The sequence below is a fragment of the Mustela nivalis genome, assembly GCF_964662115.1.
Source record: "Mustela nivalis genome assembly, chromosome: 8".
NCBI lineage: Eukaryota > Metazoa > Chordata > Mammalia > Carnivora > Mustelidae > Mustela > Mustela nivalis.
In genome coordinates, this window is record NC_139027.1 from 62,199,746 (window position 1) to 62,271,834 (window position 72,089).

Here is a 72,089-nt window from a genome sequence, read left to right on the forward strand (position 1 = left end):
AGTGTAAGCAGGCTGATTGGTAGTGAGGAAGTGGGGACAGGAAATGAAAGGTGAGAAAAGAAGATAAAATACCCTCCAGGTACCCTCAAGGCTCCCCATGTACTTTGGGTAATGGTCAATGTAAAAAGTCAAGTGATAACATAAAAATTTAAATAATTACCAAAATAACAAGAGATGCAGCATCCAGAAGAAAGAGTTGCTGCCTACTAAGTAACTCAGAAAGTATTGTCAGAAGACAGAAGACCCCCAGAATCCCTTGCACGGGAGTGGTCTGGGCAGGTTTTAGCATGTGGCAAGGTTACTGGTATGCCTGAGTCCATGAGCAGGTTTGATAGGTGGTAGGAGGAGGAGGCAGCCATTCATGTTGGGATGATTTATGTTGGGCTTTGCACAGAATCTGGAAATATTCCACAATAACTAGAAGCAAATGGAAGTTGAAGCAAGAGCCCATGTGGTTTCAGGAACCGGTTCTGATGTTTGTTTGGGACTATGTCATACTTTCTCTTTAATCATTGCTTTTAAAATTCTCAGATCATGTACTCCAGCCTTTCTTTCCTTCACCTGTCACCAGATTCAAAGTGGTGGCCTCACACAGAGAACTTTCAGTCCACAGTAGCCAGTAAGTCCTGATCCTGCATTTGTCTGAATAACCAAATCAGATCAACTCTGCGGCAATCCCGTGGATTGTTGGCAGTTGATGGGACTGAATTAAAAACTGTCAGTTATTTCTTATATATGAATAGTCTTACAAAAATGCATGTGGTGCTTCACAAATATGTAGTTTCAGGCCTCAAATTCAGGAGTTACAAACAAAGGAGCCCATCACATTGTGGACTCTTCTTGCCAGTTCTTTGATCAAGGGTGAGTTTTTGATTCTAGCAGCCGTGCAAACTGCTTTGTAGCTATCTTTTTTTTTGAAGACATGCAGTCAGGGACTGGTGCGTTGGCTAGTTGGGATAATAAATAAAATACACTGATAGATATGTTTATTTGGACATGTAATTTTGTTTCTCTATAACTGTATTTTTCTCTTAATGACACACACGCTGATTCCTAGTCATCAGCCCCAGGCACCAGTAAAATCAGATTAAAAGCATTAGTAATGTAGTTAATTCCATTTATAATATGCCTACACCAGAGATGAGAACATTAAAAGAAGGAAAATCTATAAACTGGAATTAAAGAATTTTTTTTGGAACTCCTTGCAAGGAACCTTTGAAAGAAAGGCATAAGGTTTTACACAAACACTCTCAAGGAGACTTTTGAGTCATGTTTTGCAAGGTAATATTTGCAATCCCAATTAAAGTTTGCCTTGGTCACTTGAGTCTTCATATTTTACACTTCAGGTTGATTCAGATGGCTTCGTATTAAGGGATGAGTGTCCTTTAGCGACGCTCCACCAGTTGTAATATTGCCTTCTGTAACCTTGCCTAATAATCGCTATCAGCTAATCAATTTTTCCTTTTTATTCAAATTCTATTATCCACTCCCTTTTGACCTCTAGTTCTTGGGACAGCCCATGCATTATTATTTTTTTTCTGAAATCCTCAGCATATTACATGCAGCATAACAGGATAAAAGCCCTAGCATTAAACCCAATCAATAGCTCCCACAGGTAGACATCTATTTCATCCGCTTCTTTAATGTGCTGTCCATTGTACATGAAGATGTCACTATCGACCCACAGTCCATTTGGTATTTGGTGTGGGTTCTGGACTCTGTGCAGTATCAGTGTATTTGGGTCAAGTCATTCTTATCCCTTCCCACGGTCCTTCTTCAGATCCGCTACCCCATTTGACAGACAGGTAAGCTGTGGCCATAGAATGACATAAAACGACCCTGCTTGGAGTCAAAACTAATTGCCATTTCACTTTCCTTTTCATAGCCACAAAGCTATTAAGGCAAATTGTACATTTTGACTTTAACTTATTTTCTTGTCTTGTACTTCGAGGTAATTAGCTAATATCAACAATAAAAGCTCTTAAAAGAAGAAAATACTACTTCATTTATTTTTCATTAGTTTAATTTTTAAAATAAAATTAGAAAAGCAAACATGGATGCATAAAACATGTTTGTTATTAAAAAATTCCAAGTATATAGAAGTGTATAAAGTGAAATCTCCTGGCTGCTCCCTTCAGGCCAATTCTCTATGCCAGAGGTTTCCAAAAGCTTATACAGATACAGACAAATGTATGTAGGTGTATATATAAATTACATATTTCCAAATATGCTTTGTTATAAAAATTAATACAATGCATAATGTTTGATGATTTTATTATTTAATACTTCCTAAAGATTTTTTTTACTTAACAGTACATAGAGCTACCTTGTTAATTTAATAGTTGCATAATGTTTCATAAATGGATTAATTACAGTTTATTCAACCATACCCTTATTGAAGGAAATTTAAATTGTTTCTGATTTTTTTACTATTACACACAAAGCTACCATAAAATAGTGTGTAATAGTTATCTACTTCTGCAGAACAAATTACACTTAAACATAGAGACCTCAATCAATGACAAACCCTTATTACCTCATAGTTTCTTTTGGTCAGAAATCTAGGAGATTCTTCGCTGGTTGGTTCTGACTTGGGGTCCCTCACTCAAATGAAGTCAAGATATTGGCAGTCACCCGACGTCTGGGTGGGGCCTGGATGATTTAAGGTGGCTTAGTTACATGGTGGGCAGGTTGGTGCTGGTTGTTATTAGGAGACCACGGTTCTTTCCAACACGGGCTACTTGAGTGTCCTCTTGGCATGACAGCCAGTTGCCCCAAAATGAGCAATTCAGTAGAGCAAAAGGTAACAGAAGTTACCCCTTCTGTCACCTAATCTGGGTAGCTACCTGTCATCACCACTTCCATATTGCTTATGGCTTTATACATGCTTTAATATATATAATTTGATACTTTGGACATATGTTACTATCACCACAATCAAGTGTTCACTTTAGCACCACTTATCCCAACACCATAGTAAAGGTAATAAAAATATCCATCACCTCTATATGTTTCCTTGTGTCCCCTCCCCTTTTGTATGGTAAGAACATGAAACCTCCCCTCTTAACAAAAATGTAAGTTCATGGTACTGTGTTATTTGCTATGGGCACTATGTTGTGCAGGCAATCTTGAGAACTTACTTATCCTGCATAATTGAAACTTTACTTTTTATTTTTTCACTTAAATTCAATAGCCAATATATAGTACATATTACTTTTTGATGTAGTATTCAGTGGTTCATTCGTATGTATAACTCCCAGTGCTCATCACATCATGTGTCCTCCTTAGTGCCCATCACCCAGTTACCCCATCCCTCCACCCACCTCCTTTTCCCCAATCCTCAGTTTGGTTCCCAGAGTCCAGAGTCTCTCATGGTTTGTCTCCATCTCTGATTTCTTCCCATTAAGGTTTCCCTCCTTTCCTCTATGATCCTCTGTGCTATTTCTTATATTCTGCATATGAGGGAAACTGTATGATAATTGTCTCTTGCTGAATGACTTATTTCACTTAGCCTAATACTCTCCAGTTCCATCCATGTTGATGTAAATGGTGGGTATTCATTCTTTCTGATGGCTGAGTAATATTCCATTGTCTTCTTTTTTCTTAAACAAAATTCTCTTGAAAATTTTATTAACATTTAATAACAATAAATCAGTCAGCATTTTCCAGTCTTCATGAAGTTTTTGTCTTAAAAATAAAATTTACTTCAAATGTCTTCATGTAAACCAATCTGACATGAATGAACTTTTTTAATGAACTTCTCAAACACATCTTTTTTATATATTCATCTTTTTTCTCGGGATAACAATGGCAATACTATGATAGTATTAATATTTCTTTTTAATTCAAATGAACTGTTCTCAAGGTTACTAGCAAATCTTCATTTTTGTTACTCTGCTAAGACAAGATAGAAACATGATACTTTAAAATTATTTTCAATTTCCTGAGAACCTACTTTATAGTAAAAACTTATTTGGTACTAAGTGTTTTTTATGCTCAAATTCTAAAAGTAATCTTTAATTTCAACTGAACATGGTACCCCAAGATTTAAAAAAATTTAATGATATTTACATGATAAATACAATTTTAATCACCCAGTTCTTCCTCATCACTGAAATACATGCTTTTCTTTATCTTTGGGCATCTTGAATCATCTGATGTTGAGGGACCCCCGAACTGGGTTTCCATTTTTTTTGTTCTTCTTTAGTTTCGGCTTGCTGGAAAGGTATGGCCTGCCTAAGACTCTCAAGAGCAGGATCTTCCCCTTCATCTTTACTTTCTTCTACTTCTTCAATTTCTTCTTCTGGTGCAGGAATTTTCTTTCTTTCTTTCTTTCTTTCTTTCTTTCTTTCTTTCTTTCTTTCTTTCTTTCTTCCTTTCTTTCTTTCTTTTTTTTTTTTTCTTCTTCTTCTCTTTCTTCTTTGGAGGTTCCCGTTTTCCAATATTTTTAGGGCAGGCAGAACTTAAGTGTCCACTTGCCCCACATTCATAACACTTAGATTTCTCAAAGTAGTTTTGTCTTCGAATGAACTCAGCTGTTCTTCCATTGTTGATAGCAATGCCTGCTTTTATCACTCTACCAAATAACTGTTTTTTATTGCTCTGGTACAGTTTTGTGCAGAGTATCCAAAAATAAAATCAATGCAACCCCTTTACTCTTCCTGGTATCTTTATCTTTCATTATAGTACCCTTTACAATTTGCCATACTTGGAAAATATCCGGTATGAGTCATTGTTGGTCAGGGAAGAGGGCAAGTTGGATACATACACTGTGCTTTTACTTGGGGCCAATACACCACTCAATTTCTTTAGGTAGGGTGGACCTGGGAGACTAGAGTGTGAGCTCACAACTCAGCTGGGGCTCAACCTGGACTCTTCATCATCCCCCACTTGGGCCTTGGGTCCTGGGAGGGATCAGGCACCTGAGACTAGAAGGCAGTGACAGTCCAAACTTCTTTATCCATTCATCTGTTGAAGGACTATTTGGCTCCTTCTACAGTTTGGCTATTGTGGACATTGCTGCTGTGAACATTGGGGTATAGGTGCCCCTTCTCTTCACTACATATGTATCTTTGAGGTAAATGCTAGGAGTGCAATTGCTGGATTGTGGGGTAGCTCTATTTTTAATTTGTTGAGGAAACTTCTTACTGTTTTTCAGAGTGGCTGTACCAGCTTGCATTCCCACCAATAGTGTAAGAAGTTCCCCTTTCTATACATCCTTGCAAACATTTGTTGTTTCCTGTCTTGTTAATTTTAGCCATTCTAACTGGAGTAAGGTGGTATCTCATTGTGGTTTATACCCATTGAATACCTCCCCATTTTCTGTCCCTGGACCATGACAGCCATCATTCTGTTCTCTGCTTCCATGAATCTGAGTATTTTGGCTACATCATATAAGTGGAATCTTACAATATTTGTAAGTGTTTTTTTTTCCACTTAGCATAATGTCTTCCAGGTTCATCCATTTGTTGGAAAGAGTAGGATTTTCTTCTTTTTAAAAGCTGAATAATATTCTATTGTAGGTTTATTCCAAGGTACCTTATAGTTTTGGTGCAATTATAAATGGGATCGATTCCTTGATTTCTCTGTCTGCTGCTTCATTATTGGAAGTATAGAAATGTGACAGACTTGTTCATTGATTTTGTATCCTGCAAGCTTACTGAATTCATGTATCAGTTCTAGCAATTTTTTTAAAGGTATTATTTATTTATTTCAGAGAGAGAGATGACAAGTAGGCAGAGAGGCAGGAAGAGAGAGAGGGGGAAGCAGGCTCCCTGCTGAGCAGAGAGCCCAATGCGGGGCTCTATCCCAGGACCCTGAGACCATGGCCTGAGCCGAAGGCAGAGGCTTAACCCACTGAGCCATCCAGGTGCCCCAGTTCTAGCAGTTTTTTTTCTGGAGTCTTTCAGGTATTTTATATAGAATATCATCCCCCTGCACATAGTGGAAATTTGACTTCTTCCTCACCAATTTCATGCCTTTTATTTATTTTTTGTTTTGTTTTCTGATTGCTGAGCCTAGGACTTCCAGTATTACATTAAATAACAGTGGTGAGAGTAGACATCCCCATCTTGTTCCTGAACATAGAGGAAGAACTCAGTTTTTCCCCATTGAGGAGGATGTTAGCTGTGGGTTTTAGTGATGGCCTTTATGATGAGGTATGTTCCCTCTATCTTTACTTTGTTAATGGTTTTAATCAAGAATGGATGCCATGCTTTGTCAAATGCTTTTTCTGCATCTACTGAGAAGATCATATAGTTCCTACCCTTTCTTTTATTAATGTAGTATATCATGTTGATTGATTTGCATCTATTGAACCATCTTTGCAACCCAGGAATAAATCCCACTTGATCATGGTGAATGATTCTTTTAATGTGCTATTGGATTCAATTTGCTAATATTATTGAGAATTTTTACATCCATATTCATCAGGAATATTGTCTTATAGTTCCCTTTTTTAGTGGGATCTTTGTCTGATTTTGGGGTCAGGATAATGCTGACCTCATAGAATGAGAATGAGTTGTCTTTCCATTCCTATTTCTCAGAATAGTTTGAGAAAAATAGATACTAATTCTTCTTTAAATGTTTTATAGAATTCCCCTGTGAAGCCATTTTTGTTTATTGGGAGGTTTTTGATTATTGATTAAATTTCTTTTCTGTTTATCAGTCTGTTCTAGTTTTCTATTTCTTCCTGTTTCAGTTTTGGTAGTTTGTATGTTTCTAGGAATTTATCCATTTCTTCCAGAATGCCCTATTTGTTGGCATATAATTTTTTGTAGTAATCTGTTATAGTTGTTTGTATATCTGTGGTGTTACTTGTGACTTCTCCTCTTCTCATTAGTGATTATATTTGGGTCCTTTCTTTTTTTGATAAGTCTAGCTAGGGGGTTATCAATTTTATTATTTTTTTTTGAAGAAGCAGCTCCTGGTTTCATTAATACGTTGTTTCTCTTTTTTTTTTTTTTTAAAGGATTTTGTATATTTGAGAGAGAGAATACAAGGGGAGGGAGGAGAGGCAGAGGGAGCAGGATGCAGGACTTGATCCCAGGCCCTTGAGATCATGACCGGAGCCAAAGGCAGATTCTTAACCAACTGAGCCACCCAGGCACAACCTCATTGATCCTGTTCTACTGGGGTTTTGTTTGTTTGTTTCTGTATCATTTATTTTTCCTCCAAGCTTTACTATTTCCCTTCTGCTGGATTTAGGCTTCATCTGTTCTTTTTCTAGCTCCTTTGGGTATAAGATTATGTTGTGTGTCTGAGATTTTTCTTGCTTCTTGAGGTAGGGCTATATTGCTATGTACTTCTCTCTTAACTGCTTTTCTGCATCCCAAAGGTTTTGGGCCATCTTGTTTTTTATTTGTTTCTGTGTATTTTTAAATTTCTTCTTTAGTTTTCTAGTTGATCCAATCATTCTATAGTAGGGTGTTCTTTAGCCTCCATGTATTTGTGGTCTTTCCAAATTTTTTCTTGTGATTGACTTTAGGTTTCATAGTGCTATGATTGGAAAATATGCATGACATGATCTCAATCCTTTTGTACCTGTTGAGATCTGATTTGTGATATGATAAATGATCTATTCTAGAAAATGTCCCATGTGCACTTGAATAAAATGTGTATTCTGCTACTTTAGAATGCAATGTTCTGCATATATCTGTTAAGTTCATCTTGTCCAGTGTGTCATTACAAAGAAGTAAAAATTCTATACTCAAAAAACTATAAAACTCTTGTGAAAGAATTGAAGATGACACAAAGAAATGGAAAAACATTCCTTGTTTGTAGATTGAAAGAACAAATATTAAAATGTCTGTACTACTGAAAGCAATCTACTCATCTAAAGCAAGCCCTATCAAAATACAGTACTAAAACAAACAATCCTAAAATTTGTATGGAACCACAGAACATCCCAAACAGCCAAAGCAATCTTGAAAAAGAAAACCAAAGCTGGAGGCATCACAAATCCAGACTTCAAGTTATATTGCAAAGCTGTAGAGATCAAGACAGTATGGTACTGGCACAAAAACAAACGCATAGATCAATGGAATAGAATAGAAAACCCAGAAATGGACCCATAACTACATGGTCAACTAATCTCCAACAAAGCAAGAAAGAATATTCAGTGGGATAAAAATAGTCTCTCCAACAAATAATGTTGAGAAAACTGGACAACTACATACAAAAGAATGAAACTGGTCCACTTTCTTACACCATAAACAAAACCAAATTCCAAATGGATGAAAGGCCTAAGTGTGAGACAGGAAACTATCAAATTCCTAGAGGAAAGCACAGGCAGTAACCTCTTTGACATTGGCCATGGCAACTTCTTACTAGATACATCTTCAGGGTGAGGGAAACAAAAACAAAATGAACTACTGGGACTTCATCAGGATAAAAATCTTCTGCACAGAGAAAGAAACAATCAGCAAAACTAAAAGGCAACCTTCAGAATGGGAGAAGGTATTGGAAAGTGACATATCTGATAAAGGGTTGGTATCTAAAATATGTAAATAACTTATCAAATTCAACACCCAAAAGCCAAATTACCCAGTTAAAGAATGGGTAGAAGACATGAAAAGAAATTTTTCCAAAGAAGACATACAGATGGCTAACAGACCTGAAAAGATGCTCAACGTCATTCATCATCAGGAAAATACAAATCGAAACTATAATGAGGTATCACCTCTCTCACCTGTCAGAATGGCTAATATTAACAATAAAGGAAATAGCAGTATTGTCAAGGATATGGAGAAAAGGGAACACTCTCACACTTACATTTATCACAGAATTATCAAGAATAGTCAAATTATGGAAAAAGCCCAAATGTCCATATACTGATAAATGGATAAAGAAAAGGAAGTATATATACATATACCTGTATATATAGGTATATGTATAGGTATTATATATATATATATGTATATACCATATGTGTGTATATTATATGGGATATTATTATATGAGATATACATATATATGTAAATATTTATTATGGGATATTACTCAGGTATACAAAAGAATTAAATCTTGCCATTTGCAACTATGTGGATGGAGTTAGGGAGTATTCTGCTAAGCAAAATAAGTCAGAGAAAGAAAAATACCATACAATTTTTCTCATATGTGGAATTTAAGAAGCAAAACAGATGAACATAGAGGGAAAAAAAGAGAGGTAAACCATAAAACAGACTCTTAACTATTGGAAACAAGCTGAGGGTTGCTGGAATGGATGGGGGCGTGTTAAATGGGTGATGGATATTAAGGAGAATACTGGTTATGATGAGCACTGGGTGTTGTATGTAAAGTGATGAATCACTAAATTCTACTCCTGAAACTAATATTACACTGTACATTAGCTAACTGGAATTTAAATAAAAACTTTAAGCTAAAAAAGACTCTATTGTATGTATAGTCCACATTTTTTAAGTTCATTCACCTGTTGATAGCACTTGAGCAATTTTCATTCTTGGCTATTGGGAATAATGCTGCAACGAATGCAAATGAGAATGCAGATATCTCCGCAAGATCCCAATTTATATTCTTTTGAATATATACACAAAGGTAGAATTGCTGGATCATATGGTAGTTCTATCTGTAATTTTTTAAAGAACCTCCATACTGTTTTTCATGCCAGTTTCACCATTTTATATTTCCACCAAAAGTGTACAAGGGTTCCCTTTCCTTTGCATCCTTATGAACACTTAACTAACTTTTGGTTTTTTGATAATAGCCATCCTAGCAGGTGTGAGGTGATTATCTCATGTGGTTTTGATTTGCATTTCTCTGATGATTAGTGACGTTGAGCACCTTTTCATATATCTGCTGGCCATTTGTGTGTCTTCTATGGAAAAATTTTTATTCTAGTTCTTCATTCATTTTTAATTGGGTTATTTGTTTTTGTTTTTTTCTTTTTGCTATTGAGGTGTAGGACTTTCTTATATATTTTAGACATTAATTCCTTTTGAGGTATGTGGTTTGTAAATAAATACTGTTTCCCATTCTGTGGGTTGTCTTTTCATTCGTTTGATTGTTTGCTCTGCAGAAGCTTTTTAGTTTGATATAGTTCCACCTGTCTGTTTTAGCTTTTATTGCCTGTGCTTGGTTGTCATATCCAAGAAATCATTGCCAAGACCAACATCAGGGAACTTTTCTTTTGTGTTTACTTCTAGGAGTTTTATAAATTCAGATCTTATGTTTAAGTCTTTAATCTATTATGAATTGAGTTTTTTTTTTTTTTTTGGTTTGGTGTAAAATAGAGGTACAGTGTCAATTTTTTTGTATATGGATATCAAGTTTTCCCAACACCATTTGTTGAAAAGACTGTTCTTCCCCATTGTGTGTGTGGTTTTTTTGTTTTTTTTTTTTTTGTCCTATTGTGTATTTTTGGCATCCCTCGCATATAACTGTTGACCATATACTCATGGGTTTATTTCTGGCCTCTTTATTCCATTCCACTGGTCTTTATGCCAATGCCATATATACTTTTCTCAGTTATTGCAGATTTGTAGTATATTTTGAAATCAGAAAGTATGATGCCTCCAGCTTTGTTCTTACTCAAGGTCAGTTTGGCTACTCTGGACCTTGTGCTTCTATACGAACTATAGGATTGGTTGTTGTTTTTTTTTTTTTTTTTTCTATGTTTATAAAAATATGGTTGGGATTTTGATGGGGATTGAATTGAATCTGTAGATTGCTTTGGGTTTTTTGAAAAATTTAACAATATTAAGTCTTCCAGTTTATGAATAGGAAATGTCTTTCCAGTGATTTGTGTCTTCTTTAATTTCTTTCATCGGTGTTTTTGTAGTTTTCAGTGTACAAGTTTTTCACCTCCTTGGTTAAGTTTATTTCTAAGCATTTTGCTTTTTGATGCTACTGAAAAAGAGATTGCTTTCTTACTTTCCTTTCTAGATAGTTTGTTGTCACGGTATAGAAATGCAATTGATTGTTTTAAGTTAACTTTATATCCTGCGACTTTACTGAATTCATGTACTGGATCTGTTTTTTAGTGGAGTCTCTATTTTTTTCTCTAATAAGATCATGTCATCTGCAAACAGAAATAATTTTACTTCTTCCTCTTTATTTTCTATTTATTTTTCTTGCCTAATCACCCTAGCTGACACTTTAGTACTATGTTGAATAAAAGTGGTGAGACTGGGCATCCTTGTCCCATTCTTGATCTTAGAGGAAAAGCTTTCAGCTTTCCACCATTGAGTATGAAGTTAACTGTGGGCTTATCATGGCTTAACGAAAGGGATGATGCTGGTAAAGAAAAAATGCTCCTGTTAACTATCTTAATGCAGCTGTTCTCAGTTTTGTGCTTTTCTGGGCTATTTCAACTTTCTAACTAGATCTAGAAATCTCATGAAGGTATTGTGTCCATATATGGTTGGGGACAAGGGCTGAAAATCACTATTCTGCAATACTCCTGACATCACTCCTCCTACTACCACATATTTTTGGTTAGAAGCAAGTTACAAAGTCTGGCCAACATTCAAGGGAAGGGGAATTAGAGTTCACTTTTTAAAGGAAGAACTGTCAAAGAACTTGCAGATATGTTTTAAAACCACCACAAAAATAATGAACAAGTAAGGAAACAAATAAATAAATGAATGACACAGAGATGTATTTCAAGGATATATAACTAGAAGTGAATTGATGCATAAATGCATGTGCATATTTCAAAAGTAAAAAAGATATTGCTCTTTTGTCCTCCAAAAGCACTGTTAGTACTCATGTAACCTCAAAGTCCTTAAATATTGGTTATTTTCCCCAAAGCTTAAGAACACTTGACACTAGAAAATCTGTTATATATATATATATTCTATCCGATAGAGTAGAAACAATATATATTTTAAAAATTTTTATTTTACCTAGTTATTAGTGAGTTTAGTGTTTTGTGTTTATTGACCATATACATTCTGTGGTGAATTTCTTTTTAACATCTTTTGTTGTTTTAAATCTATTTACTTGCACTTGAATACATGTTTAAGAGGTCTTTATTTATGATGGATAGTAATCTGTTATTTATCACGAATGTTAAAATATTTCTTCTGGGTGAGTGTTTTTCCTTTAACTTCCCATTAAATTGTTATTTTGGAGTGCTTGGGTGTTGGTTAGATGTCCAACTCTTGACCTCACCTCAGGTCTTCATCTCAGGGTCATGAGTTCAAGGCCCATGCTGGGTTCCATGCTGGGCATGGAGCCTGCTTTTAAAAAAAGAAAAAAGTGTTGTTCTGTGCTATGTAGAAGTTTATTATATTTTAAATATGCCAATGTTTTTCTTATATCGGCTTTATTTTAATAAGAAAAATATTTTTTAAATTGTCCAAAGATTTGGGATGCCTGGGTGGCTCAGTTGGTTAAGCAGTGGCCTTCGGCTCGGGTCATGATCCCAACGTCCTGGGATCAAGTCCCACATCGGGCTCCTTGCTCAGCAGGGAGCCTGCTTCTCCCTCTGCCTCTGCCTGCCATTCTGTCTGCCTGTACTTGCTCTCTCCCTCTCTCTCCCTCTGAAAACTAAATAAAATCTTTAAAAAAAAAAATTGTCCAAAGATTTCTTTTCTGTAGTTCTATATAGCATGGGTTATGTCAAATTTTTTGTGTGTATGGCATAAGAGGACACTTTAGTTTTGTTTCAGATTCCTTTTAATGGTAGTTTTAAGATGATTTAGAGCCATAGAACACTTTTTTGTTTGTTTATTTGTTTGTTTATTATGTTCAATTAACCAATACTTTGTTTGGAAAAAAACAAGACATAAATGAAACTTTGCCCCTAGTAAAGCTACAGCGGTTTGGGTCAGAGCTCTCTCTCCCCATTTTCCTTATATCCCACCCTTGCTGGCTTCTAGGAGGAAGGGAGGAGGGTGAACAGGGAGTCATACTGAACACATTTGGAAGCAAATATAACTGGTTAAAGCAGTTGTTCATCCAGAGACTGGGAAACATTTAAAGTTGAATAAATACTATTTTGTTAGTTTATGCATTTACACCGATACATTAGTATGACTTTACATACATGAAGAGATTTATGCACATTCATGTTTTGATTTAACATTTACAAGTTTTAAATATGGCCAGTATAAAGCAACTACTTATATTTTGAAAATAAGGGAACCTAGATTATGAATCAATGAAATTCAAATTTTTTTCTAATAATAAACCATATGGCTCCAGGAGCCAGGCAATGCATTCTATGTCTTAAGAGACAATTCTTACATTCTAGATATTCACCCACTCAGTGTATAAATGAGTCATGAGCTGAGACAACAAGCATGTAGTTTCAGATGCCATGGTACGAACACTGTGCATGTATCATTCATATCCCAAATATATACACTGCAGGCACATATGGACACACACTGAGTAAATCACAAAGCTTTCCATCCTGTAAGTCTTTCTCTTTAGCCTGTGATGGATCTCATTATTAATTAAAGAATCATTTAGCTTGCATAATTGTCTTCTGCCATACATAATTCCAACCTTTCAATGTCTTTTCAAGTTGGCTTTTTAGACTAAATGCACTCCTTTGTCTTGGTGACATCATCATCACAGTCTGTAGATGGACAGACTCAGCAGTGGGGTGAGTAATATGTAAAAAGGCCATCTCTTTGTTCCCAATCATGGACCTTAACAAGGAGGTAACTTCATTTGTAAATTTTTTTGACTTTTTAGAATTAAGGTGCACCTAAGTTCCTACACTTTGCAGTAGAGAAACCCTGGCTTTCGACTGAAAAGAATGAACCAATTTGATGTTAGGTGTCCACTGTAATATACGGGCATTTCTGGATTTTGGAGCAAATTAATAATAAGACTTCAGAATGTCCAAAGTAGGAGCATCTGGACTTTTACAGCCAAGTATGCTTTGCTCACATCAAGCTTTTATCTTTATTTTTAATAAACTTAAAAATAAAATCTGGGCTAGCAAATAGTGGTTCTCAACATACAGTAAGTCAGATACTAAAATTCCTGGGGGCAGTCAAGGCATTATAATAAACATGTGGGAATATACACGTTTTTCTTCTGGAAAAGTAACAGGAGCATCATTTGAAATGGCCATTTTTTTAATATAATTTTTTATTTTTTATAAGTTGAAATCAAAAAAGCTATTAATGAGGTGCAATCAAAAATGGAGGCTCTCACTGCTAGGATAAATGAGGCAGAAGAAAGAATTAGTGATATAGAAGACCAAATGACAGAGAATAAAGAAGCTGAGCAAAAGAGGGACAAACAGCTACTGGACCACGAGGGGAGAATTCGAGAGATAAGTGACACCATAAGACGAAACAACATTAGAATAATTGGGATTCCAGAAGAAGAAGAAAGAGAGAGAGGAGCAGAAGGTATACTAGAGAGAATTATTGGGGAGAATTTCCCCAATATGTAATGGCCATTTTTGAGGGAGCATTGACACCATCTCTAAACTGGTTTGAGAGCATCAGGGGATGTCATGGTAGAACAGATCAGTGGGTCCGTCAAACTTGCTAGCTAAAGGGAGGGTGATAGTTGAGAAGCATAATATTGGGAGTAAATTGTTTTCCTCTCTGTAATTAGCCTCAAATAAATGTTAGAAAGTACTCTCTCACACTTCCATATCTTTCTTTCACTGAAGCCATAATTTTACCTAATGTCTTCTCAATGAAGAATGTGCTTTATGACTCCTTGGCCTGTAGGAGTTTGCTACCTGCCGTGTAAAATTATACATCTCTCAAAATGCAAGGCAAGGTTTTTGTTTGTTTATTTGAATGTCTTGAGATTTGTGAATAAGTGTTTGCTAATGCACCAAATTCTCTTTAACAACAGTATATGTTCCCTTTGGGTATTTTTTGAACATTGCTCAGTACTGAGTGGTCTCTCGCTGAAATGTTGGAATATTCCGGCAATTTGAATTGAAAACTTTTTCGGCATCATTTGTATAGTCATACTTTTTTTTAAAGATTTTATTTATTTATTTGACAGAAAGAGACCATAAGTAGGCACAGAGGCAGGCAGGGTTGGGAGGATGGGGAAGCCGGCTCCCAGTTGAGCAGAGAGCCTAATGCGAGGCTTGATCTCAGGACCCTAGGATCATGACTGATCTGAAGGCAGAGGCTTTAACCCACTGGGCCATTCAGGAAGCCCTACTCATACCATTTGATAGGAAATATTTTAGAGTTCTATGATCAGTATCTCAGAGGAAACCTGGAAAGATGTTCTCCATTAAAATTAAGTAAATTAATAAGGCAATTTTATTAACTTTTATTAAGTTTTAAATATCTAAGACATATGCATTGTTCAAAAGTCACAAGATACAAAATAACACTGAGCTAATAGTTGTCATCTCTCTCTTTACTCCTTGGCCACCTATTACTCTATCTGGGCATGCATTTTGTCAGTTTCTTGACTATCATTCTGGATAGATCCCTACATAAATATTCTATACATTTCATGCATGTATTATATATTTTTTCACACAAATGTTGGCATGATATAAACACTTTTCTACAACTTACTTTTATCATGATGTATTCTAGAGGCTTTCCATATGTATGCATGTAGAAACATCTCCTTTTTTCTTCTTAACTTACTAAGAGTATTCTATTGCACATATATATTGTAAGCTATTTTCAAAAATTACATTATTAGATAACCCTTCCTTTAATGGAAAGCCTGGGGAATTAAAAAAAAAAAAAAAGGATAAAATGAAACCTGCTTCTTGAAGACCAGATCATATCTATTCTTCAATGACAGTGACAGAATAATGATTTTATTCTATTTTGCTTTGTGAATAGAATTGTTATCTTTTTCACCTACCCAAATATTTTTCTGAATACATTCACATGGTTCAAATAAAAAAGTAAATAGAAAGAAAAGTTTATCTCTAGGACAAATGGATAGCTACATGCCAAAGAATAAATTTGGACTCCCTACATCATGCCATATAGAAAAATTAACTCATTATGGATCATAGACCTAATACAAGAGCTAAAACTATAAAACCCTTAGAAGAAAATATAGAAGTGACTTTTATGATGTTGGATTAAGCGATTATATGCTATTTTATTATTAGCTATGATACCTTACCTATGATACCAAATCCACAAATTATAAAAGAGAAGACTGACAAGTGGAACTTCCTCAGAATTAAAATTTTTTTGCTTCAGAGAACACCATCAAGAAAGTGAGAAGGTAACCTACATACTGCGAGAAAATAGTTGTAAATAATGTACCTGATAAGAGACTTGTATACAGAATATATAATTGATGCTTACAAGCCAATAATAGAAAGGCAACCCAATGACAAAATAGGCAAAGGATTTGAATAATCATTTATCCAAAGAAAATATATGAATGGCCAATAAACACATGAAAATATGCTCAACATCATTAGTCATTAGGGAAATGGCAAATCAAAACCACTACGAGATACTATTTCATATTCACCTGAATGGTTGTTAATAAAAATGACATACAGTAACAAGTATTGAGGATGGGGGGAATTTGGAACCCTCATATACTCCTGAATATACTGACTATGAAATGATGCAGCTGCTTTGGAGAACAGGAGTTCCTCAAAACATTAAACAGAGAGTTACAGTATAACCCAAGTAATTCATCTGATGTCTTCTTATATATCCTCAAAATATTTCTTTTTTTTTTTTTTTTTAGATTTTATTTATTTATTTGACCGACAGAGATCACAAGTAGGCAGAGAGGCAGGCAGAGAGAGAGGGGGAAGTAGCCTCCCTGCTGAACAGAGAGCCTGATGCGGGGCTGGATCCCAGGACCCTGAGATCATGACCTGAGCCGAAGGCAGAGGCTTAACCCACTGAGCCACCCAGGTGTTCCAAAATATTTCTTGTTATTAAATAGCTCGTAATTCTTTAGTCCCTCCCTAAGGAATCTCAAGTTCCAAAATTCCCATTAAATCTCCAAGCCCTAAAAATTCTCTATACACCTGCCTTGGCATATACCTAAGAAAAATGAAACTATGTCCACAACATATTTTATACAAATGTCCTTAGTAGCATTACTTGTAATGGTTCAAAAGTGGAAACAACTCAAATGTTCATCAACTGGTGAACATATAAATGAAATCTGGTACATCCAGTGGGATTCATTGGAGTACCAGATTTAAATTTGGCAATATAAATAGTAGTAATATATACTACAACATGCATGAACTTCAAAAGCATCATATGCTGAAATGAATTATTCACAAAACACCATATATTGAAAAAAAATTTTTTTAAATATTTTATTTATTTATTTGACAGACAGAGATCATAAGTAGGCAGAGAAGAAGGCAGAGAGAGAGTTCAGGCTCCCTGCTGAGCAGAGAGCCCAATGCGGGGCTTGATCCCAGGATTCTGGGATCATGACCTGAGCTGAAAGCAGAGGCTTTAACCCACTGAGCCACTCATGTGCCCTGAAAAAAGTCTTTTTAATGATGTCCAGAATTGGCAAATCTACAGAAACAAAAAGGAAACAACCTAAGTGTGCATCAGTGGATGTGTGAATAAAGAAAATGTAGCATATTTGCATAATGGCATACTATTCATCCATTAAAAAGAAGAAATGTTAGTCTTTGTGACAACATGGCTGGACATTGAGGGCATTATGGTAAGTGAAATAAGTCACAGAGAAAGACATATACTGTATGATATCACCTACATATGGAATCTAAAACACCCAAACTCACAGAAAGAGAGTAGATTGGTTTTTGCCAGAGACAGGCAGGGAGTGTGTTGGAGGAATGGGTGAGGGTGGTCAAAGTTATAAGTAATAAGATGACTAAGGCCTGGAGATGTAACATTCAGCATAATAGCTGTAGTAAATTATACTCTACTGCATTTTTGAAAGTTGCTAACAGAGTCCATCTTAAAAGTTCTCAACATAAAAACTGTAACTATGTAAGGTGATGGATGTGTTAAAAAACCTTATTGTTGCAATCATTTCACAATATATACATATATCAAATCATCACATTGTACACCTTAAACTTACACAACCTTATACATCAATTATATCTCAATAAAGCTAAGAAAAAAGAGAAGTACTTGATTAACATGCAATTTTGGTTGGCAGTTGTTTTCTCTGAGCACGCTGAAGATGTTATCACACTGTGTTCTGGCTTTCCTTGTCACCGTTGAGAAGCTAGCTGTCAGTGCATCGGAAATTGAAGGTTCTAATGTTTTTTCTTGGTACTTTAGTACGTTTATGTGTTTCATGGTCTGCACTTTCATGTGTCTAGGTACTTATTTTTATGGTTAGGATTCATTTAGCTTCATGAATCTGAGAATTGGTATTTTTTAAAAAATAACTTCTGAAAAATTCTTAAGCACTATTCTTTTGAATATTACCTCAGTCTCCTTCTCTCCTCCTCCTTTTGGATACTTAATTAAACGTATATTAGAACTTTGTATTCCCCTATATTGATTCAACTTTTTAAATACTTTACATCTCTGCTTCTCTTCAGAGATATCTTCCAGCCCCCAAGTTTCTCTTTATATCTAATCGAATTTAAACCTACCTGTTGAGTTATATGTCTTTTTCTAGAAGTTCTGTTTGCTTCTTGTTCAAATACACTTTCACATTTTATAATCTTTACATTTTTAAAAATAATTTCAGTCTTTCTTTGCTTTCTTAGAATTTGATGACACATTTTTGTTTTATATTTGATTTCCAATTATTTACTGAATTCTTTATCTGATTATGTTGCCCACAATTTGAATGATTCTCACTCACAGTATCTTGTCTTGTGCATTTCGTACATATTTCTTGAAGCTTTATTTGTAGGGATTTCTGAAGGCCTATATTAAATATGGGTTCCACTAGAAAAAAAAAAAAAAAAACAACTGTCCCATTTCTGCCACCAGCCTGGGATTTTTACCAAATTCTTCATGAATGTATGCATGAGTGCATGTGTGCATACATGTGTGTACATGTGTTTGACACCCCATGTAGTATGAGTTTTTATTGACATAACCACGTCATAACTGGATCATGGTTATTAATTTTAAGAGAAGATACCCTCCAGCATCCCATGCAGAGTCTACAGATATGCAGTTTTATTTGTCTTCCTTTGGCAAGGATTGTGGGCTGGTGATGGCCTGGTCATTGGGATGTGTTTACTTGGGCTTTATATTACACTGGGTACGTATACTTTGGAGTTGTATGCAGAAGTGCCTTATATTATATTTCGCACTTATGGTGACCCCTGGGACTTTGTCTTCCCCATATCCTTAAACATCAAAAAAACCCAACCGCCAGATATAGTCAGAACAGCACATGTTCTCAAGATAAAGACAGAATTGGGGCTACTTTCTTTGTTCCTCTTTTGTTCTGAGGGTTACTAAGTTTTTACTAATGTTTTTACAAAATGAATGTAGACATAAATAATTTAGTTGTTTTAGCAAAAGTCACTCACAGTAACTGGTGCTCAAGAAATACTTATTGAAGAGATGAATGAATGATTTCTCAGGCCCTCCTATGTTAGATAGATGGTTCCTCCAAGCTGTCACAGGGAATGGTAGAGAACCAGATCCCTTTCCCAGAGAATATTTCTCTGTATCAATATCTTTTCTACAGGGCAGCACAGAACAAGAATTATGAAGGATAAAGAAACCCTCTTTCCCATCTTGCCTTTGCTAAGAGAGAAACAGAAAGAAAGAAGGGAATAAGGAAGAGAAAAAGGAGGAGAGGAGGGAATGCATGGAATGCTTGGTGGCGGAACTGTGAATTGTAGGCTTCCCTAGTTAGGGTGTACTCATTCATGAGGATCTTTTACATTTCTCTTTCATATCTGGAACTATTGCCAATTCTTGTACAGATGTTCCTGCACATCTATGGCCATAAATGAATGTATTCTGACTCTCAAGGGTTTCCCAACCTCACGTTCTGATCTCATCCCGCATGCCAGTACTCCAATGGGCTGAAAGAGGAATCCAGAAGTTTACTGAAGAGAAGGTTAAACTGAAGATCGACCAGTAGAGGAAAATACTTCCTCTGAGTTCTCTAGAATCCATTTCATGGCCCTGCTACTTGTCTTTGAACTCTTTTTTCTCTAACTGCTCTTTTGCATTAGATCTTTCAAGAGAAATATGTTTATCCCTTCACCCTCTGGCCTGGCTGGTCTGAATCAGTGAAATCATTCCATGTCTCAGAGCCACATTAATAGAAACATGGCTGTGGATAGTCTGGTTCTTCCATAAGTCACCATGCTTTTAGAAGCACTTAATTATCTCCCAAGATGAATTATGTGACATCCTGTAATGGGACCTAAATATCAGGACCTGTGACCTTTCTCAAGGTGAGCACCATCTCCTCACTCCTTCCCTCTCTTCAAGCCAGCATCTTAACCTCTCCTAAGGACTGTGGAGCACTAATGTACACACCACACACTCCCAAAGATCAGAGCTTGACTGGTTTTTCATCCATGCATGTTTCCTGCAATGAAGGAACGCCTTGCAAGAGCCCTCTTGGGCAGAAATGGCAAGATTTCTGGAGACACGAAAAGGCTCATTAATGGCTGCCATTAACAAGTAGAGCACAAGAGGTGAGTTGATGGAATATGGCCTCCTTGCTTAATGGAAGCTGGTGACTGACACTGTCCACAGGAGAAATGAGAGTGTTAAGTGGATGTCTAGAATATGGACCGCTCCACAAACTGAGTGGTACTAAAGGCCAGTTTGCTGCCATCGTGTTTGCAGGAAGACTTTCTTGTTTGTGTGTTCTCGTGTACATGGACTACAGCATGGACTTTGCTAGCAGATACTGCCCCATTTTGCAAAAAGGACTTTCCTCGGGCCATCGACGTGGGTGGGCCCTCTCCACAATGAATCACAGCACCGGACTTCCTCCTGACATCACACTTCAATCAAAAACTTTTTGCACAAAATGTCACTTTCAAAGTTGCGGTTTGGGGAGAAAAAAAAAAGTGTCTTTATAAAAAATTCATGGCCACAATGATCTGATAATGCAGTGTTCTGATACCAGCAGATGTTTTGTCTAACATGTTCCCTGAAGCTGTACTCTGTGCCTTCATATCTTTCATTTCCAGTTGCTATCTGCTGACTGTGGGATGTCATGTACGTACCCTATAGCTATGCGCGGCAATTCGCATCTAACACCACCGCGCGTAATGAGCTTCACAAGATGCTTGTCGCAGTAACTCCGTACTTCCCTAACCATATGGAACACAACACTCTAAAGCCCATAGACACTTTTTTTTATTACAGTTCAGATCCTTAAAACATAATCTGTGTGATGTCTAGTGAATGTGCGTGAAGAGCGCTGAAAACAAAGTTAACACTTGTTCACATCATCTGTTACAAATGTCCAATTTGGGACAATAAATTTCCTCGGAACCTGTTCTTTTGCTGACTCGTTGCTTTATCTTTTTTCCTCTTTCTCTCACGTCGTTTTTTTTATGAACTATGCATATGTATTAAATGGGATTTGTTGTCCCTAGATACCAATTTGCATAAAGTACAAGCCATCATTGGTTGGAGAGAAGCAAATTACTTCTCCGGCAAGATCACACTTTTTTTTTTTTTTTTTAATTTTAACAAACCGCAGGCAGAGGCTGTTAACAGCACTTAGCCAGATATGCAAAGTATCACTTTTCTCAAAAGCAGCTTGATCAATGAGGGGGAAGAGAAAAAAAGTGAGAGGTGATATTATTCAATTAAGTCCCCTATGAAGCTGACCTGAAACAGAAATGCCATACCTGTTCGGCCACCTGTCCACCTGCCGGTAAGATGAGCCTCTGCGTTTCCCCTTCGGTTCAGATCAGGTATTCAAGTCTTGAGGGGGAAAAACATCAAGAGACTAAGTTAGCAAAGAAGTGAGACCAACTCAGCAGCTTTTAAAAATAAAACTAATCTCGCAGTTTTATTCTCTGCTTTTCAGAAAACTCACCGGTTTGGGTTTATTTCTTTTTCGAGTTACTCTTGCCATTCTTTCCTTTGTGGCTTGATAATCGAGCAACTCTCTGTCAACAGTTCTGCTTATAATTGCTGACTCAAAATGTCTTGTAAACTGCAAGTAGGACCCGCACCCCCCACCCAACCCCACCTCTGCCTGTCACTGAAGGCAGCTTTTCTCTAACACACGAGGGAAGAAGTGTGGAACATTTTGGATGGGGCCCCAGCATCCAGGTCCACACCAGTCCGCCGCTCACTCTTCCCACTGCTCTTGTCGTGTACACCTGTGACAACTTGGCAATTGCCTGGGTGATATCGCAGAGACTTGCAAATTCCAGCTTGTCCCTCTGCTAAGTAGAGCTGTGCTAGTTTTTGCTAAATAAGGAAACAAACAGCTCTCTCAGCCAAGAATCTCAGACGACGTATGGGGGGTGGAAGTTGGGAACCTTAGAAACAGCTGGGAATAAATGACACTCTCCAACTTTTGACAAACTTGCCATAGAAAACTTCAGGAGACTGTGGTCTGACTTAGATGCACATTTCAGTTAAGTTTCAGTTCCAAGGGCTTTGATATATGTTATAGAATAACTGAATTTTTAAGATGAGTTTAAATCATTCCATCCAGCCTCCGTGTAAGTGTTTTACAGGTAACAAATATATGTTCTAGTCACTGTGATCCCTAAAAATAAATGAGGAGTTTTTAGTAAAGTCTGCTTCCCCTTTTAGGAAGGGGTACTCCATTATTCATCGAAGAGAAACAAAGAGACTGGAATATGTTATTTACCCGCATTGTTTTGTCCGGAGGCCAAGCAAAGATAGAAACAATTGAGTGAGAAGCCAACTTAGTGATAAAAGGGTGTATGCTACTACCCATGATATCTCTGGTGAAGACAAAGAAATGACCAAAATTTACCATTCAGGAGTCAGAGACTTTGTGAGTGAGAGTGCATATGAGTGTGTATGTGTTTCCCCTCACCCCGGTGTTCCTAGTGCCTAGAAAGCTGGTACTTACGAAGTGCTCAATACCTGTTTGTTAAATGAATTAAAAAATGGCCGAGTTGTGAATTAATGGACACATAACGGAAGTGGGCTGTGCACAAGAAACTATTAATATCACTAGAGTAAAAGATCAATGAAAGTCCTGTCATATACGATACCCTACTCTGAATTCCATCTTAGAGACATTTTGGAGTGCCTGGATTGTTCTAGGAAATAAACAAGCATTGCTTACAGAGTCTGGGAGGTAATGGTTATGGAAATTATATGATTTTGGAATAGAAACAAACAAAATGATTCCACTTACTAATGCAGTGAACTTCGGTAAGTTACTTAATCTCTTTGAGCTTTAGTTTCTTCTACTCTGAGATAGAAAAAAAAAAAAAAAACTGTGGCACAGGGATGTTTTGATGATTAAATGAGATTAATCAATATCAAATTCCTAATACATAGAAACAAACACTCACCGACTGTTGGGTTCCTTTTTATTTCTCTGCCCCTAAGAACTTACAATCTAATTCTACTTTCTGAAATGAACACACTAAATATATCTCCTATAGAAGAAAATCTTGGAAGATTTGGAGAGGAACACAGAACTACTTCTGAGAAGAAAAATGCACAAAAGAAGGAGCTTTTTGTGCCCTGTCCTGTCTCTTGCCTGTGCACATGCTGTTCTACCTGCCTGCAACACCTTCCTTTCTTCTATTCACCTAACCAAATTGTATTCAATTATCCAATTTCTAAGCCCTCAGGGCTTAGGAAACAGGATTTCAGAGCTCATAGTGGGCTTACGCATTGTTTGTTAAACCTCAAAACATAAATATTTCTGTTTTACTGTATTCTATCGGTTGTCTTTTGTTGTATAACAAATAACCTTAAAACATAGTATTTTGGAACAGCAGTTGTTTCTCATAGTCAGTGGGTTAGCTGGATGGTTTCCCTGCTGGGTTAGCCTAGATCCACTCACAAAATTGCATTTAGCTGGAGTGTTGGCTGGGTTGAAAACTCTAAGAATTTTGTCTGGAGCCTCTTGGTTCTTCTTCATGTGGTCTCTTCCCCTCCAGTAGGCAAGATGGATTTCCTTCTATGGCAGAAAGGTGACCATGGAAACAATATGGCCTTGTTAAGGACAAAGCTCCAGAACGTACACAAAGTCATGTCTGCCCCATTTTATTGGGCAAAATAGGCCACAAGGCCGGTTCATATTCAAAGAGGTCAAGAAGGAGATTCTGCCACTGGGTGGGAGATTTGTCAATGCTACACCACAAAAAGTTGTACATACTGAAATTGGAGGTATTTGTGGCCATTAAATAATCAACCTCAGGTACTCCTTGCTTTGATATTGAGGATTTGCATCAAAATTCTTTTTATCTCTGACCCCCATTTTGAAGGCCTATCCTGATAAACTGTCTAGCTTCAAAAGACCTTTTGGGCACCAAGTCCCTATTTCTAGGTTTTGCATATTTAAAGCCATTAATTGCACTCCTCTAAACAAATGATTGTCAAATCGTGTTTCATACTTTCCTTCTTACTACAAGGGGAAGGAACAATAGATTATGTTCATGCTGTGCCATATTTTGATATGCTACCTTTCAATAAAGCCTGCCTTAAAAGGAAGAAAGATCTCAACCTAACTTAATACCTCAGGAACTAGAAAAAGAACAACAAACTAAACCCAAAGGAAGGAGACAATAAATATCAGAGATAAAATAAAGCAGAGAATGAAAACACAATAGAAAAAAACAAACCAACAAAACTTTTTTTTTTAAATAAAATCAGCAAACGTTTAGTTAGACTAAGAAAAAAGAGAGAAGATTCTGATAAATTATATCAGAAATGAAAAAGGAGACATTACAACGGATGTCTCAGAAACAAAAAGGATTACAAAGGACTATTAGAGTAATGATTTGCAAACAAACTGGATAACCTAGAAGAAATGGACAAATTTCTAGAAGCACACAAGTAACCAACACTGAATCTAGAAGAACCAGAAAACCCCAAATACACCACTCATAAATAAGATTGAAGTAATAAAAATCTCCACAAAAAAGAAAAGCTCATCTGGTTCAGATGGCTTCACGGATGAATTCTACCAAACATTCAAAGAAAAATTGATCTAATCCTCTCAAATGCTTCCAGAGAATGGAAGTAGAGGGAATACTCTTAAACTAATTTTATGAAGCTAGCATCACCCTGATACCTAAACCAAACAAAGACACCACCTAAAAGAAAACTACAGGCCAACATCTCTGATGAACAAAGATACAAAAATACTTAATAAAATGCTAGCAAACTGATATGCAGAGTCAATACAATCCCTGTTAAAATTCTGATGGCATTTTTGAAGAAGTGGAAAAAGCAATTTTGAAATTATTATGGAACCACAAAAGAACCCAAATAGCCAAACCAACCTTAAGAAAGAATAGAGGTGGAAGTATCACATTTCCTGAATTCAAATTATATTATAAAGTATAGTAATCAAACAGTATGGTACTAGCATAGACACATAGACCAATAGGATGACAAAATAGAGAGCCCCAAAATAAACCAAAGCATATACAATCAACTAATTTTCAATATGGGCACTAAGAATACACAATGGGCCAATGATAATCTTTTCAGTAAATGGAATTGGGAAAACTGGACATCCATATACAGAAGAATGAAATTGGATCTATACCTTAAACCAAGTACACTAATCAACTCAAAATGGGTTAAAGACAAATATAACACCTGAAACTGTAAAACTCCTAGAAGAAAACATATGAAGAAAGCTCCTTGACACCGGTCTCCCAGTGATTTCTTAGATATCTTAGAGATACCAGAAGCTCAGGCAACAAAAAACAAGAAGCAAAAATAAAGTAGGACTACATTAAACTGAAAAGTTTCTGTACAGAAAAAGAAATGATCAACAAAATAAAAAAAGGCATTCTATGAATTGAGAGAAAATATTTGCAAACTATATACCTAATAATTAATGTCCAAAATATATAAGGAACTCATACAAGTCAATTGGGGGAAAAAACAAACCAAACAAACAACCTGATTTAAAAAAATTGGTGAAAGGATCTGAATAGACATTCTTCCAAAGTAGATATGCATATGACCAACAGGTATAAAGCATTCCTGGGACACTTGGGTGGCTCAGTTGGTTACGCATCCTGCTCTTGGTTTTGGTTCAGGTCATGATCTCATGGGTTATGAGATGGAGCTCCTTGTGGAGCCCGGTGTCAGGCTCTCCTCACTCAGTGAGAGGTCTGCTTGAAGATTTTCTCCCTCTGCCCATCCTCCCAAATGCATGTGCCCTCTCTCAAATAAATAAATACATATTTAAGGGGAAAAAAAAGCTTGCAGGGTGCCTGGATGGCTCAGTCGGTGTTAATTGGGTGCCTTCAGCTCAGGTCATGGTCCCAGGACCCTGGGATCGAGCCCCACTTTGGGTCCTTGCTCAGCAGGGAGCCTGCTTCTCAACCCTGCCTGCTGCTCCCCCTGCTTGCTTGCTCTCTCCCCCACCCCTCTGTGTCAAATAAATAAGATCTTTAAAAAAAAAAAAAAAAAAAGCTTGGTTTCCATCACTGATCATAAGAGAAATGTAAATCAGAGCCATAAGTTATCACTTTATACCTGTTAGGATGTCTATTATTTGAAAGATAGCAAGTGTTAGGAAGTAGAGAAAGGATAACTCTTGGACACTGTGAGTGGGCATGTAAATTGGTATGGCCACTATAGAAAACAGTATGGAAATTCCTCAAAAAACTAAAAATATAACTACAATATGATTCAGCAATTCCACTTTTAGGTATATATCCAAAAGAATTGAAATCAAGATCTCAAAGATATATCTGCACTCCTATGTTCATCAAGCATTATTCACTATAGCCAAGATAAGGAAATTACTTCTGTTGCTGACAAATAAAGAAAATATGGGATGGATATATATGTATATACACAACAGATTATTATTCATTTGCAACAACATGGATGAACCTGGAATGTGTTATGCCAGACACAGTGAAATAAGCCAGACACAGAAAGAAAGAAAGAAAACAAAACAAAACACTACATGATCTCACTTATATGTGGAATCTAAAAATTGGATGTCCATATGCAAAAAAGTTGAATTCATGAATTTCCTAAATTCATGCAAATAAATCTAGAAACAGACCTTACACTTTTATAAAAATTAACTCAAAATGGGTCATAGGACTAAATATAAAACACAATACTGTACAATTCCTAGGGAAAAAAATTAGAGACAATTTATGTGTGATCAGGTTTTAGATATGCCACTAAAAGCATAAATTTTACCTTGTTAGAATTAAAATTGTCTGCTCCGCCAAAGACCACATCAAAAGAATGCAATGACAAGTATCATAGACCAGGAGAAAATATTTGCAAAACGCATATCTGATAAAGGAATTGTATCCAAATTATACAAAGAACGCTTACAACTCAATAATAAGAAAAAGACCCAGTTAAAAGATCTGAACACTCAGCTCACCAAAGAAATTATACAGATTGCAAATAAACATATGAAATGATCCTCAATATCATTGTCATCAGGAAATTGGATTCTGAATTTTGTTTTTCTTAATCGATTGAAATAATCGTATTTTCTTTTTTAGTTCATTGTTGTGAATCACATGGATTGACTTTTGAATGTTGAATAAGCCTTGCACTCATGAACTAAACCTCACAAGGTCATGATGTATTATTATTCTTTTATGGATTGCTGAAATTTTCTTTCTTTTTTTTTTTTTTGCTAATATTTTGTTGAATACTTCTGTGTAATACATTGGTTGACAGTTTTTTTATTTCTTGTATTATTTTTGTCTAGCTTTTTATATGGGGGTACTGCCTCATAAAATGAGTTGGAAAATGTTCCCTTCTCATGCATTTTTTGTGAAATTGTGGAAGACTCTACAAAATTTGTATTATTTTTTTCTGAAATATTTGGTATGCTTTATCAGTAGAGCCATTTGGTACCAGACTTCTCTTTGCTGGAAAGTTCTTAATGAAGAATTTTCGTTAATTGACACAGGGATATTCTAGCTATATAGTTTCTTCTTAAGTGAGTTTTTGTATTCATTTTTCAAGTAATTGGCCCATTTTATCTAAATGGTCAAATGTTTAGACATAGAATATTTTTTAGCATTTTCTCATTATTTTAGAATCCATTCTTTCCTTATCATCTGATGGTCTGTAAGTGATATTTCTTTTTTATTCCTGATATTGAAAATCAGTATCTTCTCTTTTGTTCCTGATATTGAAAATTGGTATCTTATCTTTTCTGTCTGACTTAGATTTGTCATTTCTGTTTCTTTTCAGCAAACCAGCTTTTGGTATTATTGACTTGTTTGTCTCTATTGTTTTTCTCTGTTTTCAGTTTTGTTGATTTCTGTCCTTATGTTTATAATTTTCTATCTTTTGCTTGCTCTGTAATTTGTTCTTTTGTTTCTGGCTTCCTAAGGTGAAGCTTAGATGGTTGATTTGAGGCCTTTCTTCATACTCACATAAGCATTTAATGCTATAAATTATGCTCTAGGCACTGTTTTAGCTTTATCCTAAAAAAAAATTAGCTTCATCCCCACATTCACATTCAGTTCAAAATATTTTATATTTCCACACTTTTCAGAATTTTTTGGTTTTTTATTTCCTTATGATCAAAGAATATATTTTGTGCAGGTTTTCTTTCTTTTAAATATGTTATGGTTTTTTATATGGTCCACAATACAGTTGGCCTAGCTGTCTTTTTTTTTTTTTTAATGTGCATTTAACAAGAATGTGTGTATTCAGCTGTTTTTAGGTGTAATGTTAATAAATTAGCAACTGTATCAAATCAGTTAATATTATTGTTTGGGTCTTCTGTATCTCTGCTAATTTTCTGTCTATTTGTTCTATTGATTGGAAGTGGAGTATGGAGTCTCCAACTATAATTGTGGACTTGACTGTTGCTCCTTCTTTTACTTCTATTTCTTCTATCTCTCTGTGAATTCATCATATTTTTCTGGTTCTTGTTTTTCCAGTAATTTGGGGGATTTTGCATTCTGAGACTCCAGGTGTCATTAAAATTAGTGGTGAATGTTGACTCTTTTTTTTAATTTTAGTAGGTTCAGATGATAAAGCCTTTCTTGCCTTCTGTGGGTGATGGTTCCATCATGAGTAAGATGTCACAGCTTTTGCTATGTTGCTTTAGATATGTTCTATGCGTGCAGCAGTTAGTCTGGGACTTGGTGTTGATTTATATTACAGTTCAATTCTCAAGACCTTTGCTGAGCTGGTTTGTGTCTACTACGCACATGCACAGCTTATGGAGGTAAGCCCATGACTTGTGTCAGTTCCTATACAGAGGAAGGATTTATCTTTTCCAGCTCTGTCTTTAAGATTTTTCCTACACATATTAGTGTTTAGGGAGGATTTTCCCTTCAAAGGTTTCACTATCTCACGTTTAGGTCAAAGTTGGGAAAAAGTTTAGAAAATCACCCTGGTTATGGTCATTCTTCAAGCTTTGCTCCCTCTCCAATTTGTCTGCTATTGCAAACTTTTCAGAGTCCTCAACTACTTGCTTTTTAAAAATGATGTCTTGGGGCACCTGGGTGGGTCAGTTGGTTAAACGGCTGCCTTTGGCTCAGGTCATGATTCCAGCGTCCTGGAATTGAGTCCCACACCTTGCTCAGCGGGGAGCCCACTTCTCCCTCTCCCTCTGCCTTCCACTCTGTCTGCCTGCGCTCACTCTCTCTGCCAAATAAATAAATAAAATATTTCAAAAAGATAAAAATAAAAATAAAAATGATGTCTAGAATCTTGAGTTGTAATCAGTTGGAGTGATAAGTATCATAGGCTTACTCCATTTTGGGCAGCACTAGAAGTGCCAACCTGGTTTTAATAAATTATAATAATACATGGGTACTCATTGAGGAATTCTTAACAGTCTGAGGATTATGTTTTGGTAAAATGCTTTGTTTGAAAATACATATGTAATAAGTATCAAGAAATACAGTCTCCAACATGGCACCTGAAATTCAATAACTGTCTTAGGAAAAGGCTTTAGAGGTAACTGCCATCTAGCAGGGGTTCAGTGAATGTATTTTTTATTACAAATAAATACTGATAATTAAAAGACACAATTTATAATATATTAATAAAAATGTTTACATAACAGAAACATCCCATTGAAGGGTCCTTTAAGCAATAAATTAATCAAAAAACTTAAAAAATAGACTTTGATCTTCCCAGACACATATATGTTATGCAAAATCCATTTTACTTGAATTAAAGGAAATTTCACTTCAGTCATCAATCATGTCCCGGCAAATCTGCCCAATTATTGATCTTAGTTGTGAAAATCTTGAGACGATAATGCTTAATTGTTTGCTTTGCTTTGTAAATTGGCATCATCAGGTTCTTCTTACGGTGAAGAACTGTGAAGTCATCACACTTCTAAAGTCCGATGTTCAGCCTTTCTGGTTTTATATCATCATACTTCAATAATGGGTCCTTCTCTCAGGGCAGAGTTGCATTATCTCAGCTCACAGAATCTGATGAAGAAACCAGAATTACCAGTTTTCAGTGAGAACTATAGTTGTGTCTCTCTCTCTCTCAAGCACACACACACACACACACACACACAGAGTCTATTTCCACTGGCTTGAATGATCCATCCTGTTCTTATAAGCAGATTTATAAAGGAACCACCATAATCAGAAGGCATGCTGTTGAACAGGATATCAGAACTAGGAGAGTATATCGATACAACTATTTAATAGCAGTATAGTCCTATATACTCAGGCAAATTCTCATTCCACTACCTAATAACTGAGAGCTGGGTACATCATTTTAACAATGTTGAGAGGGTAGGTTCTTGTTTTGAGTCAGCGGGAGATCAAATAAGTGAGGCACCAAGTATCTCATACTCCTAATCAAACAGTACAAATCCTACCAGGGCTACAATCAATTACCAGTATGCCCCTATATGAACCATCAGCTATCAGCCATTTACCTCCAAACAGATAACAAATATGGTGGAGAATTTTTTTTTTTTTAATTCTTCTTTATTTTGTCCAACCCTGGATGAGACAGAACTTAGAAAGAAATATGGGAGACATAAAAAGGAGCAACCCACCCCACCCACACATACATACACCCATACGTATAAACCATCATTAAAAATTTTGGCTTAGGGGCGCCTGGGTGGCTCAGTGGGTTAAGCCGCTGCCTTCGGCCCAGGTCATGATCCCAGGGTCCTGGGATCGAGCCCCGCATCGGGCTCTCTGCTCAGCTGGGAGTCTGCTTTCTTCTCTCTCTCTCTGCCTGCTTGTGATCTCTCTCTGTCAAACAAATAAAATCTTAAAAAAAAAATATTTTTTTGGCTTATAGGGGCACCTGGGTGGCTCAGGTGGGTTAAAGCCTCTGCCTTCGGCTCAGGTCATGATCCCAGGGTCCTGGGATCGAGCCCTGCATCAGGCTCTCTGCTCAGCAGGGAGCCTGCTTCCTCCTCTCTCTGCCTCCCTCTCTGCCTACTTGTGATCTCTGTCTGTCAAATAAATAAATAAAAATATTAAAAAAAAATTTTGGCTTATAGTAGAGGGAAGGAGAGACGGGTATAGATCCTATGAAGACATAGGAAAAGAAACAAGATCATGCAGAATTGTTGAAGACGAGATAAAAAGAAAACTTCAAGAGGAAGAGAGTAATCAACAGGGCATGTAATCAATCCACTACTCATGGTAAAGATTGCAGAGGGTATTGGCCATAAAAAGGCCTCTTGAACTTGAAAGTCAGGTTTGAGAAAGCTCTTTGAGTAGAGTGCAATGGATAAAACATAGCTTTAGATGGTGAGAATAGGGAGGCTGGTCAAAGGCAAACTACTTATTTGGGGTGTCTGGTAGGAACAATGGAAAAAGGAGGACTTAGAACATGAACTTTGACAGGAAATTCTTACTTTTGTGGCACAAATTCCAAAGCTTATCATTAGGAGGAAGGGAGGTCTACAGATGTAAAGAAGTAGTGGTGCGATATAACAACTATTTATCAAGCACCTACTATGCGTCTGACATTGTTTTCAGTGCCAGAGATACAGCAGTGAAAGAAAGAGGCAAAGATCTCTGCTTCTCATGATTTACATTCTAGTGAAAATATCCAGGAAATAAAAAAGTGGAATATGTAATTTTTTAGATGCTGATGTGTGCTGCAGAGGAGAAATATTCCCAAGTGATGCTCAACCTTTTGAGGAGGAAAAATGCCTCTCCCTCCAAGAAAAAAAAAGAAAAAAAGTAAAAATGTCAGATGAACCTAGAGGGACACTCCTAAAAAGAAGTGGTTGAGGACAGTTGAGTCATTTTGCACAGGAAAGTGGCCTTTTATCTCTGCTTTTGCTTCATACTTCTCTTAGCATATATTTGTCAAGACTTTGCGGGGCTCCTACTTTGCTACTAGACGTATGCAGGAATTAACACATGTTGGAGGACTAACTATTGGCCCCTTTATTATGAATGGTGATCTAATTCACAGTAACCAAAGTAGTGCCTTTTCCAAATACACATTCATTAGCGGTCATACGTCACCTGCACCTACCTATCAACTAGCACATTTTACTTCATTATGTCATTTTTTAGTGATAATCAGTGTAGCCTTAATTGTCACAAAAAGCCCTAATTTCAAGGAGGAAACCATGTTTCCATTGTGTTCGAGAACAAGTTTATGTATGTAATATGGTTTCTGTGAGTATAATTAAGTGTATTAGGGGTTAATTTCATGTCCACAACCCCCCTTTCCATATTTGTAGATGGTAAATTCCTTTCAACCATTGCTTGCAGAGTAATACCCAGGTTTTCACTATGGGTAGGGAACTCCGCATTTGTGGCCTCAAACATAATGGCACCTAGAGTTTGAATAGCTCACCCGAAGCCACCCAACATATCGACGTCTTACTCATGGTCTTCGTAGGTTCGTTTTCTAGAGTAGTTGGCAATTTCAGAAACAATAAGGCAGCCCTGAAAAGGGTCTGTGAAGGGTCCCTAAAAGGGGGGAGATTTTTAGAAACAAACAAACAAACAAACAAAAAAACAGATTCATTCTGTCTAAACTACTTTCTGTCTCAGGAGCCAAATTCTACCATTCTTCTTTGGAGCTCTGTTTGTCTAAGATTGTAGTGTCATTTTCCAGCTTTCATCAGTGACAGGCAAATACTCACCAATGCCTTAATCCAATATTTACCTGATTCCCCATTTAATTCCATGAATTGCAATAGAGAGATGATGCAAACTATCTCCGCATTTGAATTCCTGCATGTAATGTGTGAACGAAGTCCCAAATTCACTACCACTCCCTAATTCTGCCCTCTGTTGTGGTTGCCTGAGACCCAGGAGCCCCACCGCACCAGTGACTTGAGACCTGGCCAAAGTTGCACTCTCAGTTACAGAATGTGGTTTTCCACCCCACTACGGGCAACCTCCAGCTTTAGTCCCCTTTGCTTCCAGCTCTTCCTTAGCACAGGACCCTGGCTGAACTTTCCTCTAACTGCCTGGTGCCTTCTTAAAACAATCTTTCCCAACTCCTCCTTGGCCTGAAATATTCCAAAACATCACTTCTGGGAATCCCAATCTGAGATTCTTCCTCACTTTTTATAGAACCGTGAAGCTACCAGTACAATTCAGACAGTGCCAATTTTATCGACTTTCATTCCTTTAGATTTTTCTAGTTGGACTAATTTAATCCCCTCCTCCACACCAAGCTCCCTTCCCAAATCCATATTCACAGTCTCCTCAGTGGGAGGTAAAGGGCATTAAATCCTAAAGGTTTCTTCTAAATTTCTCCATTCCTCTTTGCCAACAGGAGGAAGCTGTGTTTCTTCTGGGTTTGCTAGTAATGGGATTTTTTCCCCCTTTTCCTTAACACAGTTCTATAATTAATGCATGTTTCTTTGATTCTACATTTATATTTAACACATTTTAAAAGGTACAAAATGCGTTTTAAAGATGCTTCTTGTTCCCTTGTGATTATTCGAGTACAGAGGAGCCATGTAAGGATTATGAGAGGAACGCACAGCAAGGAGGAGTAAGCTATTGACAGAGACTCCCCAGAGTAGAAGCCATGTGAAAGGGAAGTTCATGAACTTGGAAACTCTTGCACCACCTGCTGGTAATTTAGGAAAGCAATTAAATGCCAGACGTGGACTGACACGGTGGCATTTGGGAACAACCACACTCCTTGGGTATCATATTATCATCAGAGTCTGAAGGGCTGACAGAAGCAGTGCCTGTGCTTAAACTTACGGAAAACTTAGTTTTGGCATCTCGTGCCCCTGGAAAACTGGCTCATTTTGAAAAGAACCCTTTCTCCTCTTTCCCTCAAGCCACTCCAGCCATACCTCAGCCTTGGGAAAGCTTCGGTTCTCTGGACGCCTCTCTTTTCACTCTACTCCAACATCACCTCTTTGGCAGGTCCCTAAGTGGGCTCTCTCTCTCCAGCTCTTGGAGCTCATTCCCAAAGAATAATGTCTACTTTGTTGCTGGTTGAAAGTTCCCTCAGACATTCACTATATGCAAAGAGACAGAGGCCAGGGTGAGTTCGATGGCTTACAGATCATGGAATGGGAAGGCCTGAGGAGAGAAATGAAGAGAGCCAACTAGAGCAAGGGCTTTCCCCTTGCACCTAGGATGCCCTGAACTGCCTCCTTCAGCTGTCTCAATGAACACCCAGCAGTCACTACACTGATAAGGAAGCTACTCAAAGCTACTTGGCATGTGACATTTAATCATTGACCATGACTGACTGTTACTCAGTAACTCTGAGATTTAAAGAATCCAGGTGATTTCTACAGTCATGGTTTTCAGTCCTTACACTACATAAAAAAACATTTCCGGAGTTTGTTACATTCGTAGATTTCTGGGCCCTGACCCGGAGATCCAGATTGAATAGGCCCAAGGAGGGCTCTAGAATCTGCATCTAACAAGGCCTCCTGGTGGCTCTGAGACTCAGACCACACTTCCAGAAACACTAAGAACAGTCAGGAGAGTAAAAGATCTCTCTCATTGTTTCCATTTCCAAAAATTGTTTCTCCAATTACATCCTCTGTCCTTTTATCCCATCCTCTTTATTGTAGCTGTTATACAAGAAAAGCAGGATTACTGTTAGAAAATTAGAAAATTAAAATTAAAATTGAATAACATAATCAAAACTCATACCCAGACAAATAACCCGTGTTAACCTGTTTACATTTTGTTGTGTATTCTTCAACAATTTTTGTACATACACACGCACACACTTTATAGGTTTATAGGTTATTGTATTCATTTATGAATATATCAGGAATGTCCTTGCATGTTGACAAACCCATAATACCTTCAACGTCATTTTAATGGCTATTCCATTAAACAGATGTATGGTTGTTTAGTCAGTGCCCTAGTGTTGAATATTTAGATTTTCCCCAATAGTTCTAGCCTCATAAGCAAACCTGTGATCAACATTTCTATGCATATGCCTGCTTGTCCAGTTGTTTCCTTAGCACAGATTTCTTGTGGCAAAATTGTCAAGTCAAAGGTAATACATTTTAAGGCTTCTGATAAATTTACTATATGCAAAGTATTGCAAATATTGCTAAATGTCCCCTAAGAAATGTTTTCTGATTTACCCTCCCAGCAGCAGTTTATAAAAGGGAAGAAACACACCCTTGCCACTCTGGATATTATAATATTGAAAAAAAAAAGAACTATTACCCATATGCTCTGATATAAAAAATTATTTTCATTGTTTTAATGTGCAATTATTTGACTCAAAGAATGAATTTTTTAAACTATATATTTGCCAGTTCGCTTTATGAGCTGTTTATTCACATTCTTTGCCTACTATATTCTTGCAACACTTGTCCTTTTCTTACTAATCAGGAAAAACTGTTCATATATTTAAGTATATTAAATTTGTTGGCTACCCATTTGCAAATATATTCTCATATATTTCTCAAAACTTCATATTCGTATTTTTAACTCCTTAGCTTTTTTGTTACACAGATACTATTGATATTTATGAGGTTAAATGTATGAAATTTTTTAGAAATTTGTAGAATTTCTGTCTTTAATTTCATGTATAAAGACCTCTCCTTCAAAATTATATAAATATTCACTTATATGCTCTTTCAGTATTTTTATGGTTTATTTTTACATTTAGAGCTTTGATCCATCTGAAAATTTTGATATGGAAGATTAACTTTATTTTCTGTATTGTCAGTCTTTTGTCCTAATAGCTATCAGTCCTCCTATTTTTTTGTGAGAGAAACATTCTGAGCAGCTCTCTGGGTTATATTCACATGAATGGTCTGAGAGAAACAAATCCTGTCTTTGGGGGGTGCCTGCCTGTCCTGGCTCCACAGTAGGGCTTCCTCTGAAGTTGATTTTGAGACTTGCTAAGTGCTGTGTCTTCCACACTTGATCTTAGCCAAAAGGCCGAGAAGCGACAGTGCTATGCCTTCCAGAGGAAGCCACCGACCTTCCCTTCCCATTCCTTCCCATCATCTGCAGGTATGAGGTTTCCATAGGCTGGCATATCTCCAGTAAACCTACCCGTAAAGGAGAAAATAATGTAAGCAACTCAGGATGGTTTGATTTCACTCCTGGTCTCCAGTTCCCTTCCCCTTGCTCCCAGCTTTTCCACACTCGCCGTTGCAACATGAGAGAGTGAAATGAGCGCAATGTGAGAGCAGAATTTTATTTTGACCCTGGCTTTGCCACGCATCTCTCTGAGTCGTCTGTAAAGTGGGTAGTCATGTGTATGAGTCTGCTTGGGCTGCTGAAACAAAACAGCACAGACTGGACGCCTTAACAGAGATTTATCTTCTCATAGTTCGGGAGGCAGGAAGTCCATCAGAGTTGGCTTCAGAGGAGGCCTGTCTTTCTGGCTGGCAGACAGTCACCTTCTTGCTGTGTCATCACATTATCTCCTTTGTGCACGTGTGTGGAGGGAAATCACTGGTGTCTCTTCCTCTTCTTATGAGGACACCAGTCCTGTTGGGTTGGAGCCTTAACCTTACGACCTCATTTACCCCCTTAAAGCACCTATCTCCAAATACAGTCACATTAGGTTAAGGCTTCTGCTTATGAATTTTAGGGGGGCAAAAATTCAGTCCATAATATTATGGATTTCTAGAGCTCATGCAGATGTAAACATTTTGAAAATAGTTTCAAATAAGTGTCAGAAGCTTCAGGAGATGGAGCTTAAGAATGCAAATTGCATTGCTACTGAAGTCAGCCAGTCTGTTGTTAGCATGTCACATATGTCCAGGGCTGTGCTGGACGTCTCTGGGTGTTCAAAAGAATCATGCAGCACAGTCCCTAGCCTTCAATGGCATTGTCTCTCCATGTGGGGAGGTGATACCAACCTTTGCAATAATGCGAGAATAACACAAAACCCAGTATGGTGAAGGGCAAGGTGGGGCTTCAAATCATACACTTACACACTAGGCAATCAGGTAAGTGACGCATCTTAGGAGTTCAAATACTGAAGGTATGCTGAGCCCTTGGCTTGGCCCCTGGGACTTCCCCTATTCAGTGGCAGAGCAGAAAGTTGCATCACATTTCCCCTGAGAAAACTCTCTTGTTTGAGTGTTGGTCTGTTCTCAATGGAGGCAGGTATTCCTTGGTCTGAGCTGGTGAATCAAACCTCGGGTGATGTCCCCCAGGCTCGGTTAGACACATTACCTTCTGGGAGACCCCCTAGGCAGACTACAGGAGTAGCTGGAGTTTTGGTCCAGAGGAAGGGAGAAAGCAGCATCAGCATTTTCTTTTTTGAAATTGTGGCTATTTTAGAAAACGGAGGCCCCCGTGGGCTGAGAGGACAGGTTCTGGCTGTCTGAACCACTGATTCTCACCAGGGCTCTCCCTTGTGCAGAGAAGGAAGAAGGTGGGTATTTATGGAGACCAGTGTCAGCCTCTTCAAAGACTGGAAGTAGTGTCAGTGTTCCCAAACCAGATAATCCCAAACACCAGACTGGTGAGATGCCAGGCAGCTCCAGCAGGAACGGGGGAGGAGGGCGGGGCCACGAGGTCTGCTGAGGCCACGCCCACCGCGGCTCTGGCCCTTTCCCTCCTTGACAGTCCTGCCTTTTCTTGCCCCCCCCCCATCCCCGGCCCCTTCCTTTGGAAAGGAGGTTGCTAGATACCCCGTCCTAAGCCCCACACGTGGAGCTACCTGAAGTGGTTTAACCCACTGCAAGCGTGGTACCAATCATTCAACAATTCCCACGGCTGCTTTTGTGAGAAGCCTCTCTCTTAAGCCTCTGGTTTAAGAATTTAGAGTAATCATGTAAAAATGATACCCCTGTGCTCCATGATCCGCTGAATCTCGCTAATGCCGGATCCCAGAAGAGGGCTTATTAATGGTGAGACGCAGTGCCTCTCTCTCGGCTCATGTTTCACACGGAGCTCTCTTATGGATTCAGCTGTAAACCTCACTGCCGATAAAGGGAGGATAATGAACCTCCCTGCTCCATGAGAATGAAATCGAGGGCTGATGGAGTTCTTACCTGCTGTACCTCTTGGCCCTGGGGCCAGCGTCAGAGGTCTGCTTCCTGGCTTTGGGAAATAAAAGGGGCAAGGCCATTTCTTCACACCCCTCAGGCTTTTCTCTGCTGTGGTGAAAGGGGCTGCATTAAAAGATCCATATTTGGAACCTGAGAGATGTTATCATTTTTCAAGTGTTTCCATCTAATTGTTGCGTCAGTCTCTGGTGCCAACAGGGTGAAGGGCTCCTCGTTTTTTGTGCAATTTCCATGAAAATAAATAGGGTTTTGGAATTTCTGGATCCCATGAACCAGATCATTCTGCAGTATATTGGGGCTCAGGACTTCTCCTGTTTTGTTCTCATGGTGACCACGAAGCCAATGCTTTCTCTAGTAGCAATCTGTGAGGGGCCTTGAGGGTACCAGGACTGTGTGTCTAGCTGCACACCCCCCCCTTCACAGCCCTTCCTACCCGATGTCAGCAAGGGAGAAGACAGCCCCTGTCTTAGATGAGAAACCCTTTCTAGAACCCAGCGCAAAGACGGGCTGGCATGCATTACCACGAAGCCCATTTTTGGAGTGTAAAATTTCACACTTAAAAAGCCTGACTCTGTATCAAGCTTTATCCTTTTCTAAGCACTCACACCCAATATCTCATTTGCCGCATAACCAGTCAGGCAAGAGGCTAAGAGAATCTCGTTCTAGAGATGACAAAACGGAGGCCCACAGATGTTAGGCAGAACACAGAACTTCAGTTGTGGAACTCCGATAAGAATACAGGATCACCAGGCCACTTTCAAAGTAGCCAAGGCTACTTTCCAAACCTGCTGTTTCCCTTCAGCCGAGGGTAACCTTATATCACATGATGCATTAAGCACTGAAAACAACAACAACAATCCCTGACTTTCTGAAGAGATTAATGATTTGAACAGAGAGTTCCGAAGCAAGACATTTTTCTCTGATTTTCCTAATAGGACAGGGTGACCGGTGGGATGGAAGAGGTTAGGCCCCGGTGCCCACGCAGACCCATCCTGCTGAAGCGTCTTTCACGCCTCACAGGACGCATGTGGCTCAGGCCTCGGTGACTCTGGTGTGCAGTTAGGGGATTTCCTTCTGCAGGTGCCACCCTCCTCCCCCGTGTAATCGGCCATCATGGAAGAATGTTCTGATGCCAATCCAAGCTTGTTCCAATCACTGGTGTGTGCAAGATCCTTAAAAGAGGTGCCCATTAGCGTGGAGGGAAGAAGATCTGGAGAACCGAACTCTCAGTTCTGAAGGAATAGCCGGGACCCCTGCTTTTCCAGCCAGTCCCCCGCCAGCGCGATTTCTCTGGAAAGACACACAGACACAGATCTATAAATACCCGCAGATAGCATTAATTGGTACTTTGTCATAAAAACCTCACTGTCAGCGGGACCCGTCACATCACTACTCGCCTCCTCTGAACTGATACTGCCGTTTCAAATTTACTTTTCACTTACTTAACCTCACACAAAAAAGCACCTCGTTTTACTCACTGCTTATTGAATAAAGGATTAGTATTATTTTCCTTCCTCCAGTGAACTTTCTTGCACTTCGTCCTCAGTAGACTGTATGTCTTTGTGTTTCTCTGCCAAGATGTCACTGTCGAGCAAATCGCAGGTCCTGATGCCGCCCAGTTCATGCAGAGATAACTTTTTATTCGGAATTGCTTAAGGTCATCGCAATGGGAGGAATGGGTAGGAATGAGAATTTACCCCCAACTCGAATTAAAATAGCTTCCAAGCACCTCCTAGAGCAGGGACAAAGATGAAAGGGGCCCCAAATTATGGGCGTATTGGAAATAATAAGGCAAGGGTGTCCTTTGAAATATACTCAGCCACATTTGTTCGCCTTGAAGTCAGATCACCTTAACCAAGGACGTTGGGTGGCAGGAACAAATGGTTAATGATTGTGGAAGGAACCTGGCCAATTGGCTTTTCTTCCTTTCTCTTTCTTTTACTTATCTTTTTATATTATTATTATTTTTTTTAACTTTGGCTAGAATGCCCAGTAGGAGTGCAGACTGGAAGATCGGCTGTCTTTTGAACCTGAGACATCACAGGAAACTGGGGAGGCTCCAAATTGCTAACCTGAGGCCGGAGCAAAACTTTTTCTCGTCGAAGGGACTGCTTTTTTTTTTTTCCTCTCCTTCATCGAATGGCATCCCAAGTCCTGCCGGATTGCAACTGTCTTTGTTCCCGCAGCCAAGCCTTATAGCTGGCTCACACTCTGCCACGCTTGTAACCTCACACTAGAAAGGAGATTACAAAGCGGGGCAAACACCCTAGAGGGCTCCCCTTTATCAGAACCTTCCCTGTCAGTTGGGCTCCTCATTTCCCGAGCCCTCGTCTGATTATTAGTGTACTGACGGAATAAAAATAACCTCATATTCCTACATGAATCATAAATAAAACCCTTTTATTTCATCAAAGAGGTTGGCAGGTTTATAGTCCTTTGCAATGCAGGCACGATGTGAATGACATACCTTTAATTTTGCTGACAAGCTCATCGGGGTTCGAATGAAAAAAGAGTGGAAAATGGGTGACTCGGAAGATGGTTGTGCAGGAGATTTTTGGTGAGGATAAATATTTCACCTTGCCACTGCAATCAGGGAACCAACTGATCTTGGTAATGAACTCTTCAATTACAGCCCACTCTGACTCTTCAAAACTGCCTTAGCAACAATACCAGAGTGATTATTGCTGACATTAGAGATGGAAGCAACCTGCAAAGACAGAGAGAAGCAGGGGGCGGGGAGAGGTTTTGAAAAGGAGGAAGCGGCGTGGTGGGAAAAGAAAGCCATTGGAAGTTAGCAGTGGGTCATCCACTAAGGAAATGATGAGGAGCAGGGCAATGGAAAAAGCATATTTCTCCCGCCCTCACTCTTGACTACTCCCCTCCCTAGCTAAACCGTCTTGATGATTCCATGAATCTGGGCACGAGCTCTCCCAAGTCAGAGAACCCAGCAGCAGAAGACTCTGTAGTCTGTATCCCCGGTTCCTTTGCCTTTGGTTTCTGTTGTGTCTGACCTATGCTATCGGGAAGTCCTTTCTTTTCAAGGACAAGAAGCAGGTCCAGCGACATTCTGGGCGCTGACTTTTCCTCCAGGTGAATTTCCTGTTTCCTGTTTACAGTAGGGAAGAATCAAAGTAGAGAAAGAATGACAAGATGCTGGGTTCCTAAACGACTGACCTTCATTTTTCCAGAGCCTCAACTAAGCTTTGAAGATCAGGGTTTTGATAAGGAAAATGGAAGAGGAAAAAAAAAAAAAAAACCTGGAAGATATTGAAGAGTTGATTGCTGGAAACGGGAAGTTGCCTCACTCTATGACAGGAGTCTACTGGTGAGTCAGTCCAAAAGACAGGCTGAGAACTTTCAGCCCTTAAGGATGAGATTTTACACAGGCTGGCTTGGGAGCTCGCAGCTTAGCTCATGCTTTGTTTTCACCACCAAATGTAGATTTTCCTCCACTCTTTGAGAAAATGTATCAAGAGGAATAGTTACTACCAGTGATCTGCAGGCTTCTTCCTGTAAAAATAAGTAAATAAATAAGCCAAACTTGGTAAGACATGAGACTTTCCCTAAGGCAGCTGAGTAAGATAGAAGAGGTCAAGTGAACTGTGAAACAGAGAATACTTTTCTCTCCTTAACTGACCAGCAACCTTCTTTTTTTCCCTTCTTCAAAATTGTTTTTTTTTTTTAATTATTCTTATTAACTTGTATTATTTTCCCCAGCCAGAACTATGTTTTATTCTAATTGCATATTTTCCAGCGAGCCTAAAGTGTACAAGTCTCTAGTTTTCAGTACAAGAGGCAAGATGAGTATTATTCAAGGAGCCACAGGAAACCAAGGAGCTCTGGCTCTTCCATGCAGTTCTAAGAATCCACCTCATGTTGCATCCATGTATCAACCTCATGGAATGTATCCAGTCAGGCCATTGGTCTTCAGGTCATCCTGAATGAGGTGGGATTTGCTTTTGTATTTGTTTTTGTTTTTTTACTTCATGGAACCCTCCATTTTTTGGAGCTTTTTCCAAAATGTTTTACTATGGTGACACAAAATTTGCCATCTTAACAATTACTTCAGGGGTATTGAATATATTCCAAATGTTGTGCATCTGTAACCACCATCCGTCTTCCTAATATTTTTCATCTTGTAAAACTGAAACCCTCTATCCATTAAGCAATCATTCCCCATTTCCCCCTTCTCCCAGGACCTGGCCACCATCATTATATTTTCTGTCTCTATGATTTTGACTACTTTAGGTGTCTCATTTGAGAGTGGAAATATATAGATTTGTCTTTTTGTAACCAGTTTATTTCACTTAGCATGTCTTCAGGGTATTAGCATATATCAGAATGGCCTCATGTTGGGTTGCTTCCACATAATAGCAATTACAAATAATGCTGTTATAAAGATAGGTGTACAAATACGTCTTCAAGACCCTGCTTTCAATTCTGGAGGCAAATTACTGGATCATGTGGTAATTCTACTTTTAATTTTGTGAGGATCTGCCATACTTTTCCCCACAGCATCTGTATCATTTTACATTCCCACCTCTAGTGCAGAAGGATTCTGGTCTCTCCACGTCCTTGCCAATGCTTGTCATTTTCTATAATTCTAATAGTAGCTTTCCTCATGTGAGTAAAGTAGTATTTCATTGTGGTTTTGATTTGCATTGCCCTAATGATTAGTGATATTGAGCAACTTTTCATAGGCCTGATGGCCATTTGTGTATCTTCTTTGGAGAAATGTCTATCTGACTCCTTTGCTCATTTTTGAATTGGGTTATTTGTCTTCTTCTTGAGTTTTAGGGATTCCCTATGTAATCTGGATACTAGTCTTCATCAGCTATATGATTTGCAAGTTTTTCTCACATTCTTTTGGGTTTCCTTTTCACTTTGTTGGCAGTATGTTTTGATGCAAAAGTGTTTACATTTTTATGCAGTCTATTTTGTTGTTGTTTTTGCTTGTGTCTTTGGCGTCATATCCAGGAAATCATTATCAAATCCAATATTGTGAAGGTTTTGTCCTTTATTTTCTTCCAGAAGTTTTATAGTCTTTGGTCTTACATTTTGGTCTTTGATCCATTTTGAGTTCATTTTCGTATATGGTATTAGGTAAGAGTCCAACTTCATTCTTTTGCATACAAATATCTAGTTCTCCCAGCACCATTTGTTGAAAAGACTATTCTTTCCTTGCATTGAATGGCATTGGCATCTTTGGGTACTTTGATTTCAAGAAACACATATATTTGTGATTCTAAAAGTGATCTTATTAAGAAGGTAAAAATTTACAGATGAGCACGGTTTGACTCAAGGAGGTCAAATATCCTGCCAAAGATGGTACAGAAGGATCTCTCTTAATCAGCACCCCAGTTCTCAAGGAAAGAGTATTTATACTGAGGAAAAAAGGTGGTTGGGAGTCCTATTCAACACATCTGAGTTTTAGCAATGAAATGGGCAGTAAAGATACTAATTATACTTCTAGGCAAAGGGTTATGTGGGATCTCATAGGAGGACAGGACACCTGTAAGTAATGATGACAGTACACTGCTCTTATTTCTCTAGGTGAACACACAGATGCTTAGACTGTACTCAGAGAAACTTGGCCTGTGATAGATTTCCAGGATCTGTCACAGCTGCCATGGGCTCATGCTCAGGACCCTCAGGCTATGTGAGAAAGCATCAGATGGGCTCAGGGAGGGTATGCCCAGGCCCGGACCACCTGGGAAACAGGGTAATCTCACAAACTACCATTAGAGTAGAGAAAGAAGTAAATTTCAAGGCTTATCTTTCCGGCAACAAGCATTTAATCAGGGTCTGCTATTCCTAGCACATTTAGGGCCATGAAAGGAATAAAACATTAATTTTAAAATATTATCTAACCTCACATGCAAAGGCATGTCCACACTGTTACCAAACAAATGCCATGCAGAGTGAGTGCACAATGAAGAACAACCAGAGATGGAGCCTGAAATAGTACCCAAGGAACCAACATAAAGCACATTTCATTTTGATAACCATATCTATTTGGCAAATACCTGAGCACTTAAGTATTCACCAGGCACTGTACCTACCAGATACTTTGTGTCTGTGATTACCACTAGTCCTTATAAGAACACTGTGGAAAAGGTGCCTTGGTCAGAACTCAAGCAGGAAAAAAACAAAAAACAAAAAAAAAAACTGTCTATATATTCATAACAGAGAGGATTTGAGATGGAGACTTGGTAACACAGAGAATACAAGATAGTAAATTGATAACATGGGTAATATGAGAGCTGACATGAAGGAGGTGATGAGACCCCTTCCTATTGATGGGAAAAGGAAGAAGTTAGAATTCCCAGAGCGCCGAGCTCAGAACTCCAAGAACTACAGAAGAGACACAGCTACTTTGAGAATGCCAACCACAGCAGGCCTGTGGGAAAAATACCCTGTTATCTCTCTTTCTCCTACCCTCTGTTCTCCCACTGGTGCCCCCATTGGCGAGGAAACGGAAGAAAGCAGTCGCAGGGTCAGTCTCTTGCCATGTAGAGCAGAGCAGAGTGAAGTCAGAAAATGGATCTGAGAACAAAGAGACCAAAACCAGACCAGAAGCTGTTATGATACCCATTTTATAAATGTAGATATTGAAGTTCAGTGGAGATGTGGTTTACCCAACTAGTAACTGCAGGATTAACTTTAGTAGTCAGTCTAGACTTCAGTGTTCATCAGGCACTGTAGTAGATGCTTCCTGTCTAGTCGTCATTGATTACAACACCACTGTGAGAAGTCCCAGCAGTCCACATGTTTCCATGATACTGTTTCTTCCCTGTGTGCTAGACTGGGGAACAAGAAGAAAGGTCCTCAGTGACCTGGGATGATCCTGGTTTATAGAAGCAGACTGTACCCCTGGCTTGTTCAAACCTGCCCAGAAATAAGACATTGATCCTCTGAAATCAGCAGACCATGTTATAGGGTAGCAACCTAAGGGTGTTTTCTTGGGATTAAGAAATCCCAAGCAATTTTCTTGGTGTTTTTCTTTTTGGGATTAAGACTTCCACAACCCACTTTTCTCTCTTGAGTGTTTCTCATGCACTCTCAGCTTTGATTTGAGAGTCTGGCTCGATCCTCGGGCCTGGCCTGTCCTATATTTACACTCTGGAGCCTGCAGAGCACAGAGTATGGCACCTACTAGATTTAATAAATTAATGAATGCTGATTCAAATTGACTAACTCCATTGTCCTCTGACATTGATCTTAACTGTCCTCTGTGGATTACATCAATCTCATCTTGTGCCCTGCCTCTCCCCCATCCCCCATGTTAACGATGTCAGTGTCCACACTCAATGCCTGGCTCTTGATAGGAGAAATATCAAGTTTCCAGACCATGACAGATACGTCTGCCAGATGAGATCCCTGAAGCTTGTCTAAAACCAGCCACTTCTCCTCTCCATAGAGTCTTAAACCGCACCTTGATTGAAGTTTGCACCGGGTAGTAACTGCTTGTTGACGGGGTGCTTATGACTGTGTCTCCCCATTGTCCAATGCAGGAGTCTCTTCCTTAAAAGCTTACATGCACTCCCTGAAAATATTGCTTTTATGCATATAATGAATTTACTAAGAAATGTCTCTCTATTTGAGAGAGACAGAAAGAAAAAGAAATGGAAAGGAAGAGAAAAAAAGCTGATGAAACCATAGAGAAAGACAAAATCAACTCTATTGAAATCTAGATTGCCATCTTGTCAGGATTTTTGCAAGATTCTTCTGCCACTCTTTTAATTTTCATTACTTTCTCTTTTCCTTGAATAAGCTTAGAAACAGGTTCTAATTTTACCAGAGGCTTTTCATCAAATCAGACTTTTTATTCTCCCTAGGTTATCCTAGTCACAAAACATCTCTCTTTTCAAAGCTTGCATAATATTAGCTAACTCTAGTGGAATACAGTTCTTGAACCCACACAGTGAAGACGCAAACATTATTCTTTAACCTGATGCCAGTTATTTTTCATCACAGAGACTGACATTATTCGTCACCAGAATCTTCACAGAACCTCTTGAGTTTTACGAAAAATTTCCTTAATCACTAGTTCTGCAGACATGAACTTTTTGAACCTAAAGCAAGTCATCTCTCTCGTTCAGTGTTTTGAGAAACCTTACATGCTTGACACTCCTGTTTCTAATCTGGTGTAATGAAGACTTTTCTACATCCAAAGGAGGCTCATCTCAAGTAGGATTTGCCAGGCCTTCTGCCCAGGACAAAGACTAAGTTAACAGGTCACCACTTCTCACTGGGGCCACTAGGGTAATCTAACTTTATTGGAGCAAAATAGGGGTAGGTTTTTGTGGAGGACAAACTCCCAAAGAGCTGTTCACTATAAATTCAGTCTTGGCATCACCATTCTTATATCAAAACATAAAGAGGAAGCCACGGGCCAGCACCTTAACCCCAATCATACGGTGAGGAGGAAGGCGTCAGCAGACACAATTTGAGGCCTCTCCTTTCTTGCTGATGGGAGGGGTTCCTAAGATCTTGTTCTCCCACCTGGGACAAATCTGCTTTCTTCCACTTCTCTTAGGAAGGAAAACAGGTGTGCATTTCTGAAATGAAAATAGGTGTGTACTTTCTGCAGACTCTACAGGTAGTGGGACATTCAGAGTCCGTCGTTGGCTTGAACCCTTTTGCTGTTGTCTCTTGTAAAACTGAGGTTACAGAACACCCTTAGAATGAAAAATTTAATTAGTACATTACCATCAAGGATGTGTACCATGTTAACTGCTGGTAGGTTCTAAAGAGGTCCTGTGCATAATCCTTTCTATCAAAGGGTTTATATTGTAATATCACAGTGGAAACTGCATGGGGCTGCCGTCTGAGAGACCGGAACTCTAGTCCAGCTCAGATGCCATCTCGCCGTGTGGCTCTAGGTCCTTCAGGGATTTCTCTTCTCTGGACCTCAGTTTTCTCATGTGAAATGGGACACTGACTTGTGGGATTTTTGCAAGATTTTACTAGGATAGTAAAAGTAAAGCATTTCTCACAATGACTGGCATGTATCAAGTCCTCTATAAATATTTGGGAAGATGTGACACGTCGGTAAAAAGAGTATTTCCTGACCAGGTCTGCTAAGGCGAGGACCATATTAGGGGTACCGCTGACAAAGCCTTTGAGGGTTCTGAGTGGAAGGAAGAGCAATCAAGAAAGGTTTCAAGAGGCTGAGGTGGAGCCTTGTCAGAAGGAGGGATCTGGAAGAGTTGATGTTAAAGCAGGCCAGCGACATGGTCAAAACTAGAAATGAGAGGACAGCAGACGAATATGGGCAAGAGTGAGGAAATGACCCGAGTGGTTCAGAAGCACGAAGAGCATCAGTGAACATGAGTCTGGAAAGCTGGTAGGGGTCAGGCTAAGATTTTTTTCTTTCAGATAGAAGACAAACTTTAAGGTTTTGGCCCAAGGGGGACAATTAATTGATGACAGGAAAAATGTAGAAAGACAATCAGGCAGTGTAAATCAGGAGAGCTTAGAGATGAACAGGGGGTGGGATACCACTGGACGGGGCAGGGCATGGTATTATATGCCTGGTCGGGCAGGAGACACAAAAGAAGACAAGTGTGTTTTGGGCATGTGACTCTCAGAAAGAATGTGTGAACTGTAGGCCATGAACAGATAGGAGTGGGAGGGGACAAGAAAGGCCTGGCAGTCGAGTCTGACCCTTTGCTTTTGCATAACAGGAAAATGGTAGTCACTTTACCACAAATTGGGAAGTCAAGAGGAGGAGCTGACTTTGGAAAGGGAAGGCTAAACAGAAAAACAGATGGTTCATTGCCCACAATTCACTTCCAGGTGTCCCTTAAGGGTCTGGAATGAAGTGAGAACATAGTTTCAGTGAATTCCAACTGGGTTATATAACATATTTTGAATATGAAACAAAATGTAGCATCTTTTCTACTCATGGCAAGGAGGGCTTTTTGCCAAGCAGTGCTGGAACAGCACATCTATTTTGTTGGGCTGAGTCACTGTGCCTTCAGAAACGGTTCTAATCTCAGCTCTGTATGATGGCTGTGGGAAAGTTTACTTCCAGTTTTTTCTAAGTCTCAGGGTTGGGTTTTTTTTTTTTTTTTTCCCCTCTCTCTCTCTCTAAAAAGAATATAATGACATCAACTTGTCCTCCACTGCCACCGTAACACATTTTGAGAGAAGTTCGCATATTTGCTGAGAACGTGTTCAGGGATCCTCTTCCGGTTGCCCCTGCCTGATTGTCCCCAGAGCGCCCTGCTCATGGCCCCCTGGCAGGAAGTGTCACCAGGCAGGGCAGATGTGTTGACGTGTCTGTCTCCCTGAAGAGATGATGAACCCTTGCAGGCTGAAACCATGCTTCTTCATCTCAATAATCCTCATGTTTAGCACATAGAAAGTGAAAGAATGAATTAATCAGTGACAGGTGCATTTCATTTGTTTGTAGGATGGGGACCCCTTCTGTTACAAAGCTGGCTTCTCCGATGGGCCCAGCGCCTTTCTGAGACAACTGGAAGTAGTTGCCTCCTCTTCCTACTTTCCGGTTTCTTACTTATAATTATGGTAGCTTCTCGGGGAACGAAAGGATGTAACACTTATGATTTTCAGTTGTATTCTCACTAAAGGACAGGTTAAGAAATTGGGCTTGCACTAGAGGAGTCCCCAGTTAAGCGATGATGCCATCAAAAGCACAAGTCAACATGCTTAGAACATCCTGGCATTTAATGCATTACATATCTTTTCCCAGTAACATTTGCATCTGCATGACATGGACAGATGGGCATTTGGGGAAAAACCAAATATATCTTTGCCAAGTGGCTGTTTAAGTTTGTTGGAATATAATGACATGTGCACTTGTGCAGAGTGGGAATGAGTGGGAAGAAGAGGAATGGACGAGTCGAAAAAAACATTTCTTGGTCATACATTTTGAAAACCACTTCTAAGACTGACGAGTGGCATTTTCATATACCACGACGTTTCTCGTTTTTGTTCTAGACTGGAACTCGTTCTTCAGCAGTGAATTGGTGTACTGTTTGCTCTTAGCGTTCTCAACTTTCATTACTTCATTTTCCTATTTCTAAAGCAAGTACTTAGGATGGTCTGGGAATTTTGTATATAGGGTAAAGGAAATTAATAATAGCAAACATATTTTGCTGCTTTCTTTGCTAATTGATAATGATTGAGAGCAAGACAATTTGGAAATGAGTTTAAAAAAAGATGAACTAAATATTTGAGACTTGAAGCTTGAAGAGGGTAAAAACCGCATCATAAACTAAGTAAAACATATCAAAATTTCCAAGACTTGTGGGTAGAAGCATGTATAAAACTCAAGATTATGATCTCTTATTAGTTCTGGTTTATGTTTTAGCTACAAATACAAAAGTATTAATTACAGAAATTAGGATGAGACTTGCAGAAATAGCCAGCAATGATAAAATCCTTTGGCATCATTTTATGACTTCATTACATTGGAGCTATTTTCAAAATTCAAACTGGTCCTTGTATACCTATTCCATATCACCATAAAGAATTCTCCTCAAGCAAACTTGTATATGAAATTCCATTCTCCAGTAGCTGGGCTGGTCATTGGGAAGGGGTTTGCAAGATCAATGAAACCTACTCGCATCTTGATAATAAGGTATGCTAATAAGGAACACATTGGCAAGTTGGAGATGGTATAATGTATTGGGAGAAGAACAAAAGAGAAACATTTTAGGTAGTGTTGCATGAGATCTTATACTGAGAACTCAATGCAGTCATGTAATCCTTTATTATGGATATGCTACTCTGTACTTGGCCCTGTGTCATATGTTCTAGTGTACTGATGGACTAAGAGCGTAAAAGGTAAGAAAACACCTGTAGCTCATGTATAATTAACTGTGGCACACAATGGTGTGGTATCATTGCCTTACAACTGAGGGTCCAAATTGCTATCATTGTTTGTATCCATATTTATATTAGTAAAGTTTCAGCAGGGGAAACAGAAAATCCACAGAATATGTTAAGTGGAAAGAATTTAATACAGGAAATTTGGTGCCTAAAAAAATGGTGGCACAATCACAGCTCAGGGTCTAGACTGAGCATTCCAGAAGCTCTCCCCCAACCCCGAGCGATCTGGGTCCTCCAGAGGGAAGGTTTAGCCTCTCAGGCTGCCACTGAACTGGAAACCAGACTGGGATTAAGGAGCTCCTGTTGCCACTGTCACCACCCCATGCGCCTGTCAATATCCAGGGAACTGGAAAATTGACAAACTGTGCAGCCACAGATGAGCCTCGTGTTTTCAGGGCGTCATGTCCCTGTAAACATAGCCCCAAGGGCCGGAAGGTGGCCTCCACCTCATTCCGTCTTTCCGAGGTTTACAGGTATAAATATGGCTCAACTTAATACACAGTAAACTGTTATAGCCGCAGGGGAAGTTGAGAACATTGTTTCTTCATGTAGAAGAAAGGAGAAATAAAGTTTGAATGGGCCAATCCCGCGTATTCAGAGAATTGGCAACTAGCAACTATGTGTGTCTTCCATGCTCAGAGAAGTCGCAGGAACTTTAACTGGAACCCATTAAGGAACTTCATAATGAGAGGAGCAGTAGGTGGCATTTGAATTAGGCCTAGAAGGGTGGGTGGAGGATTAATGGATGAAGATGTTCTGGGGTAGAATAGGGTGGCTAAACTGAGAGGCAGCATGATGGCCCTGAGCACGGGGTGTGAAAGAAAAGGACACATTAGGGACTAGGCTGGTCTCTTCTGGTGCCAGGACCAGGCCTAAGAAGGGGAAGGGAAGGCATTAGAGGTGATAGCAGTCAGAGGTTCAGGGCCTCCCTCACAAATGTCACATCCACCAAGAAGGTTAGACGGACAAAGAATAGAATGGCCAACTCTTTACTACTGTGGTCAATCTCTTCTCCTATGAACTCCAGCTCAAGGCTTTTTTTTTTTTTTTTTTTAAGATTTTTCTTATTTATTTGACAGAAATCACAAGTAGGCAGAGAGGCAGGAGGAGAGGGGAAGCAGCTTCCCCACAGAGCAGAGAGCCTGATGTGGGGCTCGATCCCAGGACCCTGAGATCATGACCTAAGACCTAGGCAGAGGTTTAATCTTAACACTGAGCCACCCAGGCACCCCCTCAAGGTCTTTCTTTCTTTCTTTCTTTCTTTCTTTCTTTCTTTCTTTCTTTCTTTCTTTCTTTCTTTCTTTTTAAAGATGTCATTTATTTATTTGACAGACAAAGATTACAAGTGGGCAGAGAGAGAGGAAGGGAAGCAGGCTCCCTCCTGAGCAGAGAGCCCCATGCAGGACTCAATCCCAGGACCCTGGCATCATGACCTGAGCCAAAGGCAGAGGTTTAACCTACTGAGTCACCCAGGTGCAGCCCCCTCAAGTCTTTTAATAAAAAATTCACCAATGTCTCCTGCCCAATTGGTCTTCTCTGGCCTTCAGAATCATACTACTGACTGTTCCCGCCACAAGCTCAGTACTTAAATTTACCTTCCTCGTTTTGCTCAGCGGTCGGTGGTTTGTAGTAGACAGATGCTTCTTGCAATGTTGAGTGTTCCTCACTTCCCCTAAAGGGAGGGTAACCTTCTTTTGTCTCCCTCACCTCCGCCCCCTGCTAGGGACGTGAGCTTCCTCAGCAAAGGGGGTTTCCAACACAATCGTCATGCCTGGGCATTAAAAATGGAATTTCTTATTCTTCTAGTCTCTCCTCTTTTTCCCTTCCCCCCAGTGTCTGCCTGTCTTTGTCTATGACTTCTCAGGATGCGCCAGTCTCTCTGGACCCCTCTCCGAGCGCCCTTTGTTCTTATTGCTCTCTGGCTTTCTATCTATTCTTCGTGTCCATCTTTAGGTTAAGCCCCTGCTCCCGGCTCTCCGTAATTCCCTTCTCCATCCAAGTTCACAGTCTCTTCCTTTGGCTCAGTTCCCACTTCTATATTTTTATCCTTTATCCCATTTGTCTCCTTAATTGGGGTCCCTAGTTTTGTTTGTTTGTTTCTGCCTCTGCATCTGGCACCTTCTGTGCTTGCCGTTGTTTATTTCACTCTATAAATGTAGACTGGCTCCATTTTACTTTTTTCCTCTCTGCACTTCACTTCCTGTTCCCTGTTATGTACTGCTCCCTTCATTCATCCCTGATAGTATTACCTTTCTGCGGATACAGCCATGTCCAGAAAAGCCTCAAGGGACCGCAACGGGAGACTTCACTCTTTACCCACTTGTCTCTATCCGAGGCTCAGGACCTTATGTCAGCTGTGAAATTCCCAACATCTGCCTCCTCTACATCCAGGTCTGCTTTACCACTGCCCTTTTCTAGGACAATAATTCAGCGTAAGAACAATCTGTTTTGAATTTTAACCCAAGAGAGTTTAACAAAAGGACCTTCATATGGAACTGTCCTGTGATAGTGTTCTAGGGTTTGCCAGCTGCTTCTGGAGAGGTCTTCAAAGGAGAAGTTCTTTCCTTTAGTCCCATGTCTGTGTCAGGAATATATGAACACACACACACACACACACACACACACAGAATGAGACTTCACTCTCCACGTACCTGTGTGTGAACGCATGTATACACACAAATACACACACGTATATAAATAAATAAATATAAATACTATATATAAATACATAGTTTAGATACTTGTTTATTATATATGTAATATACATATAGGCACTGTATATTCATAATGCATATATGTTTTATACACATAATGCATATATGCAATGTACATATGCATTATAGACACAATGCTTATATATATATTTCTTGTAGTTGAAATGATGCAAACTAAATTAATCATTTAGTGAGGACTTTAAAATGAGGAAAAGCAATAGTATCTATCAAATTCAGGATTTGCTATTTAGAGCATTAAAAACTAAAAATGTTCCAAAATTTTATCACACTTTAAAAAAGATATTTAAGAAGAGATTTCACATTAAATTACTTTCTTTCTACCAACCGACTGTTTTATTGTTGCTTTATTTCTTTATATATTTTCTTTAATCTCATAAAATATTTCTATGAAGTGAGACAAGTATTAGAAGGGCAGAGTGGAGGCAGGTTGTATTATCTAAGTTTCAAAGTGGAGAAACTAGGGCAGGACTTGGTGAAATGCCTTCCTGAACCTGCTCTTTCAGGTAGCTGGGAGCTGACACCTGACCACTGCCCTCCCCCACTGCCTCTCATGTCACTTCTCATACCTATGTCTTGCTCCAGTTTAGAAAACCTCAACATTGTGCCTCCCAGTATCTACTTTAGTCATTAATGGGATCAATCTGGAATCACAGGCCTTTATCCTCCATCGTTAGCTCCACAAAAATCTGATTTCTGAAGCCAACGTTATAAAAATGAATGCATTAGGTGTAGAGGATTGAATTGTCTTTTAAATGGATGCACATGTTTAGACAGTCAGCAAAATAGGACTCGAGACAAAAGGCATTTGTTGAACCCCAAGTATTTTCAATACCACGGACATTATATGCAGAAGGGATTTAAGAGGATTTTTAAAAAATTACATGTTAAATATATTTTCTATACAAATTAACATTAAATATAATTGTAAACTAATTTAACACCAAAAAAAACCCAAAAAATCCAAAACTCTGAATTTTAGAATTTGAGTATCACACTTTGCTTCCCCAGATATATAAATGTGAATTATTTATGCCCATATTAGGAAGTATCAATGTTAAAAGAGTTATTGCGGCTTGAAAGTTATTTGGAAAACGTGAGAAAAATAGAAGAAATGCAAATTATATTTACAAACCCTACCAAAACACAAGTCGCACCAAAAGCTCCCCTTCCTGCTCCCGTCAACTGTAGCAGAATACCTACCTCTGGTAGAAGGTAAAAGGTGATTGAAGAGTAACCCTTGAGGAAAATCCCCTACAAAAGAAAGGTTAGCGCAGAATTTCCACATTGATATAGGAAGTGTCAAAGGCTCAACCAGTTTAAGATATTGAGGGGATTCTTGCTTTGAAGATACCTTTTTCTTTTTTTTTTTTTTTTTGGCTTGTAGAGGAAGCATGCCTGGCCAGGGGTAGACAGCTGTCCCAGCCAGGCCTTCACTCCTGTCCCTGTCCCTTGCTGGTCTTCTCTTAGGAATTCTGCTGTAACCACATCAGAGACTGGAAGGCATCCCAACACCAGTCAGCCCTGCTTTTTCTCAGCGAAGTTGATCCAGACCTTCCTCGTACATTTTAACCCTGTAAGTTACCATAGTCAAGAAAAACAGTGATCTCTGTCCAGCTACATTAAAAGTGCTGGTACCCAACACTCTCCAACGGTATACATTTAGCCCTCAGGTGGAGAATTATTTTGCTCCAGATTGAAAAGAAGCAGCTCTGGCCTTGGTTATTTTGGCATGCGAGTCTGCAATATGACTCTGTTTTCTAAGCAGACATTAATGATTCTAAAACTAATATTCATTGTTTGAAGAGGCACAGCGGCCTTGGCATTTACTTAACCTTTTGTCTATGTATGAGACTGAGTCAGCCTAAATCCTTTTCTTAATTAATATCTTTTCTTTTTATGGTCAGCATTATTTATTGAACAATTTGCATGTAACAATTAGAGCCATGAGAGCTTAAGAAAACTCGGCTCAGGAAGTCCACCTTTTCTGATCTTAACTTATTTATTTATTTTTTTTAAGTTGTTTTGATTATACGGATCCAGGGACAGCTTAGCTGAGGTAGTAGGGAAACAAGGCACCATAGGTACATCTTATGTAAGTGATCCCACTGCTGGAGCTCCAAGGGAAAGAAGGAAAAGATTCCTTCTTTTTAAAGGAAGTTGTGATTTATGTGAGAACACCATAGCCTCTGTGCAAAGAGTGTGGATTCATTATTCTAAATATCTTCAGAAAACTCACATGTATGTTGGCCATTGTGTGTAGAGAGGAGGCACAGCTCTAAATAAATCAATATACTCAAGGGATAGGGCATTGTATCTACCTTTTTTTTTTCTTAATAATAGGAAAAAAAGTAAAAGTAATGAAACATTTTCAAAAACAAAAATTTCTTTTATAACCCCAAAACACCGACAAAATGCATGACTATTTGCCATCTTCTCTCAAATTCCTGCTCACACTAACTCATAAACTTGGCATAATTACAATCATAGAAGAGACACAGAATTTTTATATATATCATGCTGTCCATTTTTGTTGATATAGTGTTTTTAATTTAGCATATTAAGTGACTGAATAATGTTTAAGTAATTAGTTGTGCTCAGTAATCTAGTCAATCACATTTTGGGGTATTACTGTCTTCCCAATGTTTTGTTACATAACATAACATTGCAGTAAACATCTTCAAAGAATAGAACTGGTTTCCCTTTTGCCATAGAATTCATTATTGTGTGAAAAAACATGTGTACTGTCCCCCTCTTGACAAAAGTATTTCACAGTAGGTATTTTGGTTCTCGCAATATATAGTAGATTGGTTTGACAACCTGCCTTTGATGCATACTATCCTTTTTGATGTACTGAATGTGTATGTGTAAAACACTAATTTTCTTGGTAATTTAGAGCTGAAACCCCCAAATCCAGTCTTGATTGTTTCAAATCACGTTTTTCAAAAGTTTTATTCTTCTTCTTATTAGATAACACATTGAGCAAAACTAATATTTTTAATCAGTTGAGGTTCTTTCATACTTACTATTACTGAATACCAGTAATTCTCTAAGACTCCAGATGGAAATGCAAGAGGTATAGGAAATATTTTTGAAGCTATATTGATTTTTTTTTACTAGTACCTAATATGAAGTTACAGTGTGATTATTTCCCCTTTTTTTGAGAGGAAAACAGAGGGTATAAACTCCTTATTTGAGGGCTCCAGTGAATCTAGGTTTTTCTCTAAAAAATGTAATGCTTTCCTTTCCCAACTGGCATTTCAGAGACGTTTCAAGTATTCATATTACAAGATATTAAGCACTTCAGCAAGAAATTATCTAAATTTCCCAATTTGCTCCTTAAAGAGTTCTCGGATCCTCTTTTCAAATTTGCCTGTAGAGTGCAGATCATCTTATATACAACACTGATTTTACTCAGGTAGTAGAAACATCTCTTTTGATTCCAGTGCTCCTGATACGTGATAGATAAGAACACCAGTTTATCACAGAATCATGGTAGATTTTCTGGAGAAAATAACTTCTAGAAAAAAAAAAAAGAAAGGAAATGGGTCTAATTAGAGATTAGAAATTATTTACATAAATGTTAATTAGGAGTAAAAAGCAGGTGAATGCTTGTGCATGTTAATAATGCAGTGAATACCCTTGAACTTATCTCCTTAGAGTTTGAAAACGTTTCTCTAAGGTAGATCCCAAGAAGTCACATTGCTGGGTAGTAGGAAGTGGGCATCGTCAGTGTTTTTCATTATTGCCAAATTTCTCTCTAAAGTGGATATAACCATTTTCTTACATTGTCAAGATCCTTAGTATTATCAGTCTTCAATTTTTATTTCTCTATGAGTTATAAAATAGTATGTGATATTGTTTTGATTTGCCAATCACCAATGGAAGGGAGCATTTCCCCCCATATGTTTGTTAGCCAGTAGGGCTTCCCTTTTCATTCCTATCCTTATAACTGTTAGAGAAGTGACGTTCCCTTGCCTCTATCCTTCATGGCCCTATTCAAATATCCTAGAAGCACTGAGTTCTACCTTCTCAGAATGTGGTCCCCAAAGGCATCACTTCTCTGGAGTTGCAAGCCAAGCAAGTTAGAGTCAACTGTCAGAGTCATTGCACAACAAACCAAGTCCACCAACCTGTCATTTCACCAATATAGCCCCTAGGTTTTAGATGACATTTCTAAGTTTAAGCAGTGATGACAGCCCTGTGATATTATATAATTACCTATTACCATGTAATGTCCTAATTATCATTTAGGGGTTTGTCGAAGCTCAGATAGGATTATGACCAGGATGGAGTGGGACGTTACCTAGAAAAAAGTGAAAGCCATCAATAACTAGATGGTGAGAGCCTTAGGACAGGAATTGTGTCTCACAATAACATTAATAAATAGTTATTTGTGTAACACCAACACTATATTAGGGATTATGCTAAATGCTTTTATGTGTGATATTTCATTTACTTTCATGAAAATACAGTGAGTTAGTTACCTCCACTTAAAGTTTAAATTCTCAGAACAAATCCATGAGAAGAAGATAAAACCCAATTTTTAAAAATTGACAAATTTGAACACTTTACCAAAGAAATGTGGGTGGTAAATAAGCACATGCAAAGATAATCAACAGCGGGGCGCCTGGGTGGCTCAGTGGGTTAAGGCCTATGCCTTTGGCTCGGGTCATGATCCTAGGGTCCTGGGATGGAGTCCCGCATTGGGCTCTCTGCTCTGCGGGGGAGCCAGCTTCCTCCTCTCTCTCTCTGCCTGCCTCTCTGCCTGCTTGTGATCTCTGTCTGTCAAATAAATAGATAAAATCTAAAAAAAAAAAAAAAGACAATCAACATTGTTAATCACTAGTGAAATGCCAAGTATATATAATATATATAATAATGAAATACACATATCTATCAGTATGACTTAAAATGACCAATGATACCCAGTGCTGAAGAGAATGTGGGTCATCTAAAAATCTCATACGTTGTGGAGAGAACAAAAAATGGCATAATCCTTTTGAAAACTCTTCAAATTGTTCTTTTGCAGTTTAACATACACTTACCATATGACCCAGCAGTCCTGCTCCCGAGTATTTACCCAAGAAAAATGAAAACATAGACCCACATGACGGATTGGACCTATACACAGAGATCTGTAGTAGCTTTATCCATCATCACCAAAACCAGAAATAATTTGAAAGCCCATCAGCTGGTTAATGTAGCAAATGGAATACTACTCAACAATAAACAGGTGTGAACTACTGATGCATGAAAAAGAGGTGAATCTGAAAAGCATTATGCTAAGTCAAAGAAGCTAAACACAAAGGTCCAGGATTTGTATGATTCCATTTATATGGCATTTGGAAAAGGCAAAACTAGAGGGAGAAATTTGATTAGTGGTGGCCAGGGACTGGGGATCAGAGGAGGATATTAACTACAGAGAATTAACGGGAAACTTTCTGTATATTCTGGAAATGATCTGTATATTAATTGTGGTGGTGGTTATATGCCTTCACATTTGCCAAAACTTATCAAACTGTATCTCTAAAAATGACAAAATTTACTGTATATACATCCTATTTTAATAAAGCTGACTTTAAAAAAAAACCTACTTCCTGTGCGATAATGTTGTGAATTTTTTATCTGGGTATTCCCAGCATATGAGAATAGGGCCTGACACATAGTAGGCATTCAGTAAATTAGTGCTGAGTTAATTAAGAAGAAAGATGATGCCTTGCCCATGACAATAACATGTTGCTTATTTCCTAGTTTTCTTTAGAATCGTCCAGACACAATCACTCATGGCAGGCACCATTTCTGTAAGCTCACGCTTTATGCAAGTGATATTTCTGTGAAGCCGACCCATGAGTAATTTCTGAGTAGGTATTAAAACACCCTCACGTCTACAAGTCTAATATATTAATAAATGTGCTGTTTTCAATAAGACATCTAAATTTGCATGCACCATCCTACTTGTTATGTTCAGTACTCAATTTTTTAATGTTTCTTGGACACTAGCCAGTAAGTCTGAGTCCCTAGTTAGTTCATCTATTACTTTCTCGCCACAATAGATTTGGGTCTCCGCCAAGAAATGGACTAATATTGCATACAAAAACCCTATAATGCATTTCCTGATCTTCTGATATTTCCTTTCCAAGAGAGAGGGGGAACACACACACACACACACACTCTCTTTCTCTCTCTCTCTCTCTCTCACACACACACACAAATCCTATCTCTACACATAATCTACTCAAGTTAGGTAAACATTTTTTTATTGCTGTTATTAATATCGGATGCCTTCTATAATCCAAGTGTTTGCCTGTCCATTTACATGATCCTCTCACCCTGAGGACTGGAAGGGAACAATGAGTTGTAAAATCTGATAATGATCAAAGATGATGCCTCTATGTGAAAAAAAAGTCAGGATTATAGGAGCCCTCATTTCCACAGGAAAAGCACATTTTCTGCATTTGATTTGGCACATCTCAGTGTCTTAATTTCAGAGATTCCGAAATGAGATGCTCTTGAAGAAGAGAAAGGTTCTGGGTTGGAGAGGGGGCACTTTCCTCCCCTGCCTTCATTTCCCTTAAAACGTAAGCACGGAACTAATGAACGCTATTAAAGATACTTGTAGAAATGATTCTGATTTGTATCTGATGACTAACTAACCTATTATTGCACTTCTTGGGCAGAGATTAATGGGAAATTCTTAAAGTATAAAGACTCTAACAAGCCTTAGAAATATGTGTGGGCCCAGACTGTAGCATGTGACCTCAGAAAGCCGAACCCTGGCTGTTAATATCCTTGACTAATGAACCAAGGCTACAGTCCGTGCTAGCAAAGTGTCAAGAAATAAGTAACCAGAGAGGTGACCTTTTAACATGCTTCTAAATGTAATTTTTAACAGAACAGTGTCAATAAGTTCAAAATCCCATATGCTTTTGATCTGATATGGAAGTACGACGCATCAATATCAGACAGCAAAAGGGAAGGAAAGAAGAAAGCCAGAGAAAAAGGATAAAAAAGGATCTAAAAGAATAATCTGCAACTAAGACACTCAATATCTTTCCTTCACATGGATAAGAATGTAAAAAATCCTGATTTACTATTTCAACATTATCATCATCATGAAAAAATAATTAATGATAATAATAATAATAGTTGCAGGCTATTACTACTAATCCCCTTAATAACTGTTGTCCTTGCCTAGGTTTGAGATATATTGGATGACCTAGCAACTATCCCCCTCCTGCTTCCAGCTTCTGAATTTTTCATTATTAGATTTAATCTTAGAACATAGACTCTGGTGTCCAATAGATTCTGGGGTCAATTCCCAGCTCTGGCACTAACTGTGCGACTAGGTATATTTCTTAACTTCTATCGAATCTCAGCCTCCATAAAATGGGGCCATTAATAAGATCTTTATTGGATCACTATGAAAATGAAATGGAAAAATGTGTATAAAACTTTTGGCACAATGTCTGGTAAATCTGAAGAGTTGTAAACTGTTACCTATTATTACAGTGACTGTTCATATTAGTGTTGTTGTTGGTATGATTACATTAATTTCTCTATTTCAGTATCCATTATTTCTACCTTCGCAATTAGAAAGCCAACTGTTTAAATAGTCTCTACCCTGTTTATCTCCTTCACAGTGCGCCGCACAGCGCCTCCTACTGGGTGTCTGAGAAGGTGAAAAATGAACGAACATGGTGCATTTCATGCTTAGGCGCTGGGGACTGTTTCTTCTGAAGATCAAGTATGTACCTAATTGGGTTAAAGACATACAAAAAGAAAAATAAGAGTAAAGATGTGTGAGAGAAATTTACTCTTTTTTTTTTTTTCACTTAATCTCTTTACTCAGTGATAATGCCATTATTTAGGTGTACCCAAGTTTCAACAAACTTGTGTTTAGGATGATAAACATGATTAAAAATGTGACTATGATGTCTGTTTTCTTTCTTTCTTTCTTTCTTTCTTTCTTTCTTTCTTTCTTTCTTTCTTTCTTTTAAGATTTTATTTATTTGAGGGAGAGTGAGTGAGAGGGAGAGAGGGAGGGAGAAAGAATCTGATGCCGACGCTGCGCTGAGCACGGAACCTGACATGGAGCTGGATCCCACAGCCACAAAATCATGGGCAGAACTGAAACCAAGATACGGACTCTGACCCTACTGAGCCACCCAGCCACCCATATCATGTCCATTTAAAAAATGGTCAGACCACCAAAGAAAGACCATTCCTTTAGTACTGGAAAAACTTTGCCTTTCCAAATGGCTAATCCTAATTTGTGTAGTATTTTGGACTCCGTAGTCTTTAATGTCCATCCTAAAAATAATTAACAGCTCTTTTCTCTTTCAGTTCTACTTGGACCAGCAAATGTTGATGAATATCCACTGGATGGACCTGTCCCTGAGCTAGATCCCATCTCTCACGAGGATTACAGCCTACAAGTGGAGGGGCTTTATAATACGATAGAGTAAGTACGAAGCTACAGCAGCTAATTTTTCCCAAGAAGAAAAAGGGTAGTGAATAGTGCTTTAAAGCTTTAGAATTGGAGCTGAGTCCGAAGGCATCCATCCATTCATTTATTCAGCATTTTTAGAAAGTCATTTTTGTTGATTTGTTCCAATTTTAATATTTGCCTAGAAATTTAATTGCTTTTTTTTTAATACGTACCTTCTCTCTTATACACATGAAGCAAATCCACATTCCAAATACATGTAAATTCTTTCTTATTCAGTTGCATCATTAATGAACTACATAAGAAGGAAAACTCCATCCATGTGTACAACTGGGAAGATGGTGTTTTTAAAAATAGGAAAAGAATATAATGTATATATGATTAAGCATTATGTCAAGATTCAGAGGCCGAATCAAAAAATAGGAAGTCATCAGCTGAAGAAGAAGGAGAAGGAAGAGAAGGAAAAGAAAGAACCAAACCATTTTAATTTTCTTTCTAAATTTTTTCTTTCCTCACACTATCTGGTTCTTCGGCCTATTTTAAAAGTTTTAGAGTTGAAAGGTTCCTTCCTGATTCTCAGATTTTACTTAGCAAAGTTCTTCACCAAATTCCCAGGCTTCCAGGACGTCTCCAATGAAGGCAAGATAACATGTTTTCTGGAGAGGTATGAAAAAGGTTTATATTTGGAATTTTTTTTAATGGAAAAATTGTTAGGCCATGAGGAAAGGGAGAATAGGCGACAAGGAGGAAGACAAAAGTATGAGGAGACAACTCTGAGGGTCCCCTGTAGGAGGCCAAGAGGTTTCTCCATCTTTGCTGAATCCCCCCTTGGCAGAGCTTGCCACCTGGAGCTTAACTTGAGAGTGTGGGCTAGGTGGTCTTGTCTAGCCTGAGGCAGAAGCCTGTCCTGCTGGGCCTACTGAAACGAATTCTTAAAATCATAAGGGAAAAATTGGATTTGAGAGTCTGTTTGACAAGAACGGGAGTCCTGTAAATGAATTTTCTTAGATCTATAGGCAGAGGAAGGTGGGAGGAGGAGATAGTATTTTCTCTCTGACCTTACCAAACCAGTAAATACACAGTTACAGAAAAGGCTCAAATATTTCTCACCCATCTCTTTTAAAGTGTTAGCTGATAACAGCTAATAAAATTAAGAACCACCAACCTTCAGGGCTACTTTTTGAATCGAATGAAGAAATTCTCAGTGACCAAAGGTCCTTAGGAGCCCCCAAAGAATTTCCCTTTAAGAATAAAGCTTCAAGGTTCTGGAGCTGTTTTCAGCCAAAATATTTTTCTTTGGACTATCAAACAAAACCACCCAAACAGGCTAACCAGCAGACATCATTATCCTTAACCTCTGCCATCATCATCATGCTCAAAAGTCATTGAGCTGTATGATTTTGAAGCTCTGTTGCATGCTTTCCATGAATTACCTCACTGTTACACCCATATTGCTGATGAAGAAACTGAGGTTCACGGTTTTAAAGTTGGCCCAAATCTTGTGGTAGGAAACCAACACTTACTGAGAGGTGACTGTCAAGCCCGGGAGGGACTGGACCCTGAGCTCAAATCTCTCCAGACTGATTTTTTCTCCCCGTTTTACACAGGAGGAAACTGATGCTCTAAGGAGTTTAGGAACTTGCCCAAGGTCATCCTGTTTGTAATGTAAATATTTGAATTGTCCTCAATTTTAAACCAAATACAGTCTCTCCCAAGGTATTTGGAGTGTAGAAGACCCTGTTCCCTTCCCAATAGGTATTTGTTGCTTTTCTTTCCCACGAGTTCAAATACGGGTGAAAACCCCTAGATAGGTTTCCTATCTATCCTCTTGATCAAAATTGGTAATTGAAATCTCATTACTTCAGCCAGCAAATGGTCTAAAGATGGGCATATGTCTAACTTGCTTCTGGCCTGCAAGATATAACTAGAAACCTGCCAACGAGGACAGTACTCCTGGAATAAAAATACAAAGCTTCAGGAGGATAAGACCTTTGCCATTCTTGCGTCTGGAAAGCAGAAGTAAAGCCTGGAGCTGTAGCAGCCATCTTATAATCATAAGGCAAGAGCCATAGGACACAAGTCCAAAGCCAGTACACAGATGATGGAGCACAAAGAGAGAAAATGCTGTTCATAAGGACAATTTTGAGCTGTGGCACTGAACTTAGATTACCTAAATCTGCTACTAGGTTTTGTTTGCTTGTGTATTGATTTGCCGCTGAAGACATTCTTAACTTGAGACACTGAGTGCACAGTCTTGCCTATAGCTGTGGGACAGAGCAATGGTGGTGTTCGCCAAAGGCAGCTCCTCTTCTAGGATTTACATGTAGCAATCGATATTTTTCAGCTTTTCCTTTAGAGTACTTCCTTATTTAGAAGTACTGAAAAGCAATGGTGAAACATTGTACCACCGATAATGCCTAACTGCCAGCGAAGTCTAAGGCCAAACAAAAACAAAAGTGAACAGCAACCAGGAGCTCTTGGTCAAACACTATATGTGCAACATGATGACAAAAAGAATTAATTACATGCATTACCTTTAGTTCAGCACTTATTTTACCCCACGCCATGCTTAACATTTTATTATTTTTTTAAGAATTTCTTTTCAGTGTTCCAGAATTCATTGTTTATGCACCACACCCAGTGCTCCATGCAATACGTGCCCTCCATAATACCCACCACCAGGCTTACCCAACCTCCTGCCCCCCTGTCCCTCCAAAACCCTCAGATTGTTTTTCAGAGTCCACAGTCTCTCACGGTTCATCTCCCCCTCCAATTTCCCCCAACTCCCTTCTCCTCTCCATCTCCCCATGTCCTCCATGTTATTTCTTATGCTCCACAAGTAAGTGAAACCATATGATCATTGACTCTCTCTGCTTGACTTATTTCACTCAACATAATCTCTTCCAGTCCTGTTCATGTTGATAGGAAAGTTGGGTATTCGTCCTTTCTGATGGAGGCATAATACTCCATGGTATATATGGACCACATCTTCCTTATCCATTCGTCCATTGAAGGGCGTCTTGGTTCTTTCCACAGTTTGACAACTGTGGCCATTGCTGCTATGAACATTGGGGTACAGATGGCCTTTCTTTTCACTACATCTGTATCTTTGGTTTTTTTTTATATTCACTATCTAGTTTAAATAACACTCTAGGTGACAGTTATAACAAAACTATTTAAAAGTGAGGAAACAAGACTTTAAAGTAAGAGCTGGTTCAATCAAAGACATAGAGCTGGAAAGTGGCACATCCACGGTTTGAATCCAGGTGTTGTAATACCATAAATGTACAGGTTTTGTCCCACTAGCTGAAAAGGGAGTACCCCTATGAATCTTTTTGTAGGTTGAAATGGCATAAAGCAAAGAAGCAATCACCATTAATTTATATGGAAAGCTTTTTGAGCATTCCCAGACCATCAAAATAACCTGAGTTTTCTGATAGCCTAGGACACATCTTGCTAATGGATACACAGAATAAACTGAGCTATAGCACAAATGCTCAGAGACACGGTACAAGGCGATGCTGGCTTAGTGGCTTGATGCTGAGATGCTGCATGTAGTTGCAGGGGGGAAGAGCTCAAGGTGCGAGGGGCTGCTCTTGAGCCTGAAGGGTGACCCTGCAAAACAAACGCTAATGCTATTTCCACTTTTTGCCTTTCCTAAAGGCGAAAATCCCTTTGGGATTCCTTCTGGTTAGCAAAAACAGGCAGTACTAACATAGGTCTTTCTTGAAAGTGTAGCAATGTAATCGAACTTTCAAAAAGGGGCAAATACCTGTATTTGGTGTTTTTAAAACCAATTGAATGGAATGACTGCCAAGCTAGTGGTTGAGTATTTCAGTTATTTGCTGATTACCTGAATGAACTGTGAACACCTTTGAAAATTTAAGTCCCGCAAAGCCACCTGTTTGTGCAACAGTAGAGCCATTTCCATGTAGACCATGTATATTACAGTATTTGAATCCTGTGGACCAGTTTTCCTTTTGATATCTCTTTCTCCTTAGGTCTAGCATAACTCACATCAGCTCAAAGAGCCTTTTAGCCTCTGCCTTGGAGATAGAACACTGACTAAGAGCCATTCCTGTCTTCAAGTTGTGTTTAGTCTAGCAGCAGAAATGAGCATGCACAGGTAGAGTGTCTGGCCCATTGGAAATGACCAATAAATGACACGCAAATAAAGCAATAACTGGAATAAATGGACAAAGCAACTGGACGACTGGAATTTTTTAAATATTTTATTTATTTGAGAGAAAGACAAAGCACAAGTGGGCGGGTAGGGGTGGAGGAAGAGGGAGAGGGAGAAGCAGTCTGCCCAATAAGCAGGGAGTCCAAGAGACTCGGGGCTCCATCCCAGGACTCTGAGATCATGACCTGAGCCAAAGGCAGAGGCTTAACTGACTGAGCCACCCAGGTGCCCCATGACTGTAGTTTTCTGTCAGTGACTCATTCTCACTGTATTGTTACCCTTGAGACCTGGATGATAAGTGTCTCACAGCTGAAAACCTCCCTGCTCTTCATTTAACTCTATCACTGCAAAAACGAGCTCACTGAAAGAACACCCTTTCCTGCTCAAGAGCAGAGTGCTCAGCGGCCTCACTGACATCTCTGCCCCCTGCACCTGAAACACCTGGATGGCCACAGAAGCATCAGCGCAGTGTGTTGTCAATTGGTTGTCATTCCGAAAGCATCATAGCACTGTTGACCCTTGCTGTAAAATGCTTTCAGGGAAAAAAAATACACAAAGCACTTGAAAAACCACCTTGTGGATGATCTAATTGTTAGTGATGACTAAAAATACCAGTAGAGGGATAAAAATATTTATGATGTGTATTTGACTTTGAATTCATATTTGAAAATGTACAGGTAAGAAATATAACCAATGTATCTTTTGGAAAGAAAGGATTTCATCCTCACTATTTATTAGCTAGTTATACATAATGCTAAGTATGCTCCAGTGGAGATATTTTATATTCTCTGTCCTGTTACATTAATGTTTGATTATTTATCTATCTGAGTGAGGTGGTGGAAGTTGGAGGCAGAGAAAAGAGCATGCTTATCTACATATTCACAGGTGGTTTATTTATCAATTGATTTTACTATACATGCGTTTACGAAGTGCCCAGCCCAGACAAAGCAATGCAGGAGTAACTAAAAATTTCAGTCTCACATTCCTAACTATCTGTTGAACATATTCCAGACACTCTCCTTTTAACAGGTCCCAAACTCAGCTACATAGCATTTCTAATTCCTTGCCCCAAACCTCTGCTCTTAGTCCTCTGTTAATCTTAGCAGCATTTATCATGTCACTTAGTTTAAAAAAAAAAAAATTGCCTGTAACTACATCTGGTACTTTGTCTGTTATCCAAAATATCAAATTCCTAAGCTTAGATACAGATACAACCTCTTATACATTTTTCAGAATTCCACCCTATCTTCCTTTAATATCCCCCCTTCAGGGGCAATATGGTATTGAGGTTAAAGTTGATAGTCTGGATAGGAAGGTGAATTCAAACTCTGGCTAGCTGTATCCCTCAATCGCTGTGTGATATTCAGGAAGCTACTTAACCTTACTGAGCTTATGTTCTCCTCTGTAGAATGGGGATAAAAATGGTATCTGGTTTTGTCGAGTCGTTTTCTTTAGATGGTGCTCACCATGTGGTATCACTCCCAGACCCCCAGTGTCGTTTGTAGTAGTAGTAGTAGTGGCAGGAGGAGGCAGAAAAGGGTACATGGTGTGCCAGTTTGGAAAAGGAAAATTTATTAACTCTTACAATAGTTAGAGGAAGGATTAATTAACTCAGCAGTTCCACAGTATCATAAAAAGACCAGGTTCTTTCTTTCCAGTCTCCCACATCGTCAGCTGTTTTGTCACAGTTTACAACATTGCATCAGAGCATGAAAATATCTAGTGGAAGGGGCTGTCCAGCCCAGTATCTCTTCCTAAAAGATAAGAACCATTTTTCAAAAGCTCCCAGCAAGGTCCCTTCACATCCACTTGTTCAGACAGTGTCACATGGCATGCCCCTCAGCCAATCGCTAGCAAATTAAGTGGATTTTCCTCAAGTGCCTTAAACTAAGGATTTACTCCTGATCTGGGGATGTGGGTGCCTCACTGAGAAGTGGATGCACAAACCCAACTGGAATTCCATTTCCAATGATAGGGTGAGAGTTGGGCCATTAGGCAGGGCATAGACAGTGACCACAATGAGTACTCAATGGTGGTTCGGGCCCCATTGTTTCTTGTATGTAAGACTGTAAAAGCCTCCTAAACAGTGGACTAAACCCTGCTTCCCTTCCTCCCCAATCCATTCTCCACGGTGTTGCCAAATCTTTCCAAAACAAGGACTTGATGCCTCCTGGAACTTTTGCTTGGCCTTCTACTTCCATGACAAAATGCAGATTCCTTCGCATAGCACTATAAATCCTTTATGCAGCAGTCCAACTTTATCTTTCCAGCTTCATTTCCTGATGCCTGAATTCTTCCAACTACCCAACCACACACAGATATCTTATGGTCTCAGCTACACACCTGTACCAACAACGTCCACAAACCCAAGGCTTCTACTTGCTTTTCCTTTAACTTAAAGTGCTCTCCTTTCTATTTCTGTCCAACTGGTAAAGATCTCGTTTATTCTCCAACATATTTCTACTATTATGTCCATCTGGAAAACGCAGGCTGAATTTGTTACTCACTTCTTTGTATGGTATCCAGGCATCATAATATCCACAGAAAAAGAGGCTGAAGAAGGCTCTTCCAAGGAAACTGACCTTAGAGAAAAACAGCTACCACTATAAGCTTTTCGTCATTATTTGACTTCTTTAAAAGAGGTCATAATTTATTAAATATGATTATTATGGATTACATTAAATTAATTTAATTAAACATAGGAATATTCTTAAATATTTGTATATAAATTCATATATAAATAACTATCAAATTAAATATTACATATGAGAATAATACTACCTATGTAAAAATGTCATTATTAGGGTTACAGGAGATAATAGGTATAAAACATACAGCTTAATGATGAGGGGAGAAAAAGTTAATATATGTCATTTGACTTGACAACCCTAAGCCTTTATATCTCCCATATTCACTTGTTCCTTCATGAAACAAGTATTTATTGCTTGGTGTATGCCAGACATTGAGCTAGGATCCCATGACAAGTGGGGCAGAATTGTTCAGTGGAAGAGATGGAGATAGAATCATTAGACTGCTTCCTAAGGGTTAAGCCCATGGAATTGTAGATGAATTTTAAATTATTGCATTTGTATTATAGGAAAGAATAGCTTATACATATTTTCTAGTTTTTGCCACACTTAATTTTTTAACATGAAATTTATGCAGTACTTGCTAATAGGTATCCGTAATCTGAAGACACCTGGAACTCACTGTGGATTCGATTTTCTGTTTTTATTAATGACTACAGATTTAAGGCTATCATAGTTACTCATTTCTTGAGGCCACATTAATTTATGAAGACAAATATATATATATATATATAGATAGATAGATAGATATCCTTTGAGAGATAGATATCTATGTATATCTATCTCTCTATGGATATCTATCTTAGTTACTAGGCCAAGGAAATATGTATCTTCAATGCAATTCTGTTAAAATCTTGACACACTCTGAATGAGAAAATAACCCCTGAATGGATAATTTGGTAACTTTAACAGAGTTTATTGAGCTTTTAAAGACAGTTCCTTTTTTTCATACTATTTGATGATTAATGATACATTGATTGAGAATTAACAGCTATCTTGTTTATACAATTCATTTAAAGGGCTGTTAAGCCCCAAGCTATGACTTAAAAAATGATCTAGGCTCAGTTTAGCATTCATTACACTACACATCTCAGCCAATGGCAGTCTAGAAAAGTAAATACCACTTCATCAAGAAAACACAGAAATGCTAATTGACAGCTGGCAGAGTCCAATCAGATATTTCTGCAGACAACTAACAGGCTACTTTTGTAGCATCTGTTTCATTTTACTAAATAACCCTGCTTCCTTCATTTGCTCTTCTGTAAAAGAGAACAGAAGAAGGGACAGCATGTGAACCTGCAAAGGAAAAGAAAGGGAAAAAAAAAAAATGCCCAGTGTATGTCTATATGTGGTCGTAGCTCGTGGGAAACAAAGGCCATGATTATTTTTATGATTTATCCCAAAATTCTTGAAGGAGAAGTGTGAAACTTAGTCAAGTGTAGGGGCCTAAATTTGGATGCTCTGATGCCAAGTACCCAGATTGCAACAAACACAACTGAAGTGGAAGATAGAGGAATCAGAATAATTTGTGCGGAAAAAGTTACGACAAAATCCAGGCTACATTACTTCACATTTATGTAGGGAGATAGGGTAGGAATTTAGTAATCTCACCCCATGTTTTGTTTGAAGGGCCCCAATATTATTGTTTTTCTTCCATTTAATCTCTGATTAGTTTAGCTGATCATAGGAAATGCTTAACTAGTGGAAAATATAAGTGAGGAAATGTTTTTTTAGATTTATGATTTCCTTTGTTACTGTTACACACCCATTCAATTTCTACAGCCAGTCTCAACCCCCTGCACCATACCCCACCCCACTCCCCCACCCCCAAACACTAAGGAGCAAAGTCAGAGAGAGAGAACAGAAGAAAGAACTAGAGAGAGAGAGAGAGAGACCAGTCATTTAATATGTTTGCCTACATGGCATTCTACCTTTGAACCTTCCAAATGCAACTTTATACATTGTCTTTTGACATTATGCAGCTTAGAATCCTGAAAGCTCTCAGTTTAGACAACTAAATTATTGCTTGTCAATTTAGCTTGGGATGAAAGACAGGTGTTTTGTTTCACAGTAAAACTCCATTTAGAGCCTACATTGGCTCTAAATCCAATCCCAGCTTTTTGTTGTGGGCTGGCATTGAAGTGTATCACAGTAGGAATTATTAGTCAGAGACCCAACAGTCAATCCACACAAGATCCTTCACCTTGGTTCCTCTGGATGGGCATGCCTAACACCATTTAAAGGCAATTGAGATAAAGACTCCTTCCAGCTCCAAGGGTTAGAACTCTTGCTGATATTCCACTCCAAAAAAGAACTAAGCCGAGCAAAGTTGAAAATCCCTATTAGTCTTCTTAGAAACAAAGGCAACTCTATATGATTCTCTAATAAATATTCATTATGACTGTATTTTAGTTTATTGAACAGTTATGTATTTTTTATATCTCCATTTCAGTGAAATGATGTAGTGGATCTTCCCCTAATAGGAAATTTCCATGAGTACATATGCATTTGTTACTCTGATTTGAGGAGCTTAATGTAAAAGGCCCAATGGAGCTGGCTCAAATTATTTCCATGCAAGTTGAAAACCAAAACTTTTCTGTAAATGTCTTCATTTCTCTACCCTCCTGCTCTCTGCTATGATTTTCACCATTTCTAGCATCATTTATTCTTTTGTGATCATGAAAACCACTCCCTCATACCTATTATATAGTATTAGAGAACTCTATCAACTCTAAAAATTTCAAACCATAGTTCTAAGAAAGTGTTACCTTATTCACCTTCCACAGTAGAAAGTGGGTAGTGGGCTGTTATTTGACATGGGTAGGGCTAGTATATACATAGATCTCATAATACTTAATGTTAATAATTCAATACACTTTTAAAGTAATGGAGATTTGAAGTAAGGAAGCCTTAGGTCAGTATCTACCCCAGTTCCACCATCATTCTAAATATGAAGTTAAGTAACTTGACCAAGATTGAAGATCACACTAATTCATGGCAAAGTCAGGATTGTATCCAAGTATTCTGATTGAAAAACTAGTACTCATTCTGCCAGATTTTTTTAATGAAAATGAGGCTTAGAGGTCTTTACGGGGTTCCATGAATCTTCTATGATCAAGTCTCAGGTGACTTGTACACATGTAAACTTTTCAGTTAAGGTTTAAATCAAAGAATATTATAACTACATATTCATCATAATTATAATATAGACTGTATTCAACTTTAAAGTTGACAATCTTTTAACTTTTTTTCCCCTTGAAAATGCTTGAATTAGATGGAGGTTCAGTAAAAAGTTCTATATGAGCTTCAGTAAATTAATACATTTCTTTCAATGAATTTGTAAAATATCTTGAAGATAAAAGCAATATCTTATTTATTATCAGTCTTTTGGTGCCTAGCCTAATGCCTTGTCCATGAAAAGTTCCTGATGGATGTTTGTTGAATTCTAATTTGATATTTGATTCAGATTCCTAATCCTCTATTATTTGTAATTCATCTGACTAGTTGTAAACTATATTAATTTCTCTGGGCTAATTTCCTATTTACTAACCAATCTGTTATTAGTTCATCTTTGCCCAAACATTCAGCTAGGAGTGAGGCGATTCGATAGGGACATGACCTGACCAAATCTCTTTTATTTGGCCATAGGATATTTAGTAAGGGGAGATATATAATTAAGAAGAACAGCTGTTTTTTTTTTTTAATTCTGAAAAATGTCCTGTATTAAAATAGATAAAACATCTGACTTGTGGTCTTTAAAATAAATGACCAAGGAGACCCTGGGTGGCTCAGTTGATTAAGCATCCGACTCTTGATCTCAGTGCAGGTCTTAATCTCAGGGTTTTGAGTTCAAA

At 38.4% G+C, this 72,089-nt stretch overlaps 1 pseudogene across 1 annotated transcript; it reads right to left on the minus strand.

Annotated features, from left to right (window-relative positions):
- Nucleotides 1-4,086: 4,086 nt before the first annotated feature.
- LOC309870629 (zinc finger CCHC-type and RNA-binding motif-containing protein 1-like) lies at nucleotides 4,087-40,912 on the minus strand (annotated as a pseudogene). Its single transcript has 7 exons — nucleotides 40,889-40,912; nucleotides 40,494-40,654; nucleotides 36,375-36,444; nucleotides 32,823-32,908; nucleotides 21,068-21,154; nucleotides 4,405-4,831; nucleotides 4,087-4,328 (listed from the first exon to the last, which is right to left on the minus strand). The product of its transcript is annotated as a zinc finger CCHC-type and RNA-binding motif-containing protein 1-like (transcript).
- Nucleotides 40,913-72,089: the final 31,177 nt, after the last annotated feature.